At 44.8% G+C, this 60,853-nt stretch overlaps 3 protein-coding genes and 2 pseudogenes across 3 annotated transcripts; 3 read left to right on the top strand and 2 right to left on the bottom strand.

Moving 5' to 3' along the window:
* The first annotated feature begins 24 nt into the window (after positions 1-24).
* On the top strand, positions 25-1,199 carry LOC124654815 (annotated as a pseudogene).
* Positions 1,200-5,947: 4,748 nt separating this feature from the next.
* LOC124656596 lies at positions 5,948-6,885 on the top strand (annotated as a pseudogene).
* Positions 6,886-11,054: 4,169 nt separating this feature from the next.
* Positions 11,055-14,773, bottom strand: LOC124652724 (vacuolar protein sorting-associated protein 32 homolog 1-like). Its single transcript, XM_047191766.1, has 6 exons — positions 14,665-14,773; positions 14,135-14,220; positions 13,959-14,050; positions 13,752-13,866; positions 13,470-13,656; positions 11,055-11,349 (listed from the first exon to the last, which is right to left on the bottom strand). Exons 1-5 carry the CDS (start codon positions 14,753-14,755, stop codon positions 13,474-13,476), a joined length of 567 nt encoding a protein of 188 aa, XP_047047722.1. The 5' UTR covers positions 14,756-14,773; the 3' UTR covers positions 11,055-11,349; positions 13,470-13,473.
* Positions 14,774-17,778: 3,005 nt separating this feature from the next.
* LOC124655225 (protein NEDD1) lies at positions 17,779-26,614 on the bottom strand. The gene is made up of 10 exons (XM_047194157.1): positions 26,458-26,614; positions 25,087-25,199; positions 23,432-23,692; positions 23,202-23,306; positions 22,360-22,425; positions 22,055-22,276; positions 20,612-21,139; positions 19,910-20,494; positions 19,643-19,825; positions 17,779-18,216 (listed from the first exon to the last, which is right to left on the bottom strand). The coding sequence occupies exons 1-10, from the start codon at positions 26,612-26,614 to the stop codon at positions 18,106-18,108; spliced, it is 2,331 nt and encodes a 776-aa protein (XP_047050113.1). The 3' UTR covers positions 17,779-18,105.
* A 4,170-nt stretch (positions 26,615-30,784) lies between these two features.
* LOC124656595 (NDR1/HIN1-like protein 6) lies at positions 30,785-31,417 on the top strand. Its single transcript, XM_047195310.1, has one exon. It carries the CDS (start codon positions 30,785-30,787, stop codon positions 31,415-31,417), a length of 633 nt encoding a protein of 210 aa, XP_047051266.1.
* The last annotated feature ends 29,436 nt before the right edge of the window (positions 31,418-60,853 follow it).

Here is a 60,853-nt window from a genome sequence, read left to right as displayed (position 1 = left end):
GTTCATATAACCGTACTGCCAAATATGGCTGGTGTCACCAGCAATGGCGCCGTCGCGCTTGTCGTTGTCGCGCTCCTCTCCCTTGTCGTCCCGTCCGTCCGTTCTGCAGTCGACAACGGCGTCTCCGCCGCTAGATCCTACAACTCCGGCTGGCTCCCCGCCAAGGCCACCTGGTACGGCCAGCCCAACGGCGCCGGCCCCGACGACAACGGTATGTACGCTGAACTCATATGCGATGACGGCACAATGTCGTTCTTGCATCACGCAGAAGTTCCAGCTCGGTAGAAGTAATAATGCTAATCGATCTACCATTTGCAGGTGGTGCTTGCGGCTTCAAGAACGTGAACCGGTACCCGTTGTCCGCCATGACTTCCTGCGGCAACGAGCCCCTCTTCCAGGGTGGCGCCGGCTGCGGCACCTGCTACCAGGTACAGTATGCAGTGGCAGCTCTAGGAATTTGCAACTTACTACCACTACCACGCGTGGTGCCGATAATGTCAGCTAATGACGATGTGTCAATGTCGATTAAATTAGTTGATGCTGATTGCTGATCACTAATGATTAGCTTGGTCGAACTCAAGCCGATGTCGATCAATGTTAAGTACTCTGCCATGTGCCATGTATACATAGGGAAGTTGACCTTCTATGTTTTCCTCCATTGTTGTTTTAGATACGGTGCACGAGAACCAACAACCCTGCGTGCTCCAGCCAGACAAAGACGGTGGTGATCACCGACATGAACTACTACCCCGTGGCCAAGTACCACTTCGACCTCAGCGGCACGGCGTTCGGCGCGCTGGCGATGCCGGGCCAGAACGACCAGCTCCCGGCACGCGGGCATCATTGACATGCAGTTCAGGAGGGTGCCCTGCAACTTCGCCGGCATGAAGCTGGGCTTCTACGTCCTGCGTGGCGCCAACCCCAACTACCTCCCGGTGCTGGTGCAGTATGCCAACCGGGACGGCACCGTCGTGAAGATGGACCTCATGCGGTCCACGAACGGCCGCCCCACGGGGCGATGGGAGCCCATGTACCGTTCCTGGGGCTCTGTCTGGCGGTGCGACTCCAGGGACGCGCTGCTGGGGCCGCTCTCCCTGCGCATCACCAGCGAGTCCGGCAAGACGCTCGTCGCCAACAATGTCATCCCCAATGGCTGGAAGGGCGACACCAGCTACTCGTCCAACATCCAGTTCTCTTGATTCATTCCCCCCGATCGAGGCTGAGTCAATCGTTTTGCTAGTGTCATGTGATTGATCCATATTTACTACCGGGGTAATATTCCAGGCGTGTTGATTACTTAATTGGCGTTAATTGTGTGATGTGCGTGTGATAAACTAAATATTACTGAATGTGTTCTTATCCAGCCAGCACTGCTAGTTAACCTCACCACTCTAATAAAAAAGCTTATTATAGTATGCTCATGTGTGCGACCCAAAATCATGTTTGCAACCTACCTAGTGGGGGTAGAGTTCCCTCCCTGGTACATAAAATGCATTCACGATGAACAGGTAAAAGTGGCAAGTGGCTCGTTTGCAACGGGCTAACATCTACGAAGTCTACCTATATGGAGCATCAAATTTGGCCCAGAGTATCAAACGCGTTTAGAGTGGTCAGGATGGTTCTAGTAATAGTCCGAGAGTTTGCTTGTTTTGGGCCAAAAACAAGGTAATGGGAGGTGGCGGTGGATACCAGCTTGAGCTCACTTGCGCTCGTCCTCTGAGAGCGCCTGGGAATTTGTTACCGGGTTGCCGAACGCTGTATAGAAGGGTTTGATTTATTTTCGTTAGCATGAATAAATTGCTATCGCGAAAATATCAACTACACTCAGCCACTACAACAACGAAATGTTTAAAGATAGGGTTAATTAGATATATGCCACTGCAATTCATGCCTATTCGAAAAATGCCACTCCAATTCTCAAACTTCGAAATATGCCACTCCAATTCTTCTATACGTTGACAAATGCCATTGTACACATTTGAGCTCGTTTTTGGTAGAAAAACGGTCACTGTATTTTCTCTCGGACGAATCTACCCCTGGGCCCACATCCTTATCCTATCTACATCCAAAGGCTGTTCTTCTCTGGTTCGACCACAGCGTCGAAGAACTCAGGGCGCCACCGCTGCCGCAGCCTTTCCCGTCGGCGCCTTCACCTCCACCCATCTCCACGCCTCCCTGCAGCCCTCCGCCGTCGACGTGCCTTTACTCATTGGTACAACATCTGCCCCGTCCCAAACTGGAGCTTCGTCGATGTGTCCCCGCAGGAGCGCTGCCGCGTCTCGTCTTTCCCCTGTTCCTCGCACAGCTCTGAGCTCTAACAGCCTTCCTTCCCGTAGTGGTCCGCCGGCATGGCCTGGAGAGCAGCTCCTCGTCGTGCTCTTGTTTGAGCGACAGCAAAGGCAAAAACGTGTTCAGAAGGAACGGGAGTGAGAGTGGAGAGGATGAGCTGGGCTGCTGTGTTGGTTTAGTCACATGTGGGATCAGGGGCAAATTCGTCCAGGAGAAAATACGGTACACAGTTTCTGAACAAAAATGAGGCCAAATCACTAGAGTGGCATTTATCAACGTATAGAAGAATTGGAGTGGCATATTTCGAAGTTTGAGAATTGGAGTGGCATTTTTCGAATAGGCATGAATTGGAGTGGCATATATCTAATTAACCCTTAAAGATATTACAGATACACACAACTCTACTAATAAGAAGGAAAAACGAAGATTTCACTATGGTTATCAAAACCTTGTAGCTGCAACACAAACCACTGCCAAGATAGCATACGAAATTCGCGCTCTTAAAACAATGGCTTCAACAAGGCCATTACCATGCACAACCGATTAAGGCTAGACACTGGATTTTCACCCTGGAGCAAGTCCTACCTCTCAAAACAATGCCTTCAACAAGATCATTGCTAGACACAACCAATTAAGATCAGAACTTGGATTTTCACCATGGAAGACAAGACTATGTACTCCTCTATGTTGCCGCCCCCGCTTATCTGTGTCACTACTGCAAGACAAGAACCATCAAGTGAAGTCATCTTCGCCATGAAGACTCTGTATGTCATTAGTAGACTTCAGACCTCAGCCGCCATAACAATCTTCGCGCCTATCTTCTTCATGGAGATCGAAAACCAACATGTTCCATGATGGCAACAGACACCGAAGCTTCGCGTCAGTCCCTCTTGAAGCCACACAGCCAGAAATATGGGTGCGCACGATCGAATCTCATCCGATGCAGCAATCTACCGGTGATCATAGGCGGATCTACCCTCCCTCTTGCCCGGGCAGCCGCCTAGGCTTCCGGCCGGCCGGCAAGTATATTTTTGCCTATATTTCATATGTATTTAACGAAAAATAAGAACATTAAGCCTGTTTGCCCGGGCTTGAAAATCCTTCTGGGTCCGCCTATGCCGGTGATGGCCTGCCAGAACGCAGGGTCATTCGTGTATATTTTCTTGGAAGTATTATTTCCGATTTTTATATCGTGTCCCAACAAGGAGCATAGGAGGATGTTCATCTGCAGTGTTTCTGTCACACCCAAGGTGTCACAAGTCTTAGGTGAATGACTGTAAGAATTGAAATGAAAATTGGTGTATAAATGATAGGATTTTGGAGTGTTGATAATGCAATAAAGTAAAGTGCATAAAATTAAACAGCTAATAAGAAATAAATGGGTTTCTGCAGATGAAAAGGTAGACGCTGGGTGATTCGGTTCATGGCGATAGTGAATATGCTTGGTAGAATAAAAGTGATAAGTGAATATGATTATTCCTATTTTATCTAAGAAGGCAAGCAACCCATAAGAGAGAAAGACTACTCTTGGTATATTTCATCTTCCTTCAGTAATCCTTCTGCCTGTTACCAAAGACATGGTCAACGCATCTATTAAGATGTTTAAACCGGAGTAAACCTTTAAGCTTGGTGGTTCCTTGTGATTCCTCGAGTATTGCTAGATTCTCTTTGATATCGGTCGTGTCACTCGGGGGGTTGCCGATTCACTAGCACACAAGTTCATGTTTATGAGTTCTTGAGATCATGCTATATGGGCCCTTAAATTAGATAACAACACTAGGTGCACATGAATATTCATACTCATATATAATCATCTTAATCATAAATTCACAAATAGATGGAATAAAATAGGCACATCATATATCACCAATCCCTTACATCTCCCACGCCAATAGGATCTACACACACATGAGAGGAGAATAATATAATGATATCATAGCAAAGTAAATGAAGTTCATCTCGATATTATCGTAGCAAGCCACAATAGTTGAAGATCAAGTAATCCTACAAGTATGAATCTCTCTCTCTCTCTCTGAGTACAAGTGGGTTGTAATTGATGAGGTGGTGATCTTGATGAGATTGATCTTTGATGGAGTCGAGGATGGTCTTCTCCTTCTTCAGATCGGATCTCTTATGTTTCTCGTTTGTTGCCGTTCACGAAAAGGGTTTGATTTGATAAGGGGAAGGCGGCACCGCCCAGTACGGTTGGACGGTACAGTCACCTCCGCCCGTATTGATGCCCGCTAAAGTCCCTGGATCGGCAGGATGGATTTGGCCTCAACAGGAAATGTCTTTATTTCGTTGCAATTAGCCCGTAAATATCTTCGGATCCTCCGTAAAATGATGTTTTCCTGAAATACATAACTAAAAAACAAGGTCTCGCCTGAATTGCGATATTAGCATTAGTTGAAACACAAAATCTAATGAAAAACCAATGAAACCAAGAGATAAGTGGTGGAGAATCCATAGTAAAAAAGCATAGAAATTTGGAGCTATCAACCAGCATCAAGCGCCCAAAGGAGATCATCGGTGGAGCCTTCCGAAACTCATCACCGGCTAGATCAATGAGGGTCGTCATCAAGCAGAACACCGTCTTGGCGCGAGCCGCCTCCTTCATTAGGTAGATCGGCAGGCCCCCCACACTGCCGCCCGCCAGCTCCCAACAGCAGATCGAGGATGTCAGCATGGACCACCACCACCACACGCATCATGTGAAGATGAGGGGTTGAGCCGTACTGAGTCCCACGAGCCAGGCGCCGTGTCGTCCGTGCGGCCACAACAATCGTCGAGGTCATCGAATAAGTCGGGGACCACCGCCCCAACGTCCATGTTTGTCAAACAAGCCGACCCATCTAGGGCCACCGTTAAGCTCGGCTGAAGATCCCACCACACAAGGAGGAGCAGGCCCCTGCCACCGCTAGAGGCGCTCGAAGATGAGAGCCCACCACCACCATCTGTCGGAAAGGGCTTTGCCTGCCAGTTTCCTCCAGTGGTGGCGGGGAGATGTACGTAGGGAGGAAGGGGTGGAGGAAGGGGGCAGCGACGTCTAGGGTTTCGCCCGAGCGACCCGGGAGCGACGCAAGCCTATAGAAGGGTTTGATGGCACGTTCGTTAGGTAACACGGTCCATTAATTTAAATACACCTATTAAGCGTGTTGTATCATTTGAATTTAAAATGTATAACGTGGGGCTAGATCTTAATGCACAACAATGGTCTGACTTTATGCCTTCAACCCCATGATCTGATTCTGGTTAGTTGATGATCATTGGATCGATAGAACTTTCGCTTATGTACGGCAATCATTAGCGGTTACTCGATGATCACCTCCAGGCTGTATTCTACTCCGTATTTCATATTCGTTGAAGATGCGATCTCATAGTCGTCCGACTCGTACACACTTAAACCGGAGCCTCCATTCCTCCATGATTCCCTCCGTAGCCATGTTACCTTGCACCTTGCAGTTCTTAACACGCCATTACACGTCGTCGTCAGATGCAACTGCAACTGGCACCGACTCGTCGTTCTCACCTGATTGTTGCCTATTGGGCTGCCTATAAATGCCATCCCCCGCCCAGCGATCAAGACACAATCAGGAGTACAGCAAGTACACATACCGTACAAGTGTAAGGAGGTTCATACTAGTATTACTGTGCCAATATGGCCAACACCAATGGCGCCATTGCGCTGGTTGCACTCTTCTCTATGCTCGTCCCGTCCGTCCGTTCTGCAGTCGACTACAGCATCTCCGCCGCGAGATCCTACAACTCCGGCTGGCTCCCGCCAAGGCCACCTGGTACGGCCGGCCCAACGGCGCCGGCCCCGATGACAACGGTACGCTCATACGCAACGACGACGCAATGCATGTTGGTCTTGCATCACGCAGTTATTTGCAAGTACCAATAATACCGATCGATCTATTTGCAGGTGGTGCTTGTGGCTTCAAGAACGTGAACCAGTACCCACTCTCCGCCATGACGTCATGCGGCAACGAGCCCCTGTTCCAAGGCGGCGCCGGCTGCGGGCACCTGCTACCAGATACGATGCACGAGAGCCAACAACCCCTCCTGCTCCGGCCAGACAAAGACGGTGGTGATCACAGACATGAACTACTACCCCGTGGCCAAGTACCACTTCGACCTCAGCGGCACGGCGTTCGGCGCGCTGGCGACGCCTGGCCGGAACGACCAGCTCCGGCACGCGGGCATCATCGACATGCAGTTCAGGAGGGTGCTCTGCAACTTCGCCGGCATGAAGCTGGGCTTCTACGTCCTGTGGGGCGCCAACCCCAACTACCTCCCGGTGCTGGTGCAGTACGCCAACCGGGACGGCACCGTGGTGAAGATGGACCTCATGCGCTCCATGAACGGCCGCCCCACGGGGCGATGGGAGCCCATGTACCGCTCCTGGGGCTCCGTCTGGCGCTGCGACTCCAGGGACGCGCTGCTGGGGCCGCTCTCCCTGCGCGTCACCAGCGAGTCCGGCAAGACGCTCGTCGCCAACAATGTCATCCCCAATGGCTGGACCGCTGGAAGGGCGACACCAGCTACTCGTCTAACGTCCAGTTCTCTTTGATTCATTGCCCCGATCGAGGCTGAGTCAATCGTTTTGCTAGTGTCATGTAATTGATTTTTTTTAAAGAGTAGGCCGTAGCCCTGCCTTAAATTAATAAGGCCGTTGCCGGCAAGTGTTACAGGATGCTGAAGAACAGCTTACAAACATCGATGAACAAGCAAACGAAAGATTACAAAGAAAACAACTTGTCATCGAGGCCATCATCTCAAGGAAGAACCAGAGCGGAGGAGAAACAACGCCATGAAGCTCGCCACCGGGAATCCTGCCACCGTCAAGTCCTGTCGCATCGCAGCCGGAATGCCATCCGCCTCCACCTCCGAAGAAGGTCCCAACCTTCTCGCCCTGGATCGTAGGGCGCCGGACCGTCGGCAAGCGGAGCAGCTCTCCTTAGAGCACGAATGAGCACCAGGGGCATCAAACCAAGGACTAGAACCAGACACGACCACCACACGCGACAGACCACAGGCCTCGCCGCCGGCCAACGCACCGGCCACCCAAAAGACTTCAGCATCAGGACGGAGATCGCCAGAGAAGACACGGCAAGCGCCGCAACCGCAGACCAGGACACCCACGCAGCACGGACACCTTCCACCGACCCAAGGCGGTGCCTTCAAGAAGAAACACGACGCCAGAGCGCCGTCGCCGCCCAATCCAGGGATTTGGGTTTTCACACGGGTGCCAAAGGAAGGAGGGAGGGGGGATATACCTCAGCATCGCCTCCAAGGAGGAAGACGGCGTCCAGGACGTCGCCGACGCTGTGACCGCCACCGCCGGCCAAGGATTTCTCCCGGCCGGGAGCCCCCGCCCCGCCACCCCAACCACACCGACGAGAACGCCGGAAGTCATGGCCTTGGGGTGGGTACCACATGAAATCCGGCCTCCGGTCTTCGGATCCGCCACGAGGTCGACGGGGCAACCACCGCGGCCCGAGCACCCTCCACCGCCTCCACGCCGCCCACGCGACCGAGGAGACGGTCCTCAGCATCAGCAAGCGCTCCCCGCCGCCAGGGACCGCGCCGCCCTCACCTCGCAGAGGCCGCCGCCTCCGGTGCCCAAGCCCCCACCGGGAGGAGCGCTGGTCGACCACGCCCTGACCCACGGCTGCTCCGGCAGGAGCAAGACGCAGCAGGGGCGCCGACGTCGCGCCCGCTCCGGCACCAACAGATCCCGCGCGGCGTTCCTCCTCCTATCGTCGCGCGTGGAGCCGGGAGCCCAGATCCCCGCCGCCCCCTTCCTGGGCGTCGCGGCCTTCGACCGGCGGCGCCTCCGGGGGCGACGAGGAGGGGAGATCGAGGTGGGGGGAGCTGGTGGCGGCGGCCTAGGGTTTCGTCCCCCGGTCGCCAGGAGGAGGCGACGCGGGGGAGCGAACCGGTCATAAAGTGGATTCTGTTGACTCGGTTCCTCTGTCATGTAATTGATCCATATTTACTACCGGGGTAATATTCCAGGCGTGTTGATTACTTGATTGGCGTTAATTGTGTGATGTGCGTGTGATAAACTAAATATTACTGAACGTTCAGTTCCGTTGATTCACCTACTCACCCGATCTAGGCTGAGTCAATCGTTTATTCGTTTTGCCGGTGTCATATGATTGATTCCTATATATTTAAATTTACGGGTAATTCCAAATGCCCGATTGTGTGTATACGGGAAGTACTATAAGTAACTAGGCAAGTGGAGTAGAGTATCCATGCGATTGTGAAACAAGATGAATACGGGGAATATGCTAGGTTGTATTATTGAGCATCGAGCGTGGGTATGAATATGCAGGATTTTTTTAAACTTATGATAAAAAAAAATTGTAAGATTAAAATTCTATCATATTTTCCCATAAATTTTTAAAACTTATAAATTTAATTTTCCGGAACAGAAGCGGCCTAAGTCTTGAGGTACGTGAAGATGATTTACCTAAGTAGTACTATATTCTAACAAGTTTGTACTAACCATAGCACTGATAAGCATACCGACAAACGTTGAAAATGTTGACTAATAGGAAAGTTTTCGCCCAATTAATTATACGTTTTAGGTACCTCAGACATCTCTAGGTTTTCTTCATCTCGACAGCACCTCGTTTTGTCCAAATACTTCACCTGCAATTTTAACGGGAACGCTTGATTTGCATGTACACGTTTTTTTCATCTCGACATCACTTAAGATAACACTTCACCTGCAATTTAACGGAAACGCTTGGTTCATAATACTCCTCGCTACTAGAGAAACAACTAATCATGGGTTTGCTAGCAGTACCGCACCAATATTGTGGGCCACCACTAGCACGTACGCCACCGCTAGAAATTTACTAGTGACGCATTAGGTTAGGGCATGGGCCACTTCCATTTTTGGGTGTACGTTTTTTAGATAATAGGGTGCGGATCCCCGGCCTCTGCATCAAAGTGATGCACACAGCCACCATTTTTGGGTGTACGTGCCACACGTATGCCCCCTCCTCAATGGATCGGCCTTTCAATTTTGAAAAATAAAAGAAATAATATAAATTTTAAATTTAATAATCCTTTGAGATAGCCATGTGTTATGTGTTCTAGTTGTCGGAAAATTAATAAACAGACATATTTTGCAAAAATAGTGTCATGTTTCAATAAAATGGCTCTAAATTTTTCATATGACTTTCGATGAAAAAGTTGTTTGTATCTACAGAGGAATTACACTAATTTCAATGGCCGTAGGCCGTTTACCAATTTTTAGATTTGTTATAATCAAAAAGAAAATTTGAGTTTTCCGAAGACTTAGATTTTACTACTAAAAAGTTTTATAAAAAAAATTAGCAGTGGCGCACCAGAACTTGTGGTGCACTAGTGGTAGTTTCTCAAAAATTTGAAACGCCGACCTACCCACTAACTTCACAGCCACACATCATCTATCCACCCCTGACACACCCCTTTATCCACCCATGCATCCTACCCTCCTCTCTCTCTTCATTCCCACCTCCATGCCACCCTTTTCTCCCTACCTCTTCTTCCTCCTCCCCTCCTCCATGGTCCTCCTCCTTCTCCATGCCTCCTACAGGCCTCCTCCTCCACCACCTCCTCCTCCTCCTCCATGCCCCGACCTCCATGCGACCTCGCCGTCGACCTCGCCCTCGATGGTAGATCCGCGTCCTCGGCAGCAACCCCGCCTCTGCCACCGTCCTACCCCGACCCAGCTGACGCCACCACGAACGCCTCTGGCTCAACCTCCAGCACCTTCAGCTACTCCTGCACGCGCAACGACTGCCTTCACCACCAAGATGCAGAGCAGCCATAACGAAAATGATTCGAAAAAATCACAAAAAAATTAAATTTTAATATCATAGTAGCAGCGCACCTAAATTTCTACCGATGACATACCTCACAGAAATAGCTATGGCGCACCGAGCACGCACCTCACAGAAATAGCTATGGCACACCAGGCATATACTAGTGGCGCACTGCATCGTATGCCACCACTAGTTGTTAGCAGTGGCACCACTGGTCCGCCACTGATGGCAAACACTTTGTATTTATTTGTACCAGGAAAGGACCAGAAGAATGCATTAGATGCATCAATGCAATCAACCAGGAAAAGATTTTGATAATAACAGAAATTTGTCAAAGGCTATGGACTAGGGTGGTGCAAAAAAATGCAACATATATCAATTATCAGACAAAAAAGGGAAAAAATAAAGAACTCATGTCCGGAATGAACCTTTAACAAGAATATGTAGGATGCAAAAGGACGTACCCAGTGCTGAGAGCTCCCGCACAGGGAAGGTGTTAGTGGCAAGCCTTACCCTCACGAAGTGCAATGTGAGAAGACCGCGACTCGAACCTGGGACCTCTCGGTCACAGGCGGTGAGGCTCTACCGCTGCACCAGGCCCGCCCTTCAATATGTAGGATGCAAAATAAAGAAAAAAAGAAACAGGACTGAGACTCCGCCTCCAGGAACCAACGGCAAAAACACTAGTCGCCAGGCAAGCCACCCAAGCCTTCAGCGCCACAGCCTTTTTCTTATTTATGGTGTGCTGGTGAAACAAAGGTCCATGCCAATATTGTCACCCCACCCTGCATAGTTTTATCAGTTTTCTCCGATTAACCAAGCAATATATATAGCTTGACCAGTTTTCCCCAAATCAAGTTTATCTTGTGCAATGACAGTAGTGCAAAAGATACAAACTTCGACAGTACAAAGAAAAGAATTGCCCTACCAACGCACCAATTTTGAAGCATGGGATTTATGCGTTGAAACTTGTTTTACATGGCACCATATAATAGGGGTCAATGAAAAATAGTGTGCGACAACAATGAGCATAGCATAACGACTTGGATGGAGCTGACCGAGCCACATTAACTGAGAAAATCAGTCTTAACAAAATTAACACTGGACTGGAGCAGCCTTTTCTTGCCACGCTCACCAATATCTCCCACCCAAGATTATACACACAGCTAGACTCAGCTTGCGACCACGTAGCATACAGCAAATCCTTTGTACATTTTAACTCTTCACTGGAAACCTGCAAGTTCAATTAGCGTTAATAGAGAACAGGTGGAAAACAAAGCATAGGAACACATGAGATTTTGCATGCTGAAATTGCCATTAAAAAATAGTCCAATTTGTCTTAAAACTAATAAACATTTTCTTACAATCTGACAATGAAAACAAGTTCATTCCACACCAATGTTTGATTTCAAAAGTACAGTTGTAGTTTCTTATAAGTAGCATAAAGAAGAAGGGTCAACACGGAATCTGGATGAAACAAGGTTTTCAGTTTTAGTTCAGTACACTCAAGAATTTGAACACCTGCATCCCTGAACTAAAAAAAATCCTATACTCCTTAAAATCCGCCTCTATCTGCACAATCAGTTAATGGTTCAGTGGCAGCCACGCCCAACTGATCCTGAATAGTCGAGTATGGTTCCCTGCAGTGGCTCTAGCAGCCGCAGGTCCTGAATAATCGAGTATGATTCACATAATACATGCATGCTGGGCTAGCAGTGCTGCCTTTTGCATGTTGTTCCTCACAGAAACTACAAGTCCTGGAGGTGTTCGATAAATAATGGAAGACAGGAGGACCAGAAGCACGTGGGAGATGGCAAAATGCGAAGGCGGAGTTAAGTAACCACAGATAGAGCTCTCACGAGGGAGAGGGGGTTATAGTTCTGGCGGAACATCACAAACTGTGATGAGACTACCAAACCAACTCAAACAGTAACATCAAGAATGCTGAAGATAAATGTTTTAATGAGCCAATGTTCAGCTGGACCAAAGAAACTAACTGTACAAACTTCTTTGAGATTCACATATGCATGTAACCAATCCCCTCTCCATCACTCATTGTAAAACTTCGAGTAACATGGGGATTTCGACGGAAATCCACTTTTGATCTAGGGTGGCTCCTGCCACCGGAAAAAAAAAATTGAAATGCCAAAAAATCCAAACAAAAATTTGGCGCATACATCTCGACATTATATAGATGCACGCTGGCAGAAAAACGTTTTTTCTGTGTCCTGTGTAAGAAAGATAAATCGTTGAAAGCTTCTTGAGCACCAAATTTTGTCTATTTTTACACAGGACACAAAAGATATCGATTCTCGTGAATGTCGAGATGTCGCACTAAATTTTTTGTTGGAATTTTTTGACATTTTAACTGTGGGATAAACTCCTTTCAAAAACCCAGATTTTGACAAGTTTTAACATATTTCTGTGCATAGTTTTAGCATATTTCTGTGCATATCCTGATTGTGTGTATTATTTTCACTTGTGCGGCTGAACACAATATCAGAAAAAGGACACCCTTATGAATACAGATTGGGTTCCACACATTTTATCTGCTAGCGAACTCTTCATGGGGCTAGTTGTCAACAGGTTACTCCCTCCTCCGCTCTCAAACAGATGTCACCATAGAATGCCAGTTCACATTTTAGTACTTTGACCACCAAACGATCGAAATATAAGAAAAATGTTTGATTTATATGTGGAAATTGGTTTGCCAACAAAACAACTTCCAAATCATTGTATTTTTTAATAAATTTTGCTACTCCCTCCAATTCATATTAATTGTCAGTAATATGAATATACCTAGAACTAAAATGTGTCTAGATACAATAATATTAGCGACAATTAATATGGATTGGAGGGAGCATCGTTTTGTCCAGAGAAGCTAGCAGTCATAGGAGTTCACTGGGATGGTGTCAGAGCCAAAACCAGAGGTAAAAAATACCCCAAAAGGAAAACTAGTAGTAATTAAGAAATTAAAGAAGACTTTTAGAAACAGAGTTTACAGGGCATACCTATTGTCCTAAGATCTCTATTCTTTTAACTTCCAAAACTGGGTTTTTAACGATTAAGATCCATAAAAACGCAAATGAACAAGATCACATGTGTAATATATGGCCTAACAATGAAGACAGACTCGCAAGATTCTAGTGAAGATTACATGGATTATTTTTCTATGGTGCATAATATGCAGCTAGTTACTAACTGTATCTATGCAGAAGATTAAGATACATGTCACCCATAAATTTAGATCATTTCAATTACCAGACTGAGCAAAAGCGGTTAATAAGTTCTTAGTAGATGAGGGTAAGAGGAAAATACATTACAGAAATACCAAACACAGGATAAATCAATGACCTGATCACAATGCCATTTCAGCTTGCAGTGCAGCAAGCTCATCCTCCTCAGCTGATGCTTTCTGTGGAACAGGACGAACTTGTTGCCTGTTGTCTGGGACATGCACCGGATGGTAAGGTATAGGCTCCAGTAGTTGTTCTTCCAACTCTGCTCCCTCCAGTTCTTCCAGCTCTGCTTCCAGTTCATCCTGTCAAAATTTCATTGCAGTAGGTTATAAAGTGCATCAAAGGAGAAGAAAGTCTCAACCTTAAGATTATAAACCCTAAATGGCTAGTGAGTTACCTCGTCAAAATCAGCAGATGCTCCAATAGGAGCTGACAAAGCATCTTGTATTTGTTTCATGTTTTCAGTCTGTTCGTTAATTTCGTCCATAGTCTTATCAACGTCATCGATATTTCTGAAGTGACAAGGAAAATAGTCATGTTGAAACTCCAACTCCAGGTAATATTATTGGGGCAAATCTGAAATTAAAATATACTGGTAACTCACGTTGCTTGTTGCATTGCTTTCATAGCTTTAGCTCCAGTCCTCAATGCATCAACAGTCTCTGTCGTAGCTTTGGCAGCTTCTAACATGATCATCTATATATAACAAGATCGACATTGTAAAGATACATGGCATGCAACAAAATGAAAATATATGCAAAGTCGGAAATAGGAGGCAACCTGATCATGAATTCTCAACTGAAAATTCCCAAGCTGCTCAATTTGCTGCTCATACATCTTTTTCCTCTTCAATGATGCGATAGCAGCTGATGAAAAACAGTGATTCAATTAATACACAATTGTGCAGTTCTTTTTTACTACATTCTACACTAGATAAAAGGAAAGCCATATGATCTTCTGAGGTGAGATTTGCTCAACTCAAAATAAACAGCGGACAGAATTAAAATGATCAAGTGGTATTATGACTATTATCTAATCATCAGGGCTTTAAGTACCATTATGGCCACAAGATTGCTTGCCATAAAAAAACAGTATGCAACACGTGCATAATTATTGAACCAGTACCCCAAGCACCCAAGAAAATAAATCAAAATAAATGCAAAAATAGGATGAATGTTTTTCTAAGTTGACTGTGCAGCTGTGTATACAAGAATTTGATTCACAACTCAAATGTTACTTTTGGAAATCCATAGTGCATCTAATCAACAAACAAGGAGGGAGAGGAGGTAGAGTATGGTGACTAAGCGTACCTCTTTTATTCTTTGCTTTTGAGAAATCCTTGGCCTTCTCAAGCTCACCAGCTGCTTTTTTCTCTAACACTTTCTCTTTCTTCTCCAGCATATCAAGAGTCTAATAAATACATAAATAATGATTTAGAACTTGTAAAGTTTTGTAGCTCGGGCACAAGAAAGTATCAAAATCTGGAACTCTAGGATAGTTCTCCACTAGATAAGCACATAAAGAAGCTCCTCCTTCCTTAAGAGGCTGTAAGAGCTTGAGGTTTGCAACTTGAGAAGCAGACACGGCAAAATAAGAAGGAAATGCATCACTGATCATGCAAAGCTTGGACGTCAAATAAACTAGCATGAAGTGAGATTTCCCACACAGTAACTTGTTCATGTATTTTGCTTTTTCTTTTACACAAATCCTAAATACAAAAAAAAGAGAGCTAATTTCAAGACCTGCCAGTGCAATACATAAAAAAAAATGTGCATTATACAATTTGAAAATATATAAACTAACAAGATGAACACAACGAGGAGCGGAACAAAGGCATCCCACACAAGCAGTAGTAACAGATACTGAAAACAAAAGGAAGAGTTGGCAGCAAGCTCACCTCATTTAACTTATCCAAAGTGGCCAAGGCGCCGGCATTGGCCTGCTCCTTGGGCTTCCCGAACAACCTGTTGAACATCGCGGCGCCTCTAACACGGACTCGAGACCTGCGACGCCGAAGAAGAGGAGGTATCTTCATTCACCGGACAATTCTAGTATAAACAGAAACTCTAAAAACATCTAGTGGAGCGTTAGCGGCGCCACTAGCCAGCCAGGAAACGCCAGCTTGGGAGGCACACCCAAGAGCAGCTAAATACGACGATCGTAGATGCAAAAGTTGCCACTGGAGCCAGCGCACGCAGATACGGCGCCCAGGTGATGTTCTATTCACGGAAAGCGCAGGAGATGGACTATCGTCATCTGCGATTCTGCGACAACACTCGTAATAATCCGCGCAACTAAACCGAAACGGATCATCGCCACCCGCGCGCGGAGTCGGAAGCGGCTCGCCGCACGACCACGATCCGGGGAGAGACCAGCCGCCTGCCTAGCCGCGATGGGCTACTGGCGCGGACAGAGGGCGAGATCGATGGGCGCCGAACCTGGAGGGGGCGCTGCGGATCTACCGAGTGGGAGAGCGGGCTCTTACCGGGATTCGTGCCGGCGGCGGAGGGGACGAGATTGGGGACTGATCCGGCAGGGGTCGCGCTGGCTCTGGCGGATGGTTGTGGGTGGGTTGGGATTCAGTTTAGGTTTCTGGTTGGAGGAGACGAAGAGGGGAAAACGAGTCGAGTCGCGTAGGACGGGGACAGCCGCCGCGTGCACCACACGGAGAGGTGAGAAAGACTAGTAGGCTAAGCAAACGGAACCATGACACGGTCCATTGTTTTTTTTTTTTTTGGCGAAAACACGGTATAATCATAGATGCTCACACAAATATACTCACACATATAAACGCACGCACATCTTACCTTTATAAACACCTCCGAAAAACTGCGTCTAAAAAAACTGATCCAACGGGTCTTAAGATTGACGAAGTCACCACAGACGCCTCGCTGTCGATGGAAATGTCGCCTCACTGTCTACATGAATATCGGCTTCCACCGAATAATATTCCGTATTTGTGAGACACCAACGTATCAAATCTGCGATTTAAACTCTCGTGAGTTGGAAGTGCTGCTATCCTCCTAACCGACAGCGATTTGATTGGAAGGGTCGAGCCTCGAGCGGGCCCAAGCTGCGCTACAAATCTTTACGACTGTAAACATTGCTCACGGCGTACACATAGAGTATTGGCAACATTTTATTCGTTTGGACAGTGTAAGGGCATGTTTGTTACAACATTGTTAGGACAGGAAAATTGCAAAAATAGGAAGAAATATAGGATTGAAAAGTTTGTTTGGTTCCGTGAAAGAGAGGTGATCCTATGGATTCTAGTGCAAATAACTCCTTTTGGAAACATTCCTATAGTGGTCGATAATACAAATCAAACTAAAATAAATTCCCATAGGATTCAATAATCCTAAAAAAAATCCAATGCAAATCCTTTAAGTCAAACAAATCATAAATATCTTCAGCTAGATCAGGTTGGCAAAGGGTGATGTTATGCATTTCGATTTTGCTAATCCTCATTTGACTTAGAGCTCAATTTGGATGTTGATGCAGAAATCCATTTTAGTTACCTAGATAAGTTTGTAATTGGATTTTTCCCAAATTGCATCATGTGCATGTAACTACTTTTTTCTGGCTATGCTACGGTTGCAATTCAATCAAATCTTTTTTGTTTATACTTCCAGTTGCAACTGCATATTTTCCATTTTTACTATGATTATAACTGATTTTTTTTATAAATGTGGTGACAGCTTTCAAAGGAGAATTAAACTCGAAGCCCTCGGGGGGGCCCTATATTTTAAGGAGGGGGTCATTATATATGAATATGTGATCTGGCAGCTGCATGGGACGAAGGTATGCCCGAATCTGGAAACAATAGCGGTAGTTGGAACATACTGGCCGACCTTGACCCCTGTTATTTTTGGGTATCTAGTATTCGGAGTTTGCCTCGATTTGGTACCGCTCGCGCAGCCCGCACCGAAACAGTGATGTCCAGTCAACTGCTGCGCCTCAACGCATTTCGGGGAGCACCAGCTAGCTTTGGGTTCAAGTGGCATTTCACCCCTAACCACAACTCATCCGCTGATTCTTCAACATCAGTCGGTTCGGACCTCTGCTTAGTTTCAATCAAGCTTCATTCTGGTCATGGATAGATCACCTATATTCGGGTCCATAAGCAGTGACAATCGCCCTATGAAGACTCGCTTTCGCTAGGCTACGAGTGTGATTCTTACGGGAAAAAAGATGACATCATGGTAGACTATCATATTTATAGCTAACTCTTTGCATCGAGTCAACTCAAAGCACTATGACATGATCTTGTATTCCGATCAACTCTAAATGACCTTATGCCCCAACATCTGAGCTAGTCACAGGTGCTACGGCAAAGTAAGTCACAGAAGAATAACACAGTAAAAAAATCAGCATTGTAAACATCTCTCATACCTGAAATAAAACAAAATTAACTAAACTTTTTCTGCATTGTAAATCTATTGCTATATTAGCATTTCACATCGGGCAACAAAGTCAGAACATCTAAATACATGCAAGACATATGGAAGCAAGCAAACATAAAGCAAAAGATAAACAGGATGCTTCTAAACTGAAAGTTGCTATGTACAACCGTGTCAAGAATGAGCTTCCTGAACTAGACAAACTTGCTTCAAAAAGAATTAATTACACAAACACAAGATCAAATATAAGAAATCATCGCCACGCCGTCGCTAGGCCATTCTCGTGATCCAGCGAGGACTGCACTCTTCCACAATGGACAATAGTATCAAATTGAACACCAAAACTACAGATTAGAGAAGCTGGTGCCGGAGCTGCTGGTTTTCCCTTCTTAGTTGCTGCACTTCCTTAGTCAGGCCTTCTAGCTTCTCCAGGACCAAGTTCATAACGCTAGACGTTTCCATCTGCTTGTTGCAGAAAGGCTCATTGTGTTAATTACATGCATTAACTAGCATAACAGAAAAGATGAAGCACTCAAATCACAGGCTAGGTATAAAAGCATGAAGACAGCTGAAGTTGAACATATGATAGCTGCTGAAGACCAAGTTCAGACAAGGCATCCTGATCCTGGTAGCTAAACAATACTATATCAAATAAATATTCCATGCCATGGCCCCCTAAAGAAATATTCCATGCCATGAGCTGACTTGAACTGGCAATAACAACTGTGTCAAACGAACATAAGCACCAAATAACAGCAAGCTGTATTTTTTAAGTGGCTGTGCCCGGTGTTCTCCAACCTATACGTTATAAGACAACCCCTCACCAAGGCTCTTTTCTATCCCTTACAAACATGCTTCCTCACAAATTATTTCTCCTAAACTATTGTGGTTTAGGGTTGAGAGACAACCATCCTCAAGCAGTTTAGACCAAAAGCAACTGGATGTACAAGAAACGCAATATTGTTTAGTTGCCTAGGTAAGAAAGTGATATATGTCATACCAGCAACTCTAGGTAAACTATATCCAAACTCCAAATACTAATCCTTTAAGCAGCATCAAGTGGGTCATATAAGGGATTTTGAGATAATAACAAGAGCTGCATGTGTTTGCCAAGTTCTCATGTCAAGCACTGATGCTTTGAATTGCATTTACCAAGAGTTGATGGACGATGATACATGGGCTAAGACAGCTAGATATCATGAGCCTGTACAGTTAGAAGGTGTGCGACCGCAGCAGATCTCCAAGTAAAGATGACTTATTAACCTCATACTTGAGATAAGTTTCCTTTGAACTGGAAATTAGGTTGAGATTGATTTCACAACAACAGCAACATCAAAGCCTTGTTCCCAAGCGGAAACATAAGGAAACCAAAACAAGGAGAGAGAAAAAGGAATAAGTAAACTAAGATTCTGGCACATGGATCGTTGAATTCCATGCGGTCCTATCAAGAGCCAAATCTTTAGGGACATTCCAAATATAATTTAAACTAGAATAAAATAATATAATTTCTGTTTAAATTATTTGGTTGTCAGGGCCAGCTAAATATAAAGGAGACTGGGCGCATCTTCTTTATTAATCAAAGAATAATCACAGTCCGCAGTCTTTAGACCTTCCCGAACAAGGCCACAGAGATTCAGTCTCCGCACCATTATCAAAGGTACATAATAGTAAACTACACTAGTCTTCTGTGACCTTGCACGGTGCCTATAGCTATTAGAGTTCACATGCTATCCACAATTCCACTGGCAGTGAGACCACACAACGAAGAAAACGATATTTGCAACTCAACCAGAATGACAGACATATAGATGCAGGTGCTTGCAATTGACAACAAGAATGAATAAGCCCACAAAGAAATTACACGAAAAAGAACCTAAAGTATTCTTACCTCCTGCATGTGAAACTGTCTTAGAAGTTCAATGTGGAGATTTCTCACATCCTCGTGTATAGACTTGTGAACAGATCCTAGAGATTCCTCAAGCATGCGCTGGACATACTGAAGGGAGAAGGAAGAAGCTCCTTGTTGATCAGCTGATGAACCTGAAGTTGGCAATTGCGGTGGCACTACCCCCTAATAAAATTTGCATATGGACACTCCATTAGTAAATGGTGGTATTCACATTTTTAAGTCAAACAATTAACAAGTAGCTCTTACATTGCTTGCTAGAAGGCTTCCAGATGACGAGGTCGCTGGTGCCTCTTGTCTTGATAACAGACTAGAGAGCAGCAGTTCATCTTTCGTTTCTGCTCCAGTCTTCTTTGATTTTGGGGAACCAAATGCTGATGCTAATCCTTCACTAAAAACAGAGGATGTGCTCAATCTATCAGAAAAAGTTGAAGGTTTCCATGAGGAATTGGATTGTACTGCTCCCGGCAAATCAGATTTCACTGATGGCACGGTCTTGGACACGAAAGATGAGGAAACTGAGCTCGGTAGGCTAGCAGATGATGTCTCTAGGGAAGACTGCACATTGCTCAAGATGCCCTTGCTTTGTAAGTTCATTAAAATATTACTTGACAGAGAACCTTTCACTGAGAGACTGGTGGACGGAGCTGAATCTTGTAAACCTGCAAACGCCAAGCTTCCAGTTTGAAAGGCCGATTGCCCAAAGCGTGAGATTTGTTGACGATGTGTTAGCCTGTCTGGCAGTGCATTTCCAGTTGATGATTCTGGCGAAGAGATAGGTGGCTCACTCTTCCATGATGGCATGGCTGTAGTACTTGCAGATGAGGCACCATCCTGCAGAAAAAAAAAAGGTAAGGCTCGATTGGTCATCCTGCCATGGCACAGACAGATGCCATGTCAAAACAATAATAAGTAGGTTTTCCTACAATAAACCAAAATAAATCAAGAAACCTGTCTTGAAATGGAATTAGACCTCCAATCCGAGATTGGATGTGGTTCATTGTTCCCTTCCATATACTGGAACTTCCTAGTTGTTAACACCTTCTTCTCTCCAGATTTATCATCCTTTTTTGTTTCATCACTCCCATGTTCATCCCACCAGCTGTTGCTGGATGGTGTGAAAGGCTGGACATCAACAAGTGGAGAAAATACATCCATGTCATCCTTTATATTGAAGTTACCACGGGGAGCCTGTAGCTTTGATAATGGTCCACCAGACAATGGACGGGCCCTATATGGAGTTTCCTCTGCAGTAGAAGAGTTTGAAGTAGAAAGAAATCCACTTGCGTTCCCTGTCAAAGAAGAGCGGTGACTCGGAATGCCCACTCCAGATGGAAAAGATGAAGGTGTTGTCGAAGGCAAAGGATCTGGCATAAGAATAGAATCTTCACTAGTTCCGCCTAGAAGGGCAACTTCCGAAGAACTGTTTTCCTTAACAATGACAGGCTTTGACCGTTGCCAGCATAAACTTGTCACAGCCTGACAAACAATATAAATTCGAAGATTTTAAAGAACTCAGAAAAAAAGATACTCCCTCCGTCCGTTAATAGATGTCCAGTGGTTCATCTAAATTTGGATGTATCTATGCCTAAAAAATGTCTAGATACATTCGAATTTAGACGAATTTTTGACATCTAAAAATGGACAGAGGTAGTATAAGATAATTTTTAAGACAGGTTTACATCAAAGACCATGTCAGTTCTTTTACTGTTTATAGGAAATTATCAGGTTGCCACAATAAAGACTCTGCAAAATGCAAAAAATATCTATACAAGCAATAACTCGTTGCAGAATATATAAAAATCACTAATATTATTCCCAACATTGAGTAAACAAGAACAAATCGTGAATTAATTTCCAAGCCATGTATTAGAGATTTAGATACAAGATGAGAGTTAGAAATAACATTTAAGCATGGAGTAAGCAGTTGCCAGAAAGACTAACTTGTTTGACCAAAATAGGCTTAACCTGTTTCACCAAAAATAGCCTAACTTGTTTAAAAATTGGCTAACTTGTTCCATTTAAGTTTAGTACGGAGTATTTGATTTAACCAGCAATAATTCTCCATGCCTCAACAAAATGCAATTCCATTTCCTCGGGCAGGTTTCAGTTTTCAAAGGAATGAAGCATTTATTATCAGAATATGGTGCCATATAGTAAGATTTAAATTGTTAAGTAATGTAATGTTGAAACTGAAAATACATAACTCTGTCAATCATCTATGCTGAAATACTAGAAGTATTGAACAGTGGCAGTTGGAATACTTTAATATAATAAGAGGTGTTGAACCAATATGGCATATTACTATACAAACCACCAGAGAACAGAATTATTTGAAGACAGCAACAATTTGCAGACACCAACGAGGGAAAAGAAAGATGCAAGGTTCCCCACCTCTGAGCTATTGTATGCACGAAGAATTGTCAATGGCTGGGGTTTCCCCCGAACATCATAGAATACCACACGCCCACTATTTGTGCCAGCTGCTAGTATGGTACCATCATCATTGTATGCCAATGATGAGAAAGGGGCATCATGAGGAATAGTGTGTGTTACTCTTCTTGATCCAGAATCGAATGTGTACAGCTTCTTGTCCAGGCCAACTGTAGCAATTATCTACAGGAATAAAATATGACAAATATTATTTATGGCAAGTACAAAATCAAACATAAAACACCACATGTAATACTGAAATAAACCTTGTCACTGGAGGGTGAAATACAAACACCGCTTGTGGGTGCAGAATGTTGCTTCAGCCATGAGACCTGCGCAAGGTATTGGTCAATTCAAGAATAGCATTGAAGAAAGCACAATGATAAAGCTGAGCAACACATCGAGTGGTAGACAGCAAGGACAGTTCACATAACTGATCTCATTTTTAATATTAATCATGTGAAGCAGAAATTGTACTGAGTAGACTAAAGGTTCTCTCTCCATTATTTTAACACAATTTCAACTGCTCGCAACACAGAATAAACCAGTTCAAATATTTCAAATCACTCAGATTAAATAATCCACTTGGTCAAGTATTTTTTACTAATGCCAATAACAAATAGTGAATCTTAATCTCCGCTTTGCTAAATACTGCAAAAGAATACTCGGTGTATCTGCATTTGTTGTTCAAACCTAAGTTGTCAAACTTGAATCTTCGAATGAAGGTTATGTCGAAAGTTCTCCCAATAAAAAAAAGGGGAATCTTAGTGAAGAAGACAGATCAAGCATACTTTCCTATCAAAATCATCATCGCACATGAACATACTGTGAAGCAAGCTGAGGATGAAATGTAATTATTGTTCTTAAAACAAAGATGATTCTATGTGGAAGAAAGGAATATTATTTATAATGCACATTGCCAGCAGCATAAATGCAAAGTTTAAAGAGCTATCGAAGCTCAACCTTCCTTTCACCTATACAATTTGCTTATTGTCGATGTTTCATTCTACTTTGGCATTAAATATAATAAAATGGCATAACTCATGTCATAAAGTGAATGCTAGAGTAACAAGTTAAATCTAACTAGCTCCCAGGCAAATATTGGTACCTTTGGAGTCCTCGCAGTTGTATCCCAAAGATGCACAGAACCATCATCTCCTGCTGTTGCCAATATATGCCTACTATTACGTGAATAATCAAGCACTCTCAAAACCTAGCCTTACAGAAAAATAAAATGGACTTAATAAAGTCAGAAGCAGAATTTGCAGAATTCCAGTAAAGTTATAACCTACTGTGAGGCGCTGTCATTTACAACAAAAATAATAATAATAAATTTACCTGTCCATTTGGATCACTAAGTTCAGCAGCACGTGCTCCAGAAGCAAGATTGTGAAGAATCAGATCGCCCTTCATGCTGATTGATGCCAAATGTTCATCTTTGCAGTTGTACAATACACCAGTAATGGTGTCAGTGTGACCACTTAGCCATTTGATACATCTCTTCCGCTGCAAATCCCATATCCTAACAATGTGGCCACTCCCACCAGAACAAAGATATCGAGAACCTTTATTGCTAAAACTGATGGAATATATAGATTCCTGCCAAGAAAATAAATTTGTTGTGTTCAGCCACAGCTTATAAATAGGAAATAAATATTCAAGATAGTTGTCAGCCCACTGTCTAGTTCTCTAGTAGTTAAAATCAGATGGTACATTTCAGGGTGGATGTGAAATTGGTGAAAGCCCATTGACATTTGTTCAAGTTAGAGAGGCCTCAGAACAAAATAAGCCATTTTTGCAAAGAGGCAAAAAAGTTTAAAGAAGCAGCGGGCTTTTAAATTTATCCTATGGGTATATAATAGACAGGAACGATACGATAAATGTAGTGAAATTTCAAATTTATGACACTGACACCAGTCCCTCCTGAAAATCTAATTGCGCCATTGATTTCAGCTAATTATGAAAATGCCACTCTTGTGTCAGTTTTTTTTTTTTTGTTATTTTTGCCATTGCCCTCACTTTTTGCTTGTTGCCATCCCAACTTCAGTTATTCCAGTGTGATATGACCAAATTAGCCATCTCTCTCCACATGACAGGGCATACTCTTCCTCGCATTTACTCTCAATGACACCATGGTCCCACCTTCGGCTTAATTTTCCTTCTCCAATTATCCCTGTCACTCCTGCGCCACTTCTGCTCCTTCTGTCCCGTCTCTGATCTCGAGCTGCGGAGTTCGGCATGAGGTTGCATAGTATTGACTGCCGGAGCATGGGTGTTGTAGACTTGCAGAGGCCCCTTGTTCATGGTTTATCACCTTTGACTCCGTGAAAGCTGGCTTCGAACTTGCCTGAGAACGGCATCAGCGGCGCGCCGATTGCAGCCAGGATGGTGGCATCAAGGACTTGGAACCCGCAGACCGACCCCATGACTGCCTGCTCATCGGGTCACGAATTGTGCCTTCACGGGAAGGTATCGCTCAGTTGTAATGTCAACAACAACACCGTCCACCCCAACCTTGAGCTGCTCCATGAAGGTACTCCCCGTTTCCGGGCAATTCAAGAAAGAAATTTCACACTGGACTAACTGAAGTTTAGATGGTAACGGCCAAAAACGGAGGGCCGCAGCAAAATCATAAATAACTGGCGGAAGAATTAGCCAAAAAGAAATGGCACAATCAGTATAGTGGCAAGGACATAAATTTCCCTATTAAGTATCAGTGTAAATCTGGTTGTTGTGTTACTGCAAGAGCAAACAATATTAGGTACACCATTTAGTTGTGTTAGTAAACTGCGCATTTGGAACAAAGAACAAGATACCGGCACAACAACATTAATGGCCAGAGAACTGAAAGTGCAGGCCTGTCACACAAATGGATAACAAACACAACTGGAACTACTACACAAATTACCAATAAAATTTTACACGGAAATGAATACCACAGATGTCTGTCAGGTAAAAGACATGATCACAAAATCATAAGAATCCATTGTTACCTCTATGTCATCCCCACGATCAACAGTTGATGTTGGTAGATGTCCTACATTTTGACCCTTTTTATGCCATAATGAGATCTTCTTATCATCCCCAGCACTTGCTACAATAAGATCTGCAGGTTTAATCGACAAATGAGTTGGTGTTATTACTTAAGTAGCCTCATTATGCAATTAGATTATGGAACCATCTTCTTGTAAGAAAGCCTCAGTTCAGGAAACACATCGTTAGACTCAAGAGTGACTTAGCAAACATTACATTAAAATAAATAGAACAAACACAAGAACGATGTGTAATGTCTGCTATAGTTTCTAACAGACTCCTGTTTCCCACTAATATGCATTATGTTTTATGTATACTTCATTGAGATTTTAATACAAAAGCAAAATAATAATACAGAAGGGCCACTGTTTCTTGCCCACTTCATGTAGAAAAATAAAAATAAATAATATTGTTCATGGAAAAAAAAAAGTAAGTTAACCTATTAGTTTGATTGCTCAAGGTTGTACTGCGTTTTTTAATAGACTCAAGGTTGTATTACAAGTAAGGCCACATGATTTAAAAGATAATAACTAGCCAAATCAACATGGTAAGGAATATTTTTCCAAAGGAACGGATAATATTTACTATTTCCAGTGCATAGGAATTACGAGGAGCTATTATAAGAATTGCATCGCGAAAATGCAGGGTCACAAGAGCAGAAACAAATGTTCTGTAGTATTACTATAATCATACACTCAACAGGCAGCAGACAGAAATGCAATATGTATTTGAATAGTATATAATAATATTCAAAGTTTGGAACACAGCTCTGCCGTTACGTGTATCATGAGGTGCCACGGCCCACAGTGCTGATACTCTTTCTTCTATTATATCGTCTTTGAGCAAGCAGAGCTCAGAGCCCTTACAAGCTACAAAAATACTGTCCGCAAACGGCGTATACCCATCCACAAATGTTGAAAAGTTTGAAAGGCCACTTGACTATTTCAATTCCACGTAGAACTGGTAAGCATAGCTACAGAAGCTACATTTTGGTCCCTACGTTTCATAGATGGGAAAATCAGCAAATAACTTTGGGTAAAGCCAAAAAAATTGAGAACTCGGTGAGAACACAGAGGCTGCCTTACAAGTTACAGTACAGTCTACCGGCAGAGCCGCTAGTCCATAGTGGAACACGAATTGTAGAAAGTAGGGTGCCCATTCGGAAACACAATCTGGCGGCCAGACACGAATGCAGCAAGCGACGAGCAACAGGGGCTAAAACATTAGAAAACGACGGCCGGATCGAAGCTCTAGCTGGCGCATGGATACCCTGGGGAGAGATCTGGGGACGAGGGAAGAGAGGGGTGGGGGCGAGGGAGGTGGTGACTGACTGGTGTGGTTCCACTTGACGGCGTTGACGGGGTGGCCGGGCGCGGGGGCGTAGGCGAGGACGCAGGGGTCGCCGGACTCGACCGTGACGTCGAAGAGCTTGACGGTGTCGCCGCCGCACGTGGCGAGCAGCGGCGCCGCCGGATCCACGAACCCCATCGGATCCGGGCCCCCGAGCTGGGCGGGAGATGGCGGCGATTGGTGCTAGGGTTTGGGTTTGGGATTGGGGCCGGCTCGCGTGGGGGTTTGGCGGTGGTGGTAGGGTGGGTGCGGCTGCGGCGGAGGAGGAGGAGGAAGAGGGGAAGAAATTTGAAATTGAAATGGATTTTGTTGGGCTGAACTGAACCGATTGGTGACGTCGGAGAGAGGGGATCTGGCCGGTTGCTGGTGTGCATTCCAAGGTTCCCTGCCGGCTGCCGTGGTGGAGCCGGCCAGTTCCTTTCGCATCGTCCATTTTTTTTTACTTTCGAATTCTTAATTGTTTGAACGGTGTAATTTTCTAGTACACCATTAGTCTCGTGAAAGTTTTAGATACATCCATGCTCTTAAGATTCTTTTTCCAAATTTCAAACAACCTCATTGAAATAAAAGAAGTACTACTGTCAAGCGCTTTGTAATCTTCTTTATGGCTAAAGGTGAGAAGAATATGCCAACAAGAACAATGTTGCTTGCCTAGAGGAAATCTTCTTATGGCTAACGCAACAAACATCTTTGACGTATCCTCTAGTGTTAGGAGATGTACCAACAGAGTTTAAGCATAAGAGCTTAGCCCGTCCGCTATGATTATCACCTAATGCTAATATAATGAAATCGTTACTTCTATTTTATCACTTATATCTAAGGATTTTGGTGGAATATGAGAAAGGTGCTTAGAAGAAAAGGTGGATAGATTAAGTTCATGTGTTCACCTTAGCATTTGGTTCTTTGGGTACTAGGAATACCAATTCTCTAGTGATCATTCTTGTTATAATTTTGCAATTCTATCTAAGATGGAGTGTCCAGCCAAAACTGCACACTATTTGAAACTTTTTCAGTCTTTCTCTTTGTATCATTGATCATGTAGAAGGCTGAAGGCCTCAAATCCATTAAAAAAATGTGGTGAAGCCCTATTCTCTTGTGTCTCCCTTTTTCATGGTGTCTCTTATGGCTTCAAAGATTTGACTGTTGTTTTGCATCTTATAGTTACCAAATTGAGGTTTGTGCTTCTGAGGAAGGAATCTTTGACAAACACGGCTCCTTTCTGTTGGCAGCCTATACAAAAAAAAAACCTATCCGCTTAGGCTTTGGTAAAACTTTAAGCTACTTGATTTACACTCATACGTTTCATTTGAAAGCCTCCTCTTGTTCTTAACTTCCCTCTTAGGAGAGGAAACCTTTGTGACTGTGATTCGAGAGCATTAAGCAAGAAATCTTCGAGTATATGGGCTCCTTCAATTCATAGGATAGGAAAAGCATAGTAATAGGAAAAGTAGTATTGGGATGTCATGCTACTTGAATCCTATGGAAAGATGAAGTGTGTTTGATTGTAGAAAAAATGTTTCCCATTCGGTATGACCTCATGTTTTTCCCCATAGGATTTACACTTCAAGATAACTATAGAATAAGTTCCTATGAATCAAACCACTTGTGTAGAATTTTTTCCATATAAGTCAAATCCTATACAATTGATATTTAAATCATATGAATCAAAGGAGCCCTAAAGATCTTGATCTTTTGCTCTAGGAAAATTGCCATGCGTCGTTTGGGGCCTCCACCATGGTTCCAAATCAAGAAGTTTGTGAAGATTTGAAGATTGCGTCAAGATCCAACTTGAGTTATTGGGTGATTTCGTTGTTAAGTTACCTCAAGGAGAAGAAGGCATAGTCAAAGTGACTTTGGAGATATGCAACCAAATTAATCCTATCGTGCAAAGATGTAAAGTCACGCTAACGGCTTGAACTTGTAGATACATCCATTGTATTCGCATCTAGCTCTTTACTTCCTTGCATGTTTTACTTTGTTCCTCCTTTGTGTTGGGTCCTCCAGCTTTGCTTCCTCCTTTAGCTTTAGTAGTTCTAATGTACTTAAAATTTGATAAACTTATATTCACTCTTTCTACTCGAGAGACCTTCTTGCAACATGTTGTTGTTGCAACTATGACCCCGCTCATTGACCCAGCATGTATGTTGTTCTCGACATAAGAGCAACTTCAAAGTGCATATTAAACTGATAGGTTCAGATCACTGTATTCAAGCTCGTGTGTGTGAGCTTAAAAGGGGCGCACTTAATCGAGAATCAACAATTGGTTAGCTACCGATTATTGCACTTTTGGTCAACCAAGGATAAAACCACATGATTGATGGCTTAGTAAAGTGGAACTTTTTTCAGGAGGCGTCAATAGTGTGTGGTAACTTCTCCAATCTCAAAGTTATGCAACATCACTAATAAACTAGACGAGTCGTGTTAGACTGCTAGTACATCTATCAATCTATGTGCACATCAATGATGTGCGTGTATGGGTTATTGTACATGTTTGCTTTCCGGAAAAAGGCTTAAAATCAAGTGATTGATAGCAGGTGAGCGATCGGTCATCCCAAGCAAGCACGTTTGCGTCCCAATTTAATGGACCCGGTTTTGTTTTGAAGTCTGGTAGGCTCTAACCTTAGTTTTTTTCCTGTTGTGCCTACATAGCCCAGTTTGATGGACCTATTCACTATTTCCGTTTTAATTTTAATATTTTATTTGATATTTGATGGTTCCCATATTATTAAGATTTTTTTCCAGGTGTGTTTCTCCTCTGATTTTTGGATGTTGCATATGTGTTCAAAACTTGTAACAAACTTGTACACATTTTGTTGTGAAAGCACAAGTAAGATGTTGCATCATTACATGGGCTTTTGCCACAAGTTGTGCTTTCCTCAGGTTTTTGATGTTGCATAAGTGATTTCAAAATGTAACAATACATATAGGTTTTGTTGGAAAGAACACAAGAGATGTTGCAAGATTTATGGTCATTCCCAACAATATGTGTGTTTCCTCGATTTTTTCGATGATGTTTACCTGTTCTTTATAATGTTGCAAAACATGCTTTTTATTGTCATAGTTTGTGATTTTGTTGAAGATTTTTTTGTTGAATTTGCAGAAAAATGTTGCTTTTCATTGATGTAAACACATGGTTTTTGTTGTAATACTTTGGCGTTTTTATTGAAATTGTTGGTGAGTTTTGTTGCCAATCAATTTGCATCAAAAATGTCGTTAAGCACTTTTTGTAACATTACTTTTCTTGAATGTTGTAGCATTTTTGTTGTAATAGTGTGTGGGGTTGAGGATAGTTGTTCCAATATTTTGTGCCTAGGAATAAATCACCATAGTGGCATATTTGTTGTAAATATTGGGAAGGTCAGGGCTAAAACCTTTTCATTTTAAGTGGATGAGCTAGAGGCTTTTTATTGATTTTGCGAAAACAAAGAGGGGCAAATGCAAAACTATGGCTCAGATGAGGAATGATTTTAGATCCCCAATTCGGCAATCCGACGCCAGCATGTCCCTCGGTTTGTTGCTTGTATTTATGAGGAAATGTGTTTATCACACTCATGTAGAAGTTCTTTTTGACGGTGAATGACAGGAGCTCTGCCGTTCAAAATTGGTCCAGTTAATAGGAAAACCGGACCCAAAAACCGTACATCGCACGGTTAATTCATGGAAATCGGCAAAAACACACACACACACACACACACACACACACACAGAACTCACGGTACATAATTTGTACCTGATACAAGAGCCCCTAGACCTAAGAATAGAGGCCACACCTTATATCCAACACAGACAAACTCCGGAAACACACAATTACTCTCGCCACTGGCAGCGCACCGCCATGCACCCTCGCAGCAAAAGTGGTCAAGCATTGACCACACACACACAGAAGTTCTATTATTATTACGTGGACAAAGTCAAGAATTATGTGACATGTGAAACACTAGCAAAGCTAAATTTCCGAGAACTAAAAATTAGTACTCCATACGTCACGTGTGTTACCAATCTTGACTTTGTTGGGCATAATTAGCAAACGAATTCCGGCTGTCAATTCTTTGGTCACGTCGGCCACTCCATATTTAAATTCCCGTCATTTGCTCGCAGCCTCTCTTACCAAACCGCACGAGCGCCCATATAACCAACGGCCTCCATGCACGGCCTACCCAACCCCTCCCCACCTCGCCCCCCTGTCGACATACGACGCCGGCCTCTCGCTCGAAGCTCGCGCGGCGGCCGGCCGGAGAGGGACGTCGTCGATATCGATCCCTAGCTAGATAACTACGCGTGCGTGCCTAGCTTACTAATAATCACGCCATGGGGAAGCGCAGCGTCCCCCGCTACCCCGAGGACGAGGACAAAGGCGGCGGCTGCTGCTGCTGCCTGCTCGGGTGCTGCTGCTTCTTCTTCCTCATCCTCTTGTCGTTGTTCGCCGGCGTAGCCTATCTCTACTACGCATACAACCCCAAGCCGCCGTCCTACTCCATGAGCAACATGGCCATCTCGCAGTTCGAGTTCAGCTCCTCCGACCTCACGCTCTACACCAAGCTCGTCGCCAGCGTGCGCGCCGAGAATCCCAACGAAAAGATCAGCATCAAGTTTGACGATGGCTCCCGCACCGTCGTCTCCTACCGCGGGACGCCGCTGTGCTCTGGCAAGATCCCAACCCTCGTACAGGGCCCCAAGAACATCACCGTCATGGAGATCGCCATGGAGGGGCGGCACGGGTTCGGGTCCGGCCTACAGGAGGCGCTCGAGGAGAGCGAGAAGGAAGGCAACGTACCGCTCGACATTTACGTCAGCGTGCCGGTGCAGCTGCAGTTCGGGGCCTTCGATTTGCCGCGGATCAAGGTGAACGTGCACGCCGCTCTCGTCGTCGACAGCCTCTCGCCCAAGAAGAAGCCTACCATCAAGTCGGCCACTTACCAGGGCAACGTAGAGTTGGTCTGATCGATCGTGGGGTGGTGTGTATAATCACCGTGCTCTTTGATGTATTCACTGGTTGATTGTCCTGTGGAGCTGGGAGGAATGAATACACATACATTGTGTTGTAATCTCTAATTAACAATGTAGTCAAATGGGTTGCGAAACATATTAATTTCATTTAATTGAAAGCAAATTCTACCTTTTACTCTCTAGTTGTGATTTTGTGATAATGTTTATCCCATTATAACTTAGCACGTAAGTAGCAGTTTCATTGTGCAAGAAGTAATCCCCGCAAGGGTTCTAGATCTCGGCAATGTGAAGAAGAGAAGGGATGGAAAAGAATATGGGCAATCAATGCGTCAGAGAAGATGAAAATTATTTTATGGAGATTTTCCCATGATTGTCTTCCGACTGGATTTCAACTTTGTCAGAGACAAATACCAGCACCCGACACCTACATTTTTTGCAACCGAGTGGAACGTGTAAAACTTACCTTTCTTTTCTGCAGCTATGTTGAGGTGGTTTGGGAGGCTGATGGCGTGTATTTCACACGTTCGTTGGGCAACCCCAAGAGGAAGGTATGATGAGCACAGCAGCAAGTTTTCCCTCAGAAAGAAACCAAGGTTTATCGAACCAGGAGGAGCCAAGAAGCACGTTGAAGGTTGATGGCGGCGGGATGTAGTGCGGCGCAACACCAGAGATTCCGGCGCCAACGTGGAACCTGCACAACACAACCAAAGTACTTTGCCCCAACGAAACAGTGAGGTTGTCAATCTCACCGGCTTGCTGTAACAAAGGATTAACCGTATTGTGTGGAAGATGATTGTTTGCAGAGAAAACAGTAAAAACAAGTATTGCAGTAGATTGTATTTCAGTAAAGAGAATTGGACCGGGGTCCACAGTTCACTAGAGGTGTCTCTCCCATAAGACGAACAGCATGTTGGGTGAACAAATTACAGTTGGGCAATTGACAAATAAAGAGAGCATGACAATGCACATACATATCATGATGAGTATAGTGAGATTTAATTGGGCATTACGACAAAGTACATAGACCGCCATCCAACTGCATCTATGCCTAAAAGTCCACCTTCAGGTTATCATCCGAACCCCCTCCGGTATTAAGTTGCAAAGCAACAGACAATTGCATTAAGTATGGTGCGTAATGTAATCAACAACTACATCCTTAGACATAGCATCAATGTTTTATCCCTAGTGGCAACAGCACAACACAACCTTAGAACTTTCTGTCACTGTCCCAGGTGTCAATGCAGGCATGAACCCACTATCGAGCATAAGTACTCCCTCTTGGAGTTAAAAGCATCTACTTGGCCAGAGCATCTACTAGTAACGGAGAGCATGCAAGATCTTAAACAACACATAAGCATAACTTTGATAATCAACATAACAAGTATTCTCTATTCATCGGATCCCAACAAACGCAACATATAGAATTACAGATAGATGATCTTGATCATGATAGGCAGCTCACAAGATCCGACAATGATAGCACAATGGGGAGAAGACAACCATCTAGCTACTGCTATGGACCCATAGTCCAGGGGTAGACTACTCACTCATCACTCCGGAGGCGACCATGGCGGTGTAGAGTCCTCCGGGAGATGATTCCCCTCTCCGGCAGGGTGCCGGAGGCGATCTCCAGGATCCCCCAAGATGGGATCGGCGGTGATGGCATCTCTGGAAGGTTTTCCGTATCGTGGCTCTCGGTACTGGGGGTTTCGTCACGGAGGCTTTAAGTAGGCGGAAGGGTAGGTCGAGAGGCGGCACAGGGGGCCCAAACCATAGGCCGTCGCGGCCAGGGGTGGGGCCGCGCCGCCCTAGGGTTTGGCCACCCTGTGGCCCCTCTTCGTCTCGTCTTCGGTCTTCTGGAAGCTTCGTGTAAAAATAGGCCTCTGGGATTTTATTTCGTCCAATTCCGAGAATATTTCTTTACTAGGATTTCGAAACCAAAAACAGCAGAAAACGAGCAATCGGCACTTCGGCATCTTGTTAATAGGTTAGTTCCGGAAAATGCACGAATATGACATAAAGTGTGCATAAAACATGTAGATAACATCAATAATGTGGCATGGAACACAAGAAATTATCGATACGTTGGAGACGTATCAGCATCCCCAAGCTTAGTTCTCGCTCGTCCCGAGCAGGTAAAACGATAACAAGGATAATTTCTGGAGTGACATGCCATCATAATCTTGATCATACTATTTGTAAAGCATATGTAGAGAATGCAGCGATCAAAACAATGTGTATGACATGAGTAAACAAGTGAATCATAAAGCAAAGACTTTTCATGAATAGCACTTCAAGACAAGCATCAATAAGTCTTGCATAAGAGTTAACTCATAAAGCAATAATTCAAAGTAAAGGTATTGAAGCAACACAAAAGAAGATTAAGTTTCAGCGGTTGCTTTCAACTTGTAACATGTATATCTCATGGATATTGTCAACATAGAGTAATATAATAAGTGCAATAAGCAAGTTTGTAGGAATCAATGCACAGTTCACACAAGTGTTTGCTTCTTGAGGTGGAGAGAAATAGGTGAACTGACTCAACATTGAAAGTAAAAGAATGGTCCTCATAGAGGAAAAGCATCGATTGCTATATTTGTGCTAGAGCTTTGATTTTGAAAACATGAAACAATTTTGTCAACGGTAGTAATAAAGCATATGCATCATGTAAATTATATCTTATAAGTTGCAAGCCTCATGCATAGTGTACCAATAGTGCCCGCACCTTGTCCTAATTAGCTTGGACTACCCGGATTATCACCGCAATACATATGCTTTAACCAAGTTTCACAAAGGGGTACCTCTATGCCGCCTCGTACAAAGGTCTAAGGAGAAAGCTCGCATTTGGATTTCTCGCTTTTGATTATTCTCAACTTAGACATCCATACCGGGACAACATAGACAACAGATAATGGACTCCTCTTTTAATGCTTTAAGCATTTTGGCAACAATTAATTCTTTTCTCATTAGAGATTTGAGGATATTTGTCCAAAACTGAAACTTCCACCATGAATCATGGCTTTAGTTAGCGGCCCAATGTTCTTCTCTCACAATATGCATGCTCCAACCATTCAACTCAGTGTAGATCGCCCTTACTTCAGACAAGACGAACATGCATAGCAACTCACATGAAATTCAACAATGAGTTGATGGCGTTCCCAAGTAAACATGGTTATCGCACAACAAGCAACTTAATAAGAGATAAAGTGCATAATTACATATTCAATACCACAATAGTTTTTAAGCTATTTGTCCCATGAGCTATATATTGCAAAGGTAAATGATGGAATTTTAAAGGTAGCACTCAAGCAATTTACTTTGGAATGGCGGGAAAATACCATGTAGTATAGGTAGGTATGGTGGACACAAATGGCATAGTGGTTGGCTCAAGTATTTTGGATGCATGAGAAGTATTCCCTCTCGATACAAGGTTTAGGCTAGCAAGGTTTATTTGAAACAAACACAAGGATGAACGGTACAGCAAAACTCACATAAAAGACATATTGTAAACATTATAAGACTCTACACCGTCTTCCTTGTTGTTCAAAACTCAATACTAGATGTTATCTAGACTCTAGAGAAACCAAATATGCAAACCAAATTAACAAGCTCTAAGTGTTTCTTCATTAATGGGTGCAAAGTATATGATGCAAGAGCTTAAACATGAGCACAACAATTGCCAAGTATCAAATTATCCAAGACATTATAGCAATTTACTACATGTATCATTTTCCAATTCCAACCATATAACAATTTAACGAAGAAGAAACTTCGCCATGAATACTATGAGTAGAACCTAAGGACATATTTGTCCATATGCTACAGCGGAGCGTGTCTCTCTCCCATAAAGTGAATGCTAGGATCCATTTTATTCAAACAAAACAAAAACAAAAACAAACCGACGCTCCAAGAAAAAGCACATAAGATGTGGCCGAATAAAAATGTAGTTTCGGGGAGGAACCCGATAATTTGTCGATGAAGAAGGGGATGCCTTGGGCATCCCCAAGCTTAGACGCTTGAGTCTTCTTAATATATGCAGGGGTGAACCACCGGGTGCATCCCCAAGCTTAGAGCTTTCACTCTCCTTGATCACGTTGCATCATACTCCTCTCTTGACCCTTGAAAACTTCCTCCACACCAAACTCGAAACAACTCATTAGAGGGTTAGTGCACAATATAAATTGACATATTCAGAGGTGACACAATCATTCTTAACACTTCTGGACATTGCATAATGCTACTGGACATTAGTGGATCAAAGAAATTCATCCAACATAGCGAAAGAGGCAATGCGAAATAAAAGGCAGAATCTGTCAAAACAGAACAGTTCGTATTGACGAATTTTAAAATGGCACCAGACTTGCTCAAACGAAAATTCTCAAATTGAATGAAAGTTGCGTACATATCTGAGGATCATGCTCGTAAATTGGCGTAATTTTCTGAGCTACCTACAGGGAGATAGACCCAGATTCGTGACAGCAAAGAAATCTGGAACTGCGCAGTAATCCAAATCTAGTACTTACTTTTCTATCAACGGCTTAACTTGGCACAACAAAACTCAAAACTAAGATAAGGAGAGGTTGCTACAGTAGTAAACAACTTCCAAGACACAAAATAAAAACAAAGTACTGTAGGTAAAAACATGGGTTGTCTCCCATAAGCGCTTTTCTTTAACGCCTTTCAGCTAGGCGCAGAAAGTGTGTATCAAGTATTATCAAAGGGTGGAGCATCAACATTATTACCAGGGGTGTTGGGAGTTTTATCAATTTTAGGCCTATAGTAATTCTTTGGTTTAGGCACCTTAGAGACGTACATGAATTTTTGCTCCTTACCCACATAAGCTTTCTCATTAAATTTAAAAGAAGAAAAAGTTGAACCCAATTTTCCCATAGCTTTTTCAAGTTTACCAATCCTATGGGTTTGATTATCATGGATAGCGCAAGTTTCTAGAGTAGCAATTCTTTTATTAATTCCCTCTAGGATTTTATCAAGTTTATCAGTATTATCAAGTAATGTTTCCAATTTAGTTTCACCACTACAATTTTTCTCTATGGTTTCCAGTTTTTTCATAACATCCTCAAGGGAGGTTTCAATTTTAGTTTCATTAACAGGTGGTGTTCCAAATAAACTCTCAATAATGCAACTAGCTTCTAAAGCGGAAGCGCCTAGGAAGTTACCTCCCGCGAGACAATCAAGAGCATATCTATTCCAGCTAGAGATACCAACATAAAAATTCCTGAGTAGGATAGTGGTGGAGTGTTTCTTAATGCACCTATTATGGGCATCACTAATTCTATACCAAGCATCTTTTAAACATTCTCCCCCTTGTTGCTTAAATGAACGAACTTCAACTTCAGGATTACTCATTTTAACAATAGTAAATAAAGCAAACTAGATAAAGTAAATGCAAGTAAACTATTTTTTTTTGTGTTTTCGATATAGCAAACAAGACAGTAAATAAAGTAAAGCTAGCAACTAATTTTTTTGTATTTTGATTTAGTGCAGCAAACAAAGTAGTAAATAAAACTAAGCAAGACAAAAACAAAGTAAAGAGATTGAGAAGTGGAGACTCCCCTTGCAGCGTGTCTTGATCTCCCCGGCAACGGCGCCATAAAATATGCTTGATGGCGTGTATTTCACACGTTCATTGGGCAACCCCAAGAGGAAGGTATGATGAGCACAGCAGCAAGTTTTCCCTCAGAAAGAAACCAAGGTTTATCGAACCAGGAGGAGCCAAGAAGCACGTTGAAGGTTGATGGCGGCGGGATGTAGTGCGGCGACACCAGAGATTCCGGCGCCAACGTGGAACCTGCACAACACAACCAAAGTACTTTGCCCCAACGAAACAATGAGGTTGTCAATCTCACCGGCTTGCTGTAACAAAGGATTAACCGTATTGTGTGGAAGATGATTGTTTGCAGAGAAAACAGTAAAAACAAGTATTGCAGTAGATTGTATTTCAGTAAAGAGAATTGGACCGGGGTCCACAGTTCACTAGAGGTGTCTCTCCCATAAGACGAACAACATGTTGGGTGAACAAATTACAGTTGGGCAATTGACAAATAAAGAGAGCATGACAATGCACATACATATCATGATGAGTATAGTGAGATTTAATTGGGCATTACGACAAAGTACATAGACCGCCATCCAACTGCATCTATGCCTAAAAAGTCCACCTTCAGAGTTATCATCCGAACCCCTCCAGTATTAAGTTGCAAAGCAACAGACAATTGCATTAAGTATGGTGCGTAATGTAATCAACAACTACATCCTTAGACATAGCATCAATGTTTTATCCCTAGTGGCAACAGCACAACACAACCTTAGAACTTTCTGTCACTGTCCCAGGTGTCAATGCAGGCATGAACCCACTATCGAGCATAAGTACTTGGAGTTAAAAGCATCTACTTGGCCAGAGCATCTACTAGTAACGGAGAGCATGCAAGATCTTAAACAACACATAAGCATAACTTTGATAATCAACATAACAAGTATTCTCTATTCATCGGATCCCAACAAACGCAACATATAGAATTACGGATAGATGATCTTGATCATGATAGGCAGCTCACAAGATCCGACAATGATAGCACAATGGGGAGAAGACAACCATCTAGCTACTGCTATGGACCCATAGTCCAGGGGTAGACTACTCACTCATCACTCCGGAGGCGACCATGGCGGTGTAGAGTCCTCCGGGAGATGATTCCCCTCTCCGGCAGGGTGCCGGAGGCGATCTCCGAGGATCCCCCGAGATGGGATCGGCGGTGACGGCGTCTCTGGAAGGTTTTCCGTATCGTGGCTCTCGGTACTGGGGGTTTCGTCACGGAGGCTTTAAGTAGGCGGAAGGGTAGGTCGAGAGGCGACACAGGGGGCCCAAACCATAGGCCGGCACGGCCAGGGGTGGGGCCGCGCCGCCCTAGGGTTTGGCCACCCTGTGGCCCCTCTTCGTCTCGTCTTCGGTCTTCTGGAAGCTTCGTGTAAAAATAGGCCTCTGGGCTTTTATTTCGTCCAATTCCGAGAATATTTCTTTACTAGGATTTCTGAAACCAAAAACAGCAGAAAACGAGCAATCGGCACTTCGGCATCTTGTTAATAGGTTAGTTCCAGAAAATGCACGAATATGACATAAAGTGTGCATAAAACATGTAGATAACATCAATAATGTGGCATGGAACACAAGAAATTATCGATACGTTGGAGACGTATCAGAGGCCATTAAAGATTGTCATGGCATTCATCTCCAACATCGTTTCTTCCTATCGCCTCGCCAATGGCTGTTTGATGTGCTTGAGAGATGTTCAGGTTTTCAGACAACAACTATTACTTTGACCTTCTGGCATTTATGGGAGGCTAGGAATGATGCAAGGAATAATGAGGGGATTATACACCCTCGAAGAATTATCAAGAAGATCAAGGCATATGTTGATATGGTGGTTCTGCATGCCTCGGGATTCCTGATGTGAGTCAATATCATCATCTCTGAAATGGACTCCGCCACCGGCCGACACTATCTTGGTGAATGTAGATGCAACTATTTTTGCATCATCTCGACGTATGGGTATCGGTGCTATGATCTTGAACCATCAAGGACAATGTTTAGCAGACTTCAGCGAACATCTCCTAGAGTTCACGACACCAGAGTTGGCGGAGGCGCTAGCCATCAGGCGAGCAATCTCTTTTGCGCCGACTGAGGGTCATCGGTTTCTAATTGTGGCATTCGATTGTCTATCCCTGGTCCATATGCTTAATGATCCAACGATGGATCGATCAGGCCTGGATGCAGTAGTAGCAGATCTCAAATTGATGGCGGCATCATTTCAGTCTTGCAGTATCAAGCATATTCCCCGCAGTTTGAATAGTGCGGCTAGCTCGTTCCAGTGACTATCTAGTTTTTCTAGTTTTCATGGTGTTGCTCCGGAGTTTAGCCGGCAATCTTTGTGTACTGATGTGAAAGTTTGAATAAAGAGCCGCACTTTTCCCTACAATTTTTTTAGCTTAGCCAGATTTTATATCTTAGTTTTTTTTTGCGAAAAGTCCACCAATCTATTGATAATCATCCATAACAGTACAAACAATCCAAAAAGTAACAAAGATTACAAATAGGTCCATAGATCACATAGAGACGACTATAGACAATAGTGCGAGCCGAAGGCGTGCCGCCGTCCTCACCCCTCCAACACTGGAGCCAGACAAAGCTTGGTAGACCTTGTTGTAATAGACAAACGGGAAGTCATCACGCTATGACTCCGAAGGACCATCATACCAGAGCATCGACCATCACCAAAGATGAAACTCGTGGATCGGAAGAGCCAGACCTGAAACCACACCAACAAATACGAAAATTGACTAGATCCCAAGAGATCCGCGGGACGCACAACTCCACGTGCCCTCTGCCGGCACTAGATGCACCACTGGAGTGAGTATAGGACAGAGAGAACCTTATTCTAACTTCTAGATATAGCCGCCGCTTCACCATCTGGAAGAAGACACTGAAAAATAAGCTAAACAAAGAACGAAAACCTCCCGCCGATTTTACCTTAGTTGTTATAGCTACTTTTAACCTATCTTATTACTTGGCCAGACTAACAACACGGACCGCTGTGTCAAGGCGACATGTCAGTCGACTTGGCAGTTGGTATATCTGCTAGGAGTACATTTGATAATGCGGAGGATGGTGCAGCTGCCTACATTAGTATTACATAATTGATACAATTTAAAACTTGTATGGGTTTGCTGAAATTTAAAATTCATATTTGGTTGGCTATTCAAGGACGTCTGTGGGCGGCAGATAGAGACTAGGACGAGGCCTGGCATGGTAGACAGCCTGCCCACCATGCAATCAAGCTCTAGAGACGGGCGATCATATCGTTGTCAGCTGCGTGCGAGACAACCACGACATGCCATGCTCTCTCACCGTGGACTTAAAGCTTGAAACTCTACCAAGGAACACCATTGACACATTTTGCCACCGTTCATGTAACACTGTTTGTGTCATGAACAGTGCCCCCATGCAACCACATGGCTGCAAAAGCATGTGTCTTTAGTATAGGTAGTTATCAGTGCATTAAAAATTCTGAAAGAAGCCTACGCATTGTATTACTAAATTTTGTGAACCTGTAAAGTTTCACATAAAGTTGTGCCATGTAGGAGATACAAAAACAAAAAAGTATTTAAATTTTATGTTCACATAGATTTGCTACCACTTGTTACATCTCTATTGGCACACAGACTATAAGAGTATAAGTTTATCCTCCGATTTTTGTTAAGTGATGACATTGTAAACCCTTATATTACACCCATGAGTTTTCTTAGATTTTATGTTACAATTTTGATGACAGAAACTAATGTCTAAACTTAGTTGTAGGTTCACCCCAGCTCAACTATAAAATTTCCAATTATATTTAGATAGAATTAGAGAAATGAGGCTCTAACTATGTGGTATAATCTTTAAGATTCATGCAGTGGTAGCCCCTGATGGGAAATAATGATAGAAAATTGGGTAATCAAGGAAATCTACGTATATCCTATTCATGTTATGTTTCTGGATTTAATTGAACAAAGTATTATTCTCTTATATAAAATTTATGTTAGATGAAGATATGTTTTACCAAAAAAAATTGCGAGAAAGATATGTCTTACCATTAAGGTGCATTTCATGTGGTTAATGAGAAAGAGAGTATACTGACAAAAGAAAATCGTTTGTCTTATTAAGAGAGGGCTCCCTTGTGAGATGTTTTGGGGATGTAAGAACCTAATGATTATTTTGATATACTTTGCCCAACTTTGTTTAGTGTTGTCTTTCGCTTCAACGATCACCCGCAAATTCATGGGAAACCTATGTTAATCAGAGAATGAAAAATAAGATGCGGTCATGTGCATTGCAGCTTTAATTTGCTCATGTTTTCTCAAGAAATCCAGGACCAAAGCTTGCTGCCAACTTACTCTGCCTGAGAGGTTATCCAGCACACGATTTCCTAAAAAAATGATGGGCTTTGTGCTCATTCAATTCATTTAATCACTCTTTTTTAACATTGACAACTAACATATATACACAATATATTTAGAATATATTGGTACGGAAATAGAAAAATAGTAGATTATATTTTCGTATAAAATACTTCCTGACGTACTATAAATTGCACCAAGTAGCAGCCAAATTTACAACTCAAAGGCCATGGCAATGGCTAAGACATAATAGAAATGTATTAGAGTTAGGACCATAAAAAGAGTGCTGACCCCAATGATTTTCTCCTAGGGCTTTGCCCTTCCCTCAAGTTACACAAAGGAAAACATCCAGAAGTAGGAGGCTACCAAGTTCAAGCTAAGAAAAGCACATAAAATTATGTCTCACATGAATTTTATAAACCTAAAAGTCATGCCAATGTTGTGCCATGTTATCATCTTCCACCACATGAACAACACCCCATTTGAACTATTTCTTTACTTGTTTTATTTAGCATAAGACAACATAATGGAGCTTTCATATTTAAGTACATCTTGGCTATGATCTAGTTCCATAAGATAGAGGAGCCATTGAACAATTTCCACATCCATTTTACCATGAAGTAAATGTTCATATATTAATGATCCCCAATCTAAAAAACTTCGTCTCATTTCATTGTACTATATTTTTAGAGCAGAAAGAACAACTTTTAATAAAATCTCGAACTTTTCGATCTCCTTATGCACTCCCTCCACACATAGTACAACCCAAAATACATGAGCATATGGTTTTGCACTCATCCTCCCATTTCTCAATACAAGCACACAAAATACACTTATCTCTTTTCGGTAAGGCCAAGATGAACAATATGTTTAACGGAACATATAGGTGTTCTCTTTGTGAATCTGTAGAGTGGTCATTCGTTTTATTCCTATCATATTATTTTTATTTTGTAAATCACTATGGACGAGTGTGAGAACGATACTTCTAAGAGAAACTCTAGCAGACCCCTCCCCCCATTGCACCAAAAAAACTGCAAAAATGGGGACAAAACCCTCTCCAGTAGATCCCTCATACCACCACGATAAAAGTGATGCCCTCCCACCCCCAAAAAACCTGATCTTCCTTTTTTTTCACAGGGATTGACTAGGTCATCCTCAATTCCCCCATCTATAAGCGCGGGGGGGGGGGGGGGGGAATATCCTTATCCCACATCGACAAGGCCTCGTGGATACCCCACGAAGACACTTTCACCTCTCGTCTCCACATCAATGCCTCCTTGCCCATTCGAGGCCACCCCGTACTTGACATATCACTCCACTGTCAAATCAGTGCATCACACCCCCATTGATCTCTGATCGATGCTCCTCGAGTTGTGTCGCCTCCCATGTGCTTGTGGAGCCACATCTTTCAAACCAGGCCGCGGTGAGCACCAGCATCATGCGAATTGAGGCAAAAAAATCAGTCGCCCTCCAACATCGCCCTTGGTCGCTAGATATTCTCCTACCCTTTCCTGACCAGTTTCTTCCCTCAAAACTTCACCAGTCAGTGCTGGCGATTATACCTATAGGATGTTCGACCAATTGTATCCAAACATAAAATGTTGTTTCATTTTTAAAAAATAAATGCTAGTGAATGAAGTTAATGATTTTGGAACTTGTTTTTGTGCAGATGATATCACGTGCTGAAGAGTACTTTGATTCATTGTAGTCATTGGATGAGGATAACCATTTCTTGCTTATGAACTGGATTTAGAGGAAGCGACTCTTTTGATTGATGAAATGTAGGAGAGCAACATGAGTACAACACGTGGTGGCTCACAGCCAGGGCATTTTACCATTTGTTAGAATGAGTTCTTTGGACATGCCCAACTTACTTTGTAGACGAGTCCACATATCCTCCATATCTCTCTAGGCGTCGTTTCTAGATGTCTAGGCATTTTCTATTGCGCATTGTCACAACTGAAGAAGCCAATGATAATTATTTCAAGAGCAGGGGCAATGCAACTACGTAAATTGGGTCTAGTGCTTTTGCAAAATACATGTGATTACATATGGTATCTTAGCTGAATAGCTTCATATTTCGGGAACATACCATGATCAAGAGTGTGACGAGATTTGCCAAGAGTGTGATTGATGTGTTTGCAGAGCACTATCTGAGAGCATCCATTGAGGAGGCACTACAAGACTCATGTAAATGGGATACATAAGAGGTTATAGGGGCTAGGAAGCAGCAATTGACATACTACCCTATGACATGTCACGTCCAATTGGGCCATTGCCATCATCCCACCTTCATACTTGAAGTTGTGGCTTCCGTGGATCTATTTATTGGAATTTTAATTTTGGATGTCTAGCTCACACAACGACATCAATGTCCTCCACTAGTCTCCTGTGTTCTCAAGGCTAGATGCTTAGATGGCCTAATTAGCAACTTCAAGGTCAATCTTCATGACTACGACATGGGGTAATACCTAACAAATTACCTATATCCCGCTTAGCCTAGTTTTTTCAAGACAATCTAAAATCGTCAAGGAAATAGGAGAGTGTATTTCGCAAAGTGTAAACAAGCAGCAAGGAAAGACACATTGAAAGTGTGTTTGGGGTGCTATAAGTACGATTTACAATTGTGCATTACCCTGCTCGACTCATTGATGAGAAGAAACCGTGTAGAGCATGAAAACATGTGTGACTTGCACAACATTATCACATAGGCTGGGCATCTTCATCTCCATTTGTTTTATCTATGATTGTGTGGGAACACGTGTGAGGCCCTTGAGGAATCTATCCCGACTCCAAGTTTTCTTCAAGTCCACCAAAGGATTGAACACATGTAGCCACATGAGCAACTTTGTGATGACCTAGTAGAGCATATGTACCCTAGATAAAATTGGATATCGGCTTATCTTGCCCATAAACGGTATGGAGAGTTTTTCTTTTTTGACATGAACTGTATGGAGAGTTGGAGACCCATGTCCTATTTTGGAAAGAAACATCGAAGAGTTTCGTCTCCATTTCTTGCCACAGGCCCGAAGTATTCTCACTGTCACATGCCCAACAAAGCGGCCCGGCCCAGTAGGGGACAAGGGTTACGTTAGGGCATCACGACAAGCTCACGGCCGCCGCGCTATCCCCCTATATATATTCAAGGTTTCAAACCCTCCTTCCTCGCTGGTCACCTCTTTCCATTTCCAAACTCAGGGCTCCGTGCGATCGAATCCGCAGCGAGCCATGGCGGCGGCTGGGGCTGGGAGCAGCGCTGCGGCGCAGGGAGGAGGACTCGGCCGGGAGATCACGATCGTCAGCTCCGACAAGCACGAATTCCACCTGCCGGAGGCCGTGGCTCTGGTGTCAGGCAGCATCCGGACCCAGATCGAGACCTTCCACTTGAGCAGCGCCGACACCAGCATCACGCTCAAGCTCCTGGACGTCACCGCCACGCCGCTCGCCATGGTCTTGGAGTACTGCCGCCGGAAGGCCGCGGACGGCGGGTGGGACGACCGCGACTTCATCGGCCGCGACGTCCGCCAGGGGCTGCTCTACGACATACTCTACGCGGCGACCAACCTCGAAGTGGAGGGGCTCGTCGACCTCGCCTGCAAGCGCGTCGCCGAAATGATCAGGGGCAAGTCGCCGGCGGAGATCCGCGGGATGTTCGGCATCGAGGAGGATGGGTTCACGCCGGAGCAACGCGACGAGATCCGCCGGGACAACTCGTGGATCAAGATGTGAGCTAGCTCAAGAATGGATCGACCGATCGATCAGTATTCAGTACTCCTCCGTCAGCTTCCTTCTTTCTGATCGATGCTGTTTAGCTCCGCTATACATTTTATTCGTTCTCGCTCCGATGTATGCGGAGAATAATATCTATATTCTGAAATGATGGATACTGCAATTACTGAACTTTGTTCGAGATTATTATTTTTGAGTTACTGATGTGAACTTCCTGGAATGTTTTATCAAGAAATATGGGATCTTGTTTGTCTCTTATGCTAAAGCTTCTATATGGGTTTTCGTGAGTATCACACCCGGAAATGGCTTCTGTCAAATAATTCCATCCGCTAGTCAGATGCAGATCATTTGTTTGCCTGAGTATCACACCCGGAAACTGCATTCCTCAACCCCTGCCAGTAAATGGGTTTACAGGAAAAAAAAATCTTACTCTAGATGAATTTGAATAAATAAGAGTAGAAACTGCAGCTAAGGAATGTGAGTCCCTAGAGTGCCACCAATGAGCTAACTTGTTGTGAGCTATGCATGGTTCGTTATCTTCCCGTTCTCAGAAAATAGTTCGATTTTTTATAAGTAACATGGCAAGGTATCTTTTATCTCTAAATAGGAGACCCCCACTACATGATTTTGCTGTGATATGATGAAGCCACGTCACCCATTGACATTCTTTTACAAGGATCTCTGTCCAACGGTCTAGACATCGTTCAGTAGTTTTGTTCCATCTTCTCTTCAGCACCACTTCCGGCCTTCCACCTCCTATATTCTCCAAGGCAGGTTTGTGCCATAACTCCTATTGATTGCCTCCTCTTCAGCTCCTACGTCTAATGGAAATCAATGTTTTGCGTAAGAAACCAATTGATTTCCGCTCCTCCTCATCTTCTCCATCAAACAAATGCAGGAGTAACTGAAGCAAGTGCTCTCCCTTTTAATCAGTGGAGAAGCCCCGTTCTATTCGTCATCCCCAATCTCCACAACCTCGTGTCTGCATCCCTGCTCGAGATTCTCCACGTTTTGCACTCGGAAAATCTAAAAGTTGGATGGGACGAATTGATCGACGGGCTGTCGACATCATTCTGTGTTTGTACCGCATTTGTTGGCCTTCGCCGTGCCTCTGATCTGTTTCAGGTCCCTCCCCGTCTCAGGTTCTTCCTAATCTCCCATCCCCAATCTTCCTACTATGTTGCTTCTTTACTACAAGAATATCATCCTGCAGGTTATTTGATGGAATGACTGTAAGGTCACTTTATTAAAACAACACTACGGTTGATTAGCATTTTAGCACACAAATCACAAGAAAGTAGACTGTTGTTCCAAATCTGCAGCTTCAGCTTTTTTCTATCATTGTATCTGCAGTAATCTCAGTGAGTACTTTTCTTTGAGTGGATTCATGAATGTTGGAGCAACATCTATTCATTTCATCCTAGGTATGCTGTTATGTGTAAGTATACCGAATGGAATCTCAATTATCTTGAAGAAATATTACTAATTTATGTTGTGCAGGTGTGCTAATCACTACCCTTGGCCAGCATAAACGGAAGCCACATGTTTATATTTCATCTTAACTTCAAAATCTCACAAGTCTGAGTTCTGAAAGTTTCCCACTGGGCAAATATATATTCCATTTCAAAGGACCTTGCCACCTACATCTCAGTCAACCAGACCAGAAACCATGCATGCTTATTCGATCAGGCAGTATTTTCATTTGATGAGTTGCTATTGATGATGTGTTTGTCAGATTACCCAGGCTACTAGTGCACAAATTGGCAAAAAAAGATGTATTGCTGGGGCAGCTAGATGTGGAGCACATCCACTACAGAGTGATGTTATAGAACAAAACCATATCTGTTTCTTCAGTTATTCTGTATATATAGTGGAACACTAAGATTTTCTTTTGAAACAGTTTCTATTTTAGTCTGCAAGTGCAAGACACAAGCAGTTCTAGCCCTCATCAGACATCATTTTGACCACTTTCAGATAATAAGTTGTGTTTTTATATATTATAAGAAAAACTTGCTGAGTTGATGTTGATGCGTGTCTGCTAGACTCTAATCTATGCTCACAGTTAGCCAATATTTTCTCACAAAGTTCTCATTCTTTTGTAAGGTATGGGGCGATATATCTCTCTTGCAACAGATTTTCATTGTAAATTGGTTTATATGTATATGGAATTTGGCCATCCGATTTAGTTTCTTTACATTTAGCCATCCTCTTAACTGTACACGTTTTTAGTAGAATTAGCTCCGATCGTATCAAGAGAAGTATATTATTAGTTTTAGGTCTCCATCATCGTATACATGAAGTGTGTGGTGCCATTATCTGTATAAGTATATTTAAGTTAGCTATAATTTTCACATGTTGTTGTGAGTGCGCTTGCGCATGGCTAAGTGGTTACAACACTCAAAGTTAGTCATTGTCCATAAACCATGAATCTAAGATGTTCCATATCATGGTAGGTAGGCTTATGTGTAGTTTCCTTTGGCTCCGACGAATATATCATCTGCCAAAATTTCAATGTTAGCAAGTGGACAGCGAAGTAGTAAAAAAGACATGGTTTCATAGGCTTAGCCTTTACCATGGCTGAAAATTTGGTGTGCTTGAGGGAAATACAATTATCCGATTACAATCATATTGCAACCTTTGTTTTGTTGGACCAAATGGTAAGAAAACATTTTAGAATAAATATTTTTCTATTGTACTATTGGTTTGACAAACAATATAACTATCATTTGGCTCCTGATGTCACAAAATCCTATACTGGTAAATTATTTCCCTTTATCTCTTATTTGTCCACTAAGAATGCATATCACTTTTTTAAGAGTTTAACATAATAATATCGCGCCGCAACGCGCGGGGTATCATCTAGTACCTTTAACTGTGATAACCGTTATTCCCAACCCCTGAAAAAAAGGAAGTCATCTGGTCTCCGAAGCCTTGGTTACATGTAGCTGGATGTGTCTAAGAAAACTAGAAAATTACGACTCCCACACACATAAACATACCTTTTCCATCAATGATGTTATCAGTCACATACCGTGTTCTTTGAATTACTAAGAGCATAACAGCCATTACAATTTATTTATGAAGTCACTTTTCATACAAAGTGCAAAGATTGAGCGCATGGATCCCTTGGAGACCTATACCTAGCTTATAATATGTGTATTCCTTATAAGCCTTGAAATTTGGCGAAGTGGGAGGTTTATTTGATCGACGGAAATAGTGAACTTGTGCAAATTTAATCTTGACACTCATATTATATGTTTTATATATATCGAGGTTAGGAATGTAGCATATTCATTGACATAGCTTTGACCCAAGGAAATTCCTAACATTCCCTAAAGATGCTAGCGACTTCCTTTGACTCATAATATGAATCATTTAGGACATCGACACAGCTAAAGGTGGTACTTTCTCTATCAACTTCGACCTCACAAAAATAATTACAGATTATAAAATAATATGTTGTAATAAATCTAGTAACACTAGAATAATGTCATGGATACTAATAATTAATTAATTTTGGATGGGTGGCCATCTTAGAAACTTTTGACTAGAAAAAATGCTAAAATGACTTAGGTACTGTTATTTAGGCATATTAGAATCGACTAAGTATTGATTTTTTTTTGTTCTCACCTGGTTATGTTTATTTGTACTCCTATGTTCTCAGATGACAAGTTTCTGTGAACATGGAATGTGTTCAGGTAATGTTGTGAACTATATTCTCACCTGGTTATGTGTATGGCTTTACAACACAAATTTTTTTAAGATGAGTTTGAATAGAAGTTTGAGTACAAATTTGTACAATGTAGCTGTGCCTGTGGGTGGTGAATTTGAGGAGTCCCACCTATGAGTAGATTGTAGTGTTTTTTTTTTTTAACATAAGGCACAAGTGTCCAACTTTAAATTAATAAAGCCTCAAATGGCCAAGTTTTGATATAGGGTGATAGCCAGCTTACAACACAACGAACGTCAAAAGCACAAGATAAACAAGAAACACAACTTGTTGATGCCGAAGCCTTCTCGCGAAGTCACCAAGGAAGAAGCAACACAAGTTCGAGGGATCCACCTGCTGTCTTGAGGGATATCATCGTCTGCATCGCAGGTTGGGAGGGGCTACAACACCAGCCATTTCCAACGCCGAAGAGGGCTCCCTTCCCTCTCGTCCTGGCTCGAAGAAAACTGAACCGTCAGATGTCGGATGCACTCCCCTGAGCCGTGGATGATACAAACCACAGGAACCTGGTATATGTATTGAACATTACATGGGTCATTATATTATCATTCTTAAAAAATAACTTGAATTTAAACTTTATTTGAAATTTTATACTGTTACCAGACTGTTAGATTGATCTCTCTCCCGCGTGGGCCCACTGGCCCACCGGGCCCCTTTGACCTGCGCCCTGATCGGGGGCGCCCAACCCGTTATGGTTGGTGGGCCCCTGTCGCCAGCGCTATAAAGAGAGGTAGGGGCCGGCGGCTCGCAGAACGAGGTTCACCGCGTTGCCGTACGCCCCACCGACAAACCAATCCGATCTAGGGTTTAGCGCTGCGCCGACTGGAAGCTCTAGCAATACTAGTTTGACCTATGACTGATAACAAATAGTTCCGTAGATCATCTTAGAAATGTTTGACCGAAAAAATAAATAATTTCCACACATGGTTATGTGTATGTGTAGCTTCTATATTCTGAAGTTTTTGTGAACATGGGTTTTGATCAGGAAATCCTGTGAAATATGTAGATCTTTTAGTCATGCAATGAATATGTTATTGTTTATTTTCCGCATTCAAGCATGTGTATGTGTAAGTCAATATGTTAGTTAATCTAATATTCTATGTGGCTCGACAGGTGCTATGCACAGTGCATCCATGTGAGCAGGCATCAACCCATGCATATATGTTGCTGGCAGATCCTATGCAGGGTGTCTCGTGCGTAGGCATCAAATAATGGATGTTGTTGTTGAATAGAAGGGGGTGCCACAGTTACTGGAAGCAATGCGGGATGGGACGTCTCGGTATTCCCGAATCTCCTCGACCGCTATATATTCTTTTAGCAAGGTTCCGCTAGCCGGATGTTGATTTTAGCTGCGGCTTCAAGCGAGGTATGCACACTATGTAGAAACATAAGATCTATGATTAGGCAATATCGAGGCCCGCCCGGGCCGTTTCCTTACTGGAAGGTGATGACTAGAAGCTCGACTTTGGGGATGAAGATCTTAAGACTTATCTATAGTTGGATTCTTCCGCATCGGTGCCCTAGTTCGTCGTTCCCTTCTTAATGGCTTTACTTACGTGTTGTGTATTTTCGTAAAAAATGAAAGTACCACTACAGGAACGGACGTGTACGCCGACGGCCGGCCGCCCTCGGCGTAGCCACGCCTGGCCCTCGGCGTAGGCTACGCCGACGGCAGCCCTCGGCGTATCGCCTCGGCGTCCAGGTCCCTCGGCACATGACACCGTGCCGTCGGCGTAGGCCCGGCCGTCGGCGTACGCCGCCTATGCCGACGGTGCTCGTTCGCCCTCGGCGTCGCGGCCTTCGGCGTCTCGTGGCAGGGCGCCGTCGCCGTTAACGGACGCCAGCAAACGCCGACGGCACTGCCCTCGGCATAGGGCAGGTGGCCTGCGCGGGTAGAGGCGACGTGGCCGTCTGTGGTGCTGCCAGCCCAGCCTCTACGCCGACGGTATGCCCCTCGGCATATGCATGATCATATGACGCCAGGCTGGGACACGTGGCGCGCGGACAGCACACGGTCTACGCCGAGGGCAACCCCCTCGGCATAGACCTGACCATATGGTCTATGCCAGGGTCTATGCCGACGGCATTGCCCTCGGCGTAGGCCTGCCATATTTTTTTTTGCTGTTTCAGCCAAAATCCTGTTCCAATTCAATTGCAATGCAGTTCAGCAGGTCCAATTCTTCCAAATTCATCCAAAATCGACCAAATTCGCCATAATTCACCAAAATAGCATATAATTCACATAGTAGCATACATGGTGCACATAGTAGCATACAAGAGGAGAGCGGAGAGTGCCATGTCATCCAAATACATAGTAGTAGCAAGCAAACCCTAGTTCTAAGCTGACTAGCGGAGGAAGGAACCGGGCGGGGTGTGTCCGCCCACATCGTTGGCGAAACGAGCAGCCCGGGGTTGCGCTCCGGTAGAAGCTGCAGAAGAACCACCTGGAGAAGGACCGGTGGTACGCCTAGGAGAAGTCGACGGAGAGGCACCGGGAGTAGTCCCAGGAGTAGTCGACGGAGAGGCACCAGCAGAATGCCCAGGAGACCGACCACCTTCATGAACCGGTGTGACCTCGCGCCCACCCGGCGATGCCTGGTTCCCGGACCATCCCGTTCCCTACATGTTCCCTACATGTTAGCAACTTGCGAGGCAAAGACAAGTGGTAACTACCGGTTTGGCAAAGAACTTACCTCCGGTGTGGATCCGTAGTAAGTCGCAGCGAAAGCTGCCCTCGATGGCATGATAGGCATGTCCCCCGCCACGGTAACTCGAGCCGGTGGCGGTGTACCGCAGACATAGAGATCATCATTTCCTGCAAGATAGGTTACAAGTTAGGCTTTGCAGAAATAAAGCATCAAACTGAGACTTGGCATCTACTTGCGCGAGAAGAAAGATTCAGACTTACTCCTATATACGCCATGTAGGCCGTATTCTGCCTATTCCACTGGGCAGCGGCCTGCTGATAAGCTTCATTGCAGGCTTCGAAGGCCGCTCGAACTCAGGCTACAATTTCAGAAACAATGAATCTCGTAAACACTTAGCCATGTAGGAAGGAAAACCGGAAAGAGGATGAAAATGAGGAAAACTTACATCGTAGGCGGGTGGACGAGCAGGCCGTGGACGAGGCTGGGGGCTGTCGGCGGTGAGGGTATGCTTGAGACGCGTGTAGCTCGTGGAGTGGGTAGGCTTGACCGCCTTATTCAGCCAAGGGAAACGGCCATGCGGACGCCCGTGCCCCGACAGGACCAACGACTCCTCGTCGACCGGAATGCTCAAGGGGTCATCCACCTCGGGGTGATGAGACTTGACCATGTCGCAGTAGTCCTCCTTGGCGGCCTTGGCATTGCCGTAGTACTGTGGCTGAGGCACTGCGGGATTGGGCTCTCGCCTCGTCCGCATCATGTCATATATCCGGGCATCATGAAGCACCACCCCAGGTGGTGCCTCGGCCACTCTGCATCGCGAAAAGAAAAGTTAAGCGTACCACAAATGAGACATGGCGGGAAATGAATGAAGGTCGTTCCATGTATATACATACCTTTTTCCCCTTGAAGCGGGTGTAGTCGCGGTTTCCCCCGCAGTGTGTGCCACCGGTGCCTCGGTTCTCCATGTTACGCCTCGACACGGCTGCAAACTCCTCGTCCCCGTCCGAGCCACCTCGCCCTAATCAGCTCCTCCCATGCCTCCCTATGCTGCTCGGCCCACTCGGGACAAACCTGAAAACGCAATACTCAGCTCAAGATAATTCAATGAAAACTTAGCAGCAATGTAGAATCTCATTGACATTTTACTCACCGACATGTACTCCTCACTGGATTCTTTTTATGAATGGGAGATATCGAAGAATCGACTTTGCGGTGCTTGACTGCCTCACCTGACCATCCTTTCCCGTTACCTCTTCATACCTAGACTCGCTTACGGATGGGACGAGACTTGTCCTCCGCATACTTGTCTCCAAAATAGAACGCAGCCTTTCGGACAACAGTCTATCCTTTGATAATCCATGTTGAGGTCCTTCATAATTCTCCTCGTCGCGTGCGAGCTTTGAGGCAGACAATGATCTTTGGGCAACATGTTACCAGTTGTTTTCAGACTTGCTTCAAAGCTCTCACGGGTGGTGTTGTACCGGGTCTTGTCGGCTAGACATTGGGAGATGGCATCGAGCTGAGAAATCGCGGCGCCCTCGTACAGAGGCCTCTTAGCCGCGGCAATCATATCATAGAAGGCCTTCGCGGTTGGCTCTGGTTCCTCCGGTTCTGGCGGCGCCTCCGGTTCTGGCGGCGCCTCCGGTTCTGGCGGCGAATCCGGGACATCGGCATGGACGAGATCATCTAGAAAGTCTCTAATTCCATCGTACGCATTGCCATTGAGCCGCTGCCGCATCACCTCACCTCTGTCACGTTCGCGCTCATCAAAGTCGATTTCCGTGACGTACCCATGCATATACCCATATTGCGAGAAGGTGTCTATACATTTCATCCTTCCCACGACGTTGACGCTTCACGCAGGCGAACACGGGGGCAAAGTGCTCGAACCAGCCCCTTTGTACCACGCGCTAACTCATTCACTAGAAAATGGGTCTTCCTTGTCCACTCATCTGTTTTCTCGGTCGCACTAACACGCTCATTGTACATCCATCCATTATCAGCCATCCTCTCGCTTTATTGGGAGCCAAACCACGGACATAGCATTTATATCAAATAGGAAATTAAATGCATCATATTTTTATTTATTTTACCGGGCGAAACGCATGCATCAACCTACATCTCTACTAGGTGGGCTCCTAGCAGCCGCCGGATCCGTAGTTGGCTACGTTCTCCATGCTCTACCCCGGTCCAAGTCGAGATTTCGGCAGCACCTCCCCGCTGCTCTCCTGATACACGTCTCGGCAAAAAGCCGAGAGGATGTGCATCCGGAGAACAACGGGGAGGCGCCGCCGAAATCTGACTCGGACCGGAGTAGAACATGGAAAACGTAGACAACTACGCATCCGCCGACTGTCCCGTAAATGCCGCAAGCGTTACGGTTCAAAATATGCGGACCACTAATGCATATTTATCCGCGTAACGCTCGCGGACGGGAAGTGACACCTAGGTTACGCAACTGGACTTGTAAAATGAATCTAGTGACATAAGAAAATGCGGAGATGAAGTTGGAAATTTAGCTCACCCTCGGCTGAAGAGGAAGTAGTCAAACAACGGAGTGTCGATGTCGGCGAACGCCGAGAAGCGCGTCAAGATCCGGGATCGTCACGCCGGGGTGCTCATGACAAGGCGGTCACGACATGGCCTATTATAAATTCACATTATTATAAAAAATTCACATTTGCATTTCTATTTCCATTATTAAACAAATTCATTTCTATTTCTATTTATTTCTACTATTTCGGCTATATTGTTTAACTATTCGCACGGTAATTCTTTAATTTCAATTTCAATTTCAATTTCAATTTGAATTTCAATTTCAATTTCAATTTCAATTTGAATTTCAATTTCAATTTGATGAATAAATTGCATGTTGGTTTTTTTCAGGAACTAAACATTTTGGTTTCAATTAGATCAACCAATCAACATTTTCTGAAAAACAAAAATAAAAAATAGTGGCTAACCCGGTTACCTTTGCAGGGAAGAAGAGGGGTCGGGCAGGGCCTCGCCGGCAGTGAAGAGGAGACTAGGCGGCGCGGGGGACCGTGCCGGCGAGCGGCGGCACGACAAGGGAGAGGAGGACGACGGCACCGGCAGGGGAGGGGAGAGAAGGAGGACGGCACCGGCGCGTGGCGGCGGGTTGGATGAGGAGAAGGTGGTGGGAGAGGAGGGCGGCCAGAGGGCAGCGCGTGGCGGCGGCCGGGGAGGTGGTTGGCGGCGGCCAGGGAGGTGGTTGGTGGCGGCCGGGGAGGTGGTTAGCGGCGGCGGCGGGCGGAGCTCGGGTGTGGGCAGAGAAGCAGAGATGGGGGCGCGGGGGAAGTGGAGATGAGGTGGTCCGGCTCGACCCGAGGCCGAACCCAACCGTGCCCTAACCCTATCTATGCCGAGGGCAAGGCTATGCCGACGGCGACCCTCGGCATAGACCCCATTTTTTTATTTTTCAATTTATTTTCTATTTAAATTTTGTGTTGTGTCAATTATATTATAAAATATGCTAATGTAGGTCCATACAAATATGTTTTAATCTTCTACATTTCCCTAGCTATGCGCATAAAAAATATTACCATCTTAACTTAATATTTCCTCCGGTAGACGAAACCCTAATCCGGTAGCCCCGCAGATCTACCCCTTTGACCGACCTCCGATGACAGCTGACCCATGGACTTTTCTCTTCCTTTGTGTTCGTTAGGTCATCGGAACATGTAGTATCAATAGTTACCCTATCTTACATCAATATTTTCTCTGGTAGACGAAACCCTAATCTGGGAGCCCCGCAGATCTACCCCTTTGACCGGCCTCCGATAACAGTTGACCCATGGAGTTTTCTCTTCCTTTGTGTTGTGTTAGGTAATTGGAACATTTAGTATCATCCCATATGATCTCAAGTTTCTCTCCGGTTCAACTCCGAGAGAGTTCCCCCCTATACATGCAGAATCTGCCTAAGTGTAGGAACCCCCTGTCCGAGAAGCCGGACACACTGGGAGTAGCCTTGGATATAAAACCATCTCAAATCACTTTTGTGCATTCCATGTGGACACACACAAGTTTTGGGGCCATTCCCTAGATCCGATGCTCGATTTCCGATGAAACCCTAGTTCTGTTGACCGCGCGGTCTACCCCTTTGACTGCATCCCATCGGGGGTCCCCCGGTGGGAATATGCCTCCATTTGAGCTTGGTTAGGTCATAGGTACATGTGGAAACAAGGATCATCCCATATGATATCAAGTTTCTCTCCGGTTCAACTCCGAGGAGTTCCCCTATACATGCGAGAATCCGCCTAAGTGTAGGAACCCCCTGTCCGAGAAGCCGGACACACCAGAGGGTAGCCTTGGATATAAAACCATCTCAAATCACTTTTGTGCATTCCATGTGGACACACACAAGTTTTTGGGCCATTCCCTAGATCCGATGCTCGATTTCCGACGAAGACCTAGTTCTGTTGACCGCGCGGTCTACCCCTTTGACTGCATCCCATCGGGGGTCCCCCGTGGGCATATGCCTCCATTTGAGCTTGGTTAGGTCATAGGTACATGTGGAAACAAGGATCATCCCATATGATCCCAAGTTTCTCTCCGGTTCAACTCCGAGGGAGTTCCCCCTATACATGCAGAATCTGCCTAAGTGTAGGAACCCCCTGTCCGAGAAGCCGGACACACCTGGGGGGGTAGCCTTGGATATAAAACCATCTCAAATCACTTTTGTGGATTCCATGTGGACACACACAAGTTTTTGGGCCATTCCCTAGATCCGATGCTCGATTTCCGATGAAACCCTAGTTCTGTTGACCGCGCGGTCTACCCCTTTGACTGCATCCCATCGGGGGTCCCCCGGTGGGAATATGCCTCCATTTGAGCTTGGTTAGGTCATAGGTACATGTGTAAACAAGGATCACCCCATATGATCCCAAGTTTCTCTCCGGTTCACGTACGAGGGAGTTCCCCCCTATACATGCAGAATCCGCCTAAGTGTAGGAACCCCCTGTCGAGAAGCCGGACACACCAGGGGGTAGCCTTGGATATAAAACCATCTCAAATCACTTTTGTGCATTCCATGTGGACACACACAAGTTTTGGGCCATTCCCTAGATCCGATGCTCGATTTCGATGAAACCCTAGTTCTATTGACCGCGCGGTCTACCCCTTTGATCGCATCCCATCGGGGTCCCCGTGGGAATATGCCTCCATTTGAGCTTGGTTAGGTCATAGGTACATGTGGAAACAAGGATCATCCCATATGATCCCAAGTTTCTCTCTCAGGTTCAACTCCGAGGGAGTTCCCCCTATACATGCGGAATCTGCCTAAGTGTAGGAACCCCCTGTCCGAGAAGCCGGACGCACACGGGGGTAGCCTTGGATATAAAACCATCTCAAATCACTTTTGTGCATTCCATGTGGACACACACAAGTTTTTGGGCCATTCCCTAGATCCGATGCTCGATTTCCGACGAAGACCCTAGATTACGGTGACCGCGCGGTCTACCCCTTTGACCGCATCCCATCGGGGGTCCCCGGTGGGAATATGCCTCCATTTGAGCTTGGTTAGGTCATAGGTACATGTGGAAACAAGGATCATCCCATATGATCCCAAGTTTCTCTCCGGTTCAACTCAGGGAGTTCCTCCTATACATGCGGGACACGCCTAAGTGTAGGAACCCCCTTGTCCGAGAAGCCGGACACACCTGGGGGGTAGCCTTGGATATAAAACCATCTCAAATCACTTTTGTGGATTCCATGTGGACACACACAAGTTTTTGGGCCATTCCCTAGATCCGATGCTCGATTTCCGATGAAACCCTAGTTCTATTGACCGCGCGGTCTACCCCTTTGACTGCATCCCATCGGGGGTCCCCCGGTGGGAATATGCCTCCATTTGAGCTTGGTTAGGTCATAGGTACATGTGGAAACAAGGATCATCCCATATGATATCAAGTTTCTCTCCGGTTCAACTCCGAGGGAGTTCCCCCCATACATGCGGGAATACGCCTAAGTGTAGGAACCCCCTGTCCGAGAAGCCGGACACACTGGAGGTAGCCTTGGATATAAAACCATCTCAAATCACTTTTGTGCATTCCATGTGGACACACACAAGTTTTGGGGCCATTCCCTAGATCCGATGCTCGATTTCCGATGAAACCCTAGTTACGGTGACCGCGCGGTCTACCCTTTGATTGCATCCCATCTGGGGTCCCCCGGTGGGCATATGCCTCCATTTGAGCTTGGTTAGGTCATAGGTACATGTGTAAACAAGGATCACCCCATATGATCTCAAGTTTCTCTCCGGTTCACGTACGAGGGAGTTCCCCCCTATACATGCAGAATCTGCCTAAGTGTAGGAACCCCCTGTCCGAGAAGCCGGACACACCTGGGGGGTAGCCTTGGATATAAAACCATCTCAAATCACTTTTGTGCATTCCATGTGGACACACACAAGTTTTTGGGCCATTCCCTAGATCCGATGCTCGATTTCGACGAAGACCTAGTTACGCGTGACCGCGCGGTCTACCCCTTTGACTGCATCCCATCGGGGGTCCACCGGTGGGAATATGCCTCCATTTGAGCTTGGTTAGGTCATAGGTACATGTGGAAACAAGGATCATCCCATATGATCCCAAGTTTCTCTCCGGTTCAACGTACGAGGGAGTTCCCTCCATACATGCGGAGATGCGCCTAAGTGTAGGAACCCCACGTCCGAGAAGCCGGACACACCGGGGGGTAGCCTTGGATATAAAACCATCTCAAATCACTTTTGTGCATTCCATGTGGACACACACAAGTTTTTGGGCCATTCCCTAGATCCGATGCTCGATTTCCGACGAAGACCTAGTTCACGTGTGACCGCGCGGTCTACCCCTTTGATCGCATCCCATCGGGGTCCCCCGGTGGGCATATGCCTCCATTTGAGCTTGGTTAGGTCATAGGTACATGTGGAAACAAGGATCATCCCATATGATCCCAAGTTTCTCTCCGGTTCAACTCCGAGGGAGTTCCCCTATACATGCGGGGAATACGCTAAGTGTAGGAACCCCCTGTCCGAGAAGCCGGACACACCTGGGGGGGTAGCCTTGGATATAAAACCATCTCAAATCACTTTTGTGCATTCCATGTGGACACACACAAGTTTTTGGGCCATTCCCTAGATCCGATGCTCGATTTCCGATGAAACCCTAGTTCTGTTGACCGCGCGGTCTACCCCTTTGACTGCATCCCATCGGGGTCCCCGGTGGGAATATGCCTCCATTTGAGCTTGGTTAGGTCATAGGTACATGTGTAAACAAGGATCACCCCATATGATCTCAAGTTTCTCTCCGGTTCACGTACGAGGAGTTCCCCTATACATGCGGAATGCGCCTAAGTGTAGGAACCCTCGTCCAGAAGCCGGACACACACGGGGGTAGCCTTGGATATAAAACCATCTCAAATCACTTTTGTGCATTCCATGTGGACACACACAAGTTTTGGGGCCATTCCCTATGCCCTGCTACTTCTTTCCCGCCCTTTTTTCCCGCTCACCCTTTCCCGCTGCTTCTCCCCCGCCCTTTTTTCCCGCCATGATTTCCCGCCAAGTTTTCCCGCCCACCCTTTCCCGCTCATTCTCTTCCGCCAAGTTTTCCCGCCCATTCTCTCCCGCCAAGTTTTCCCGCCGTTTCAGCCCCTCGTCGGCCTATATATAGCCATGTCTTCTCCACTAACAGCACCAGCAACATTTCTCCCCTCATCACTTCTCTCATCCAACAGCACCACAAAATCCTCGAAGCTGAGCTGCCGGCCGAGATGGCTCCTCGTCGCCGTAGCAACACGGGCTTCATCGGCGTTCGCACAGCGGCTGCGGGACATTTCGCGGCTGAAATCACCGCCGGTGGTACGCGTGTGTGGCTCGGCACCTTCTACACGAAGGAGGGCTGCCGCCGCGCATACGACGTTGCGGCTTGGAGGTTTGGCGCGGCCGCGCCACGTAAATGAACTTCCCGGAGGTCGGGTCTCGACGGAAGCTCGGAGTCTCTCTGCGAGCCGCTTACTTCGGCTCACGGGGTGAGCGCGGCGGTACGAGGTCCGGCCGGCGGCGGATTGATACCACCGAGGCGGACGAGCGAGTTCATGGCACGGTGGCGCGGAGACCATCCCGGAGCCGTCGAGGCAGGCGCGCATTCTGGAAGGACAAGCGGACGTACGGGAGAGAGAGGAGGGCGGGAAAGCGGCGAGAGGAAGGCTGCGGTTGAAGCAGAGTACGCCAAAGGAGAGGCGTCGACATGGGGGAGGATGATGAACGGTGGTCGTGGATCTTCACAACCACCGCTTCAGAGGACACCCCCAGCGAGGACGAAGATTTCGACTTCTCTGATTAATATGTGTGTGTGTCGAGTCCGTGTGTCTAGCGTTAAGTGCTTTATTGGTGTGTGGGTGTAGTTCTTTAAATGTTTTGGTTTGTGTGTGCGTCTAGTTCTTTAAGTGTTTTGGTTCCTGTGTGGGTGTAGTTCTTTAAGTGTGTTGGTTCCTGTGTGTGGGTGTAGTTCTTTAAGTGTTTCAGTTCGTGTGTGGGTCTAGTACTTTAAGCGCTTTGGTATGTGTGTGGGTCTAGTTATTTAAGTGTTTTGTATAGTGTCTGGGTCTTAAGTTCTTAAATGTATCACTTTTCTCTCCAGTTCACCTCCGAGGGAGTTCCCCCCTATACATCCGAGAATGCTGCCTAAGTGTAGGAACCCCCTCGTCCGAGAAGCCGGACACACCTTGGGGGGTATCCTTGGATATAAAACCATCTCAAATCACTTTTGTGCATGCCATGTGGGCACACACAAGTTTTCCAGCGATTCGACGCTCCCGGTGGTGCAGCAACTTGGAAAACCCTAGGGCGGGGACCCCACACATCTACCCCTATAGCTTTCTCCGATGCGAGGGTTTACCGGTGGACTTTTTATTTATTTTGCTTTGTTTAGGACATATGTACATGGAAACCATAGGTTGGGCATACTTTACCATAAAATAGGCTCCGTTCGAGCCATGGCGGGGGTTTCCACATACAGATCCTGGATTTTACCAGCTGGTAGCCCATTATGCGGAAATCGTCAACGCCGGGTACATCCAAGGTTAGCCAAACCTTACATCACACTTGTACATGTATGTTAGGGGCGAAGCAAGTTTTCCAACAATTCTGACGCTCGGTGATGCTGTTTCTTGGGAAACCCTAGGGCGGGACCCCTAGGGTTAGGGTTTTACCAAGTGATCTGGTAGGGTTATAGTTAGGGTTAGCAATGTATGTGGAAACCCTAGGGTTAGGGTTAGAGTTAGGGTTAGGGTTAGGGTTAGAGTTAGCAATGTATGTGGAAACCCTAGGGTTAGGGTTAGAGTTAGGGTTAGGGTTAGGGTTAGAGTTAGCAA

This window comes from Lolium rigidum, chromosome 5 (assembly GCF_022539505.1).
Source record: "Lolium rigidum isolate FL_2022 chromosome 5, APGP_CSIRO_Lrig_0.1, whole genome shotgun sequence".
Classification (NCBI taxonomy): Eukaryota; Viridiplantae; Streptophyta; class Magnoliopsida; order Poales; family Poaceae; genus Lolium; species Lolium rigidum.
The sequence above is the reverse complement of the archived record's forward strand: the minus strand, read 5'-3'. Positions and strand labels throughout refer to the sequence as shown.

Excerpts from the sequence above, each read along its gene's own strand:
- LOC124652724 (XM_047191766.1), bottom strand. The coding sequence starts at position 14,755 with ATGCTGGAGAAGAAAGAGAAAGTGTTAGAGAAAAAAGCAGCTGGTGAG. Across the intron at positions 14,051-14,134 it reads AGTTGAGAATTCATGATCAG|ATGATCATGTTAGAAGCTGC; the intron begins GTTGCCTCCTAT and ends TGTTATATATAG. Across the intron at positions 13,867-13,958 it reads AAAGCAATGCAACAAGCAAC|AAATATCGATGACGTTGATA; the intron begins GTGAGTTACCAG and ends TTGTCACTTCAG.
- LOC124655225 (XM_047194157.1), bottom strand. The coding sequence starts at position 26,614 with ATGGGGTTCGTGGATCCGGCGGCGCCGCTGCTCGCCACGTGCGGCGGC. Across the intron at positions 25,200-26,457 it reads CGTCAAGTGGAACCACACCA|ATCTTATTGTAGCAAGTGCT; the intron begins GTCAGTCACCAC and ends TTAAACCTGCAG. Across the intron at positions 18,217-19,642 it reads GACAGTTTCACATGCAGGAG|ATGGAAACGTCTAGCGTTAT; the intron begins GTAAGAATACTT and ends TGCAACAAGCAG.
- LOC124656595 (XM_047195310.1), top strand. The coding sequence starts at position 30,785 with ATGGGGAAGCGCAGCGTCCCCCGCTACCCCGAGGACGAGGACAAAGGC.